This window comes from Schistocerca piceifrons, chromosome 1 (genome assembly GCF_021461385.2).
Source record: "Schistocerca piceifrons isolate TAMUIC-IGC-003096 chromosome 1, iqSchPice1.1, whole genome shotgun sequence".
In the NCBI taxonomy this organism is placed as follows: domain Eukaryota; kingdom Metazoa; phylum Arthropoda; class Insecta; order Orthoptera; family Acrididae; genus Schistocerca; species Schistocerca piceifrons.
The window spans coordinates 92,556,365-92,628,453 of record NC_060138.1 but is presented as its reverse complement, the minus strand read 5'-3'; positions in this window follow the sequence as shown (position 1 = coordinate 92,628,453).

Sequence of the window (72,089 nt, the reverse complement as noted above, 5' to 3'; positions counted from 1 at the left end):
TAAAGTTAAGTATTACATCAACTACGTACTTTATTTGCTACTATAAATTCCCTTAACTGTTCCAGACCTCACGCCAGTCTGCGTGAGCGTAAACGCGTGCATTTCGGCCTCCTCTAGCTACACGGTGTTGGCTCTTGTGCCATCACATCACAGCCAATGAGATTGCTGCTAACGTAGAACCTTTTCTCATCGCAAATCACACTCATGCAGTGATACCTGAACGTGCAAGGTATTATAACGAGTGTACAGACCTCCCATGAGTCAGTCTGCATTTGTCTGCAACAGTCTGTGCCAGTCTCCATTAGTCTGTACCAATCTATAGTCAAGTTTCAGTCTGCGCCTAACAAGATTACCATATTCCTGTACGTAGCCATGAAGATAAATGAATATACACTTTGTCAAGTATCAGAGATATGGGAGAATAAGATTAACGTACCAAGACCAAAGGAACTTCAGACTATCAGTTGTAAACAGCATCCAGAATCAAGTTACGTAATGTCTATGCTTTTTATTATTTTAATAAATGTGGGTGAAAATTAATCAAGTTCTGTTTAAAGTTGGTCACCGTCAATCTGCTACTCTCAGCATGCAAGTGGCATTTCTATCGTCTGACCTAACGGCAGAAGATAAACACACCACGATAAGACCACGAGACATATTGCTGACACTCGCCTACTTTGTTAGTTGTCTTAATCATCATCATTTCATCCCCATCGACACGCAGGCCGCCGAAATGGCGTCAACTCGAAATACCTGCACCAGGCGCCGGCCGCGGTGGTCTTGCGGTTCTAGGCGCGCAGTCCGGAACCGTGCGACTGCTACGGTCACAGGTTCGAATCCTGCCTCGGGCATGGATGTGTGTGTTGTCCTTAGGTTAGTTAGGTTTAAGTAGTTCTAAGTTCTAGGGGACTGATGACCACAGCAGTTGAGTCCCATAGTGCTCAGAGCCATTTGAACCTGCACCAGGCGAACGGTCTACCCGACGGGAGGCCCTAGCCACACGACATTTCATTTAATTTCAGAGCGACGAGTCAAATAACCTGATCGTGTGTGTACCGAAGGTCTTGCAGTACGCACACCACAACGTAATGTACGTATTATGTATACCTCAAACTTCTAAATTCCTGTCTACATTGTATTTTGCAAAATGCTGTTACTCAGTGTATAGTTTTGAGATCACATTTGACAGCACAATGGCTATGGGCACTCCATCCTAGAGTTCACATGAGCACCAGTAGTTCGCACTGTAGTCACTGTGCTGCAGTCGAGGAACAAAGATGGCAATGGTAAGAAATTAAAAACTCCAAGAAGGTACTCATGGGATATTGAAGAAATAAAAAAAATGTAAGATGAACACTAACACGCCTGTGTTTGAGAGAATTTTTTTAAATTCATCCAAGCTAGCAGAACTAGCTCTCATTGGCTACCAGCCCTCAAGGCGCCATTTTCGAAAGAAAGTGAACGCTCTGGATTTTGCGTAAATTAACGTCATGTTCAAAAGTATCCAAATAACGTGTTTTGGCGTGTTGTCAAGTATCCAAACGTTCTGAGTTACATGTAAGTTCGCGCCTTATTCAAAAGCATCTGAATTTTGCACAAGTGTTCGTGACAGAGGAAGCAACACGCTACTATTGATGTGACCGATCGCAAGGAGCAAGTGGACTTTTATTAAATCTAATAAACAAAATATAATAACACTGTTACGTTGGGATATCGGTCGACACTACTAGGTTGAACGAGGCAGTCAATAACCGATGTTGCACTGGAATGTTCTTAAGCAAACGAAATCCATGAGGTGGTGGCCAGAAGATTGCAGTAGGTTGCTTGAAGACATATTGAAGATAAGAGTCCAGTGATGTGTACAGTTGAGGTAAGGTCCATTGTGGCGGTGGCTTGAGGTTAGTGAAAGTCCACGGAGGATTAGGTGAGATACCCCTCATCAGCTTGACGATTTAGATGCAAATCCATGAGTTGTGGGCGCAGTCAGCGTAAGCCTGTAGTGTGAACTGACTGTAAAGCATTCGAGCTGCATTTCATGTAGCCACTCAGTTGGAGTAATTCAGCTTAGCCCTCGAGGGACACATGACTCGTGAAAGTGAGGTATGATATTAGGAAGAACTCCACACACAGCATGTGAAATTATTGTTTATTGAAACAATAATAAACAACAGTTTCACCTGCTGTAAGCAGAGTTCTTCCTAACACCATGTCTTTCAACAGCTGCGGTTGCCCAGAATATAAAATAGGAAGTGAGATAGTTTCATAATGGCAGTGCTGTTTGGAGCTATGCCAGCACCTACGGCAGCTACGCTGGTACTATACGCTGTCTTGGCAGCTGTTACGAGCTTCGCTTCAAAATAACCTGGCGCATTTGTGTCGATTTCAGAGGGTTTTTATTCTATTTCCAGAGGTAGTGTCATCAGCAGGCCAGAGCTTCGGTAACACATGGTATACGACTGTATGGTTTGTGGCTGTGTCAAAGCAATAGCCTGGAGATGCAGCATCTCTCCCGTCACGAGGGGGAGATGGTAGAGCCAATTCACAGACGTTGAGACACCTGAGGGTGAAAAGGACCCGACAGTCAGGGAAACAGTCGCTGCAATGAGTGCCTGCAACAGCAGATGGTGGGCCACATGGTGTATTGGACTTAGGTAGGCAGCTCAGAGTCAGTCACTATCGATGGCTCTGGCTAGGTGAAGCTGATAGGAGAAAACCTGAAAATGACAGACATGTAATGTCATCATCTGGGAAAGTCGAACGGGCCGCCAAAGGCGGCGATGGAGACGGGAAGTCATCATCTTCGAATATTGATTGGGTCACCAAAGGCCATGATGGAGGTGTGACCCAGAATGGCAGAGTTTGAGTCGAAATTTCCATGAGAGGACAAGCAGAGGCCAAGGGAAGTCGAGCAGGTGGGCTAAGGAGGGTGCGCAGACAAGGAAAAGCTGGAAAGCAAAGGGGCTAACAGAGGTGGAGGATGCAGTGGTGGGGCCTGCAGAGGTCAGACTAGCTTCAGTGGGGCCAGTTGCAGGTGGGCTGACTGTATGTAGGCACACTGCAGTTGGACTGTCTGTGCTGGTGCCAGTGGCACTGATGCCAGAGGTGGCACTGATGCCAGAGGTGGTGCTGTTTCCTGTGGTGCCAGTGTTGGTGGTGCCAGTGCCAGTGTCTGAAGGACTGGTGGCATAGGAGTCAGAATAGCTCGTGGCAGATGCAGAGGCAAATGTGTTGGAGGTGGGTGTGCAGAGGCAGATGTGCTGGTGGTGCAGGTGCTGGGGGTTGAGTTGCACATGGTGAAAGTGCTGGGGGCCTAGGTGCTAGATGTATGTGGAGAAGGATATAGAACCATGGGAGAACTGAGGAGTGGTGTGAAGGTCGATGCATTTGTGAAATTTGCAAATGACCATAGAAAATTGGAGAAGTATACATGACAAGCAGCGAGACCTGTGGCATCGAGAGAGGTGGTTCAGAATGGAGAGTTGCACAGGAGCATGAACACTTGGCATTGAAGGTCGTGTTTCAGTATGGGCACTGTTTGTAGGAGCACAGAAAGTTTCATATTAGAAATTTATTTGTTCCTGTTAATGAACATAGGACATGGTCACAAGTTCTTCACCAAGGTTGTGGAGCTATAGGGCATTACAGAAAGAAGCACTGAAGTAGATGGGGAAAAAAACTTGCTGCTGTCTACCAGACTCACTACTCTAGACATGTGAGGATGGAGAGCCCTGGCACCAACTCTTCACTGAATTCCTGAGCGAGTAACAGCTGTGTATTTGACCCTGGGGTCTGCGCAGCATCTGAGCAGGTTAACGTCTGGAGGATAAACTTGGAGTCATGGCGTAGGTGCTGTAGGCCAATCAGGTGTTGCATTACTGTGTCTAAGGTCTGCCTTGCCATATTGAAATAAAACAGTGAATGTTAGGAGCACACATATGCAGCGATGAATCAGCAACAGTCCGTAGTAATGGGTATGGTAAGCTATTCTGGACAAGTAGAAAAGCATGAGAAGTCTGACAGTATGGACACCAGTCATTTTTGGGACATGATCTGTAGATCAATTATCCTCATCGTCACTGCAACCTTCATGATCGATGACAACAACATGGTACTACTGATGTGCTCATTTAACGAGGAACAGTTATACTTTCATTAAGTCTAAAAAAGAGAATATATTGAGTTTCCTTAGGGTGCCAGTCAATACTGCTTTGCTCAAGCTGAAAGTCAGTCACTAATATCGTACTGGAATGTTCTTACGAGAAATCCATTAGGCAGTGGTCAGAGAAGAGCTATCGGCTGCTCAGAGATGAGAGATCGACAAGTTTGTGGGCTTGAGGACAGTTGAGATGAGGCCCAGCGATGTGATGGCTTGAATATGGTGAGAGTCTGTGGATGCTGCTCATTGGCTTAGCTATGTAAACTGTGAATGTGAAGTTGATAGGCCCAGCTAGCATAAGCCAGAGTGTGAACTTAGTGCAGGATGGTCAGTCAGCATCTTAACTACCCACGTGACTGAAAAATACCAGCTAGATACTCCAGGACCACGTGACTGCCAGAAGCTAGGTGCTGCTGCACTGGTAGCACTGTTTGTGACGATATTCATGACACTGTATCTTGGCAACGGCTGGAGTATCAGTTAAAAACGAGCAGACATGTTTATGTTGATGTGAGATTATTTTCATTCAATATCCAGAGACGGTATAATTACTGACATGGAGCTTCAACAACATATGGTTTGTGGCTGTATTACAGGCCTGAGCATGTAAATTGGTGCCATCTTCATATGTATTCAAACGATCTGAATTTTGCAGAAGTTAGTGCGAAATTAAAAAGCACCCAGATGACTGAACTTTGCATAAATTAGCACCTGATCAAAAAAAACCATTCGAACGACAGTTTTTCTTAAATTTTCGCCATGTTAAAGAGTCTCTGAACATTTTGAATTTTCTGTAAATTAGCGTTATTTTCTTCAGAATATCTGAACAGTTCGAATTTTGCATAATTTAGCACCATGTTCAAAAGTATATGAATGACTTACACTTTGGATAAATTGGCATAATGTTCAAAAGCATCTGTACAATCTTAATTATGTGCAAATTGGCGTAATGATCAAATATATCTGATCAGTCTGAATTTTGTGTGCGCTGGTGTCAGGTTCAAAACTACCAGAATGACCTGAAATGTGTGTAGATTGGCGAAAAGTTCAAATATACGTGAGTGACCTCAGTTTTGTATAAATGACCTCCATGTTCAAAGAATCTAAATTATCTTAATTTTATACAAGTTATCGCTATATTCAAAGGTGAGCAAACGATTTGATTTTTGTGTAATTTGGCCCCATGTGCCAAAATAACGAAACAACCTGAATTGTGTGCAAATTTACATCATGTTCAAATGTATCCTAACGATGTGAATGTTGTGTAAGTAGGTGTAATTTCAAAAGTAGCTGAACAATCTGGATACTGCATACGTTGACAACATGTCGAAAGCATCCTGACAATCTGAAGTTGCCATAAACTGGCACAATGTTCAAAAGTATCTAAAATATGTGCTGGATTTTTTAATAACACTACATAATCAACCATTATACTGCTTAGTTTATGGATACAGGTTACAAATATAACTGATGCTTGTCAAAATAAATCTTGGTGTACCTGTAACCCATTTTGGAAAGTATAAAAAATTATGTTATACGGCTAACACTACTCATAAATTCATTTGAGTCACCTCAGCAAAATATGATCATTCCTTGCAAACATCAGCACCTCTGAACTTTCTCACTAAGTGTCCTACTTGTTGCAACAAGTCTTGTCTTTCTGGCATCTGCAGGTCTGAAATTCGTGACTAATCGCTTTTGCCGTTTTGATAAAGTTTGAATTTGTCAGACCACGTCTGCACCAGATGTAACTAGTTCGAACCTGATGACACACCAAATAAATAGGTAACAGAAGAAGGAAGAGCCACGCTTGCCAAATTATTTACGCTGAGCCATGATAGCGATCATTCAACCCTATCATTGTACCTGTGTGCCCCAACATGTAACAACGACGTATTATTATTAATAATCTTATATCTTTCACCTACTGGTTGCTTGCTGTAACTTAACGATTCTTGTTGCATTCTGTGTTGCAGAATTTGAAGTAGTTGGAGGGCAGAGAGCGGTGGCTGTCCTCTGTGTAAGGAAAAAGGTTCCCAATCAGGGCAGTAGTTAAAAAAGACTGCAGAAGACCGAAGACTACCTCGAGTTTTCATGAACTCTGGACAAGTCTGAAGTGGCGGAACATTGACAGTTGTTTCCATAAATACTAATATAGCAGTATTTATAGATAAACACCATACCTCTAAATTTGTGCTCGTGAAGTGTCTTACAACAACAGTGGAAGACCACTGAATATGGGTTAGTCAAGTGTCTTGCAGAAATAGTGGTCGAGCATTCTGAGAGCAAGTTTAATAATTCTGTGTGCTCTCTGTTTTGTCTGTTGTTTGCAGTAATGGGTTAATCGTCTACAAAGTGGGTCCAGTTAAATCCAACCAATGATTTGGAATGGGTTTCTCCTAAATTTGCCATTAAAGGTCATATGTGTTCAGGTATGATAGCTAATCGGCTTGGGTGTAATGACCCTAATTGAACACTTGTGTCCACATTTTTGAACACAGAGCATATCAAAATAACCAACCTATTAAAATCAATATTTCATCATTCTCGAACTCTTCTTGCCCTGTACACATGAAGCAAAAGACAAGTTCCTACATAAATTTAAGTTAAATACCATTCCAAATTAGTGACGAGTGATACTCAACTGATGACAGTAATGAGCTTTTAAAGAAAATGGACACTTTTCAGGAGAGAGAGACTGGCAGGGCAACAAAGGAAATAGTTCAAATTCATCTTAAAGAAAATAAAGGGTTTTATGGAGGACTACACAAGAACTGTCAATGGTGGTAGCAAAGAAAATTGCAACATTAAATGGTCACTCAAGAACAACGCCTGTATCAAACAGTCAGTTCTGTCTGATTTGCATCCTGTAAATCAGCATCACAACGTATGTCCAGCTATTGGCCGTATTGACCGTAAGTAAATAAATTAAGTTTTGTAACATACTCTTTCCTAAGAAGGTGAAGCATGTTCACATTTTCGAAAAGCACAACGCTAGCGTTTCAATTAATGCCCTGGCATCCAGTATTTTGATTGAGTGGATGGCCATAGACGACAGTAAAGACGAGAAATAATTTCGAATTTTACCGTTATATCTCTCGAAACCCCATCAATCGCAAGATACACACAAATCTATTTATGTTGCAGATCGCTAATACAAATACGTACCATTTCTATTGCATAAAAACCTTTCAAGGCCAGCATATAGTAGCATTACTGATCATCTATATTCAGTTGTACTATACGATAACTGTTTGTGTTACTTTCATTCTAAATAGAAGTTGATAGCACATTTAGCTGATTGTTCACAATTCACAGCATGACGCTGCAAGTGAAAAAACGGTTTATAAAATTCGACTGATGTAACAAAGAATTAAAATTGTCACTGGTCATTTATACAGACATTGAATGCTTGCTGCAAGTAGGTTTTAATAACGAAATACATGTGCACATGTGTACAAACTGCTTGCAAGCGCATTCTGTGTGTACTGCAGTTACCGTGACGAATACTTAGAGCTTCAGTTGCCCCAGCATGCAGAGTGCGTGGAACGGTTTAGCAAACAGCTGTACAACATCACTGAGCATATTATTTGTTGCAAAACAAGCAGATTATTATTAGTAGTAGGGGAAGAAGTGTTTCAAACAGCAAAAACTTTTCACATCTGCAACCAACACATTAAGCAAACGTGTGAAATAGAGTGACCATTGTCTTACACGCAGATTTCGTGTAGCCACATATGATAGATACAGTTTCAGCTACAAACCACATTTTACGTTACCGGTTATGTTTCACAATCTAATGAATTACAATGCACATTTTATAATTATGGAGCTACGCAAGTGAGTGGAAGGAAAGACTGAAATAAATCTGTGCAATGTATTTGCGACTGCAACAAGCAAGAAAAATATTAATCTTTCACTAAAGTAATTCCAGTGGGCTATCATAGTGATCACCCCCCCATAAACCATGGACCTTGCCGTTGGTGGGGAGGCTTGCGTGCCTCAACGATACAGATAGCCGTACCGTAGGTGCAACCACAACGAAGGGGTATCTGTTGAGAGACCAGACAAACGTGTGGTTCCTGAAGAGGAGCAGCAGCCTTTTCAGTAGTTGCAGGGGCAACAGTCTGGATGAATGGCTGATCTGGCCTTGTAACATTAACCAAAATGGCCTTGCTGTTCTGGTACTGCAAACGGCTGAAAGCAAGGGGAAACTACAGCCATAATTTTTCCCGAGGGCATGCAGCTTTACTGTATGATTAAATGATGATGTCGTCCTCTTGGGTAAAATATTCCGGAGGTAAAATAGTCCCCCATTCGGATCTCCGGGCGGGGACTACTCAGGAGGACGTTGTTATCAGGAGAAAGAAAGCTGGCGTTCTACGCATCGGAGCGTGGAATGTCAGATCCCTTAATCGGGCAGATAGATTAGAAAATTTAAAAAGGGAAATGGATAGGTTAAAGTTTGATATAGTGGGAATTAGTGAAGTTCGGTGGCAGGAGGAACAAGACTATTGGTCAGGTGAATACAGGGTTATAAATACAAAATCAAACAGGGGTAAGGCATTAGTAGGTTTAATAATGAATAAAAAATAGGAGTGCGGGTTAGCTACTTCAAACATCATAGTGAACGCATTATTGTGGCCAAGATAGACACGAAGCCCACGTCTACTACAGTAGTGCAAGTTTATATGCCAACTAGCTCTGCAGATGACGAAGAAATTGAAGACATGTATGATGAGATAAAAGATATTATTCAGGTAGTGAAGGGAGACGAAAATTTAATAGTCATGGGTGACTGGAATTCGTCAGTAGGAAAAGGGAGAGAAGGAAACATAGTAGGTGAATATGGATTGGAGCTAGGAAATGAAAGAGGAAGCCGCCTGGTAGATTTTTGCACACAGCGTAACTTAATCATAGCTAACATTTGGCTTAAGAATCATGAAAGAAGGTTATATACCTGGAAGAACACTGGAGATACTGAACTGTGTCACATAGATTATATAATGGTAAGACGGAGGTTTAGGAACCAGGTTTTAAGTTGTCAGACATTTCCAGGGGCAGATGTGGACTCTGACCACAAACTATTGGTTATGAACTGTAGACTAAAACTAAAGAAACTGCAAAAAGGCGGGAAATTAAGAGGTGGGACCTGGATAAACTGAAAGAACCAGAGGTTGTACAGAGTTTCAGGGAGAGCGTAAGGGAACAATTGACAGGAATGGGGAAAGAAATACAGTAGAAGAAGAATGGGTAGCTTTGAGGGATGAAATAGTGAAGGCAGCAGAGGATCAAATAGGTAAAAAGACGAGGTGTAGTAGAAACCCTTGGGTAACAGAAGAAATATTGAATTTAATTGATGAAAGAAAATATAAAAATGCAGTAAATGAAGCAGGCAAAAAGGAATGCAAACGTCTCAAAAATGAGATTGACAGGAAGTGCAAAATGGCTAAGCAGGGATGGCTAGAGGACAAATGTAAGGATGTAGAGACTTATCTCACTAGGGGTAAGATAGATACTGCCTACAGGAAAATTAAAGAGACCTTTGGAGAAAAGAGAACCACTTGTATGAATATCAAGAGATCGGATGGAAACCAGTTCTAAGGAAAGAAGGGAAAGCAGAAAGGTTGAAGGAGTATATGGAGGGTCTATACAAGGGCGATGTACTTGAGGACAATATTATGGAAATGAAAGAGGATGTAGATGAAGATGAAATGGGAGATACGATACTGTGTGAAGAGTTTGACAGAGCACTGAAAGACCTGAGTCGAAACAAGGCCCCGGGAGTAGACAACATTCCATTAGAACTTCTGATGGCCTTGGGAGAGCCAGTCCTGACAAAACTCTACCATCTGGTGAGCAAGATATACGAGACAGGCGAAATACCCTCAGAGTTCAAGAAGAATATAATAAGTCCAATTCCGAAGAAAGTAGGTGTTGACAGATGTGAAAATTACCGAACTATCAGCTTAATAAGTCATGGATGCAAAACACTAACACGAATCCTTACAGACGAATGGAAAAACTGGTAGAAGTCGACCTTGGGGAAGATCAGTTTGGATTCCGTAGAAATATAGGAACACGTGAGGCAATACTGACTCTACGACTTATCTTAGAAGCTAGATTAAGGAAAGGCAAACCTACATTTATAGCATTTGTAGACTTAGGGAAAGCTGTTGTCAATGTTGACTGGACTACTCTCTTTCAAATTCTGAAGGTGGCAGGGGTAAAATACAGGGAGGAAAAGGCTATTTACAATTTGTACAGAAACCAGATGTCAGTTATAAGAGTCGATGGACATGAAAGGGAAGCAGTGGTTGGGAAGGGAGTGCGACAGGGTTGTAGCCTATCCCCGATGTTATTCAATCTGTATATTGAGCAAGCAGTAAAGGAAACAAAAGAAAAATTTGGAGTAGGTATTAAAATCCATGGGGAAGAAACAAAAACTTTGAGGTTCGCCGATGACATTGTAATTGTCAGAGACAGCGAAGGACTTCGAAGAGCAGTTGAACGGAATGGACAGTGTCTTGAAAGGAGGGTATAAGATGAACATCAACAAAAGCAAAACGAGGATAATGGAATGTAGTCGAATTAAGTCGGGTGATGCTGAGGGAATTAGATTAGGAAATGAGACACTTAAAGTAGTAAATGAATTTTGCTATTTGGGGAGCAAAATAACTGATGATGGTCGAAGTAGAGAGGATATAAAATGTAGACCGGCAATGGCAATGAAAGCGTTTGTGAAGAAGAAAAATTTGTTAACATCGAGTATAGATTTAAATGTCAGGAAGTCGTTTCTGAAAGTATTTGTATGGAGTGTAGCCATGTATGGAAATGAAACATAGACTATAAATAGTTTGGACAAGAAGAGAATAGAAGCTTTCGAAATGTGGTGCTACACAAGAATGCTGAAGATTAGATGGGTAGATCACATAACTAATGAGAAGGTATTGAATCGAATTGGGGAGAAGAGGAGCTTGCGACACAACTTGACTAGAAGAAGGGATCGGTTGGTAGGACGCGTTCTGAGACATCGAGGGATCACCAGCTTAGTATTGGAGGGCGGCGTGGAGGGTAAAAATCGTAGAGGGAGACGAAGGGATGAATACACTAAGCAGATTCAGAAGGATGTAGGCTGCAGTAGGTACTGGGAGATGAAGAAGCTTGCACAGGATAGAGTAGCATGGAGAGCTGCATCAAACCAGTCTCAGGACTGAAGATCACAACAACAACATCATAGTTGTGGTGTCACCGCCAGACACCACACTTGCTAGGTGGTAGTTTTAAATCGGCCGCGGTCCATTAGTACATGTCGGACCCGCGTGTCGCCACTGTGTGATCGCAGACCGAGCGCCACCACAAGGCAGGTCTCGAGAGACGGACTAGCACTCGCCCCAGTTGTGCGGACGACGTAGCTAGCGATGCACACTGACGAAGCCTCGCTTATTTGCAGAGCTGATAGTTAGAATAGCCTTCAGCTAAGTCAATGGCTACGACCTAGCAAGGCGCCATTAGTAACATTGCATGTATCTATGGAGTCTCACTTGTATCGCCACAATCTCCAGATGTACCAAAAGGATGAATTAAAGTTAAGTATTCCAGAAGCTACGTACTTTTCTTTATAGCATTCATTACGTATCCTGTTTCAGACCTCACGCCATCCTGCTTTAGCTTAGCGCGTGCCTTTCGGCTTCCTCTCATTGTGTCTAGGCTGTCTTGTCTAGACACAACAATAGTGATGTAAAATTTCAGACTACAGATTTCTTTAACTCTCTCTAGCAAAATGTTTAATATTTTTAAAACCTGATGAGTTGAAATTAACGAGAGACTATTTCCCCAACAGCAAGCTGTTTAATTTAATCAGTAAGAAAGGTGTTTTTCCATATGAACCTGTAAGTAACTAATGCATTTTTGTGTAAGAATTGTTGCCGCCGTTAAGGCATTGATGAGCAATATAATAGCAATCGAAGAAATTAATTGTTGTGGAGCATGTGAACTGTGGAGTCTATATGAATGTAACATGTTAGATCATTCTGACTTATATTTGAATACCTATATCTTGTAGAGATGCACATATGGCCACTCACTGATTTTTGTGATTTTGGCTTTGAGCATGCGTTACCGATACACTCTATTTTTGAACTTTCCCTATTGCATGAAAATATCATTTATCGCGTACACTGGCGTGGATCATTGCAGAGTAATGTTTTTAAAAGATCTTCATCAAACTCTGAATGTCTTGAGCCACTAATGTCAAAACGATCCTCCTTAAAATGAGAAAACCACTTTCTTTCCGTGTTCTGTCTAGCGGCATTATCCCCGCACACGGCGAAAATGTTTCTGTCTGCCCACGCTGCTGTCACCCCTCTACTGAATGCAAGGAAAAGACTATGTCGCAAATGTTCCGATTTCTCCGCTTGCAATGCTATTTCCTAGCATCAGTAGCTCCAGTCACTGTCTAGAAATGACAGAATGACAGTATGTAAACTCAAATAGCAATAATGAATAACAAATAAAAAAGACATTCGATAAATAAACACATAGCAACCAGAATACCAACATGCAAAATAAAAGCAATATAAAGTTATCACCGTCCTAATATGTACATATAAGCTAAATGTTGTGACTGTAGAAAAGACATGAAATAAAAGTGTAAACTGTACGCTGCGGGTATAGAAAATGAGGTAAACTGAGAAATGTCTCCTATATGTTGCAGATGGATTGTTTGTCGTCTGAACTTCTATAACAAAATATTCCATGTACTTGATTGAGTAAGGCATAGAAGATAATAAAGAAGTGAAGTTTAATTACCGGCTGTACGGTATCTGACATTGACAGTGAAATACACTCCTGGAAATTGAAATAAGAACACCGTGAATTCATTGTCCCAGGAAGGGGAAACTTTATTGACACATTCCTGGGGTCAGATACATCACATGATCACACTGACAGAACCACAGGCACATAGACACAGGCAACAGAGCATGCACAATGTCGGCACTAGTACAGTGTATATCCACCTTTCGCAGCAATGCAGGCTGCTATTCTCCCATGGAGACGATCGTAGAGATGCTGGATGTAGTCCTGTGGAACGGCTTGCCATGCCATTTCCACCTGGCGCCTCAGTTGGACCAGCGTTCGTGCTGGACGTGCAGACCGCGTGAGACGACGCTTCATCCAGTCCCAAACATGCTCAATGGGGGACAGATCCGGAGAGCACGTTGGGTGGCACGGGATACATGCGGACGTGCATTGTCCTGTTGGAACAGCAAGTTCCCTTGCCGGTCTAGGAATGGTAGAACGATGGGTTCGATGACGGTTTGGATGTACCGTGCACTATTCAGTGTCCCCTCGACGATCACCAGTGGTGTACGGCCAGTGTAGGGGATCGCTCCCCACACCATGATGCCGGGTGTTGGCCCTGTGTGCCTCGGTCGTATGCAGTCCTGATTGTGGCGCTCACCTGCACGGCGCCAAACACGCATACGACCATCATTGGCACCAAGGCAGAAGCGACTCTCATCGCTGAAGACGACACGTCTCCATTCGTCCCTCCATTCACGCCTGTCGCGACACCACTGGAGGCGGGCTGCACGATGTTGGGGCGTGAGCGGAAGACGGCCTAACGGTGTGCGGGACCGTAGCCCAGCTTCATGGAGACGGTTGCGAATGGTCCTCGCCGATACCCCAGGAGCAACAGTGTCCCTAATTTGCTGGGAAGTGGCGGTGCGGTCCCCTACGGCACTGCGTAGGATCCTACGGTCTTGGCGTGCATCCGTGCGTCGCTGCGGTCCGGTTCCAGGTCGACGGGCACGTGCACCTTCCGCCGACCACTGGCGACAACATCGATGTACTGTGGAGACCTCACGCCCCACGTGTTGAGCAATTCGGCGGTACGTCCACCCGGCCTCCCGCATGCCCACTATACGCCCTCGCTCAAAGTCCGTCAACTGCACATACGGTTCACGTCCACGCTGTCGCGGCATGCTACCAGTGTTAAAGACTGCGATGGAGCTCCGTAAGCCACGGCAAACTGGCTGACACTGACGGCGGCGGTGCACAAATGCTGCGCAGCTAGCGCCATTCGACGGCCAACACCGCGGTTCCTGGTGTGTCCGCTGTGCCGTGCGTGTGATCATTGCTTGTACAGCCCTCTCGCAGTGTCCGGAGCAAGTATGGTGGGTCTGACACACCGGTGTCAGTGTGTTCTTTTTTCCATTTCCAGGAGTGTATAAGACAAAGTAATGGTCCATCTCTAAAGGATGACTCTTGTAGTTCTGTTTATGATTCGCAACCAATGCAAGGATATTGGTTCGCTAAATATAAAATAATTTTCAGAAGTAAGTGTGAAAATAATAGTTACTCTAGAGAGACTCTACTATAGTGTCTGAACACTCTGTACCTTTTTATGTGTACAGTAAGTACCAAAGTATTCATTATAATGAACTGTTTTTGACTCATTACAATAGACTATTTGATCGTTACATGAAAGGTATCGAGTATGGGCAGTTTTCTACAGTTTCGTTTGATACCTGTCTGTAATGCTGCAATGTATAGAAAGGCGATTTGATGCAGTGTCATGCGGTCTACATTTTGAGAAATCATACACACAATTTTTGACCCTTTAAAGCAGATTATGGCACATGCAGTCTCAAATTCTGGTGTAGAATACCGTTTTAAGATCCAGTAGCTGCAACGCACTGTTAAGTTACGCCTACATACACTATCAGAGTCTGTGGGAATAACACTGACATAAACAATGGGTACAGATGTCTGTTTGTGTTTACGTATTTTTGATGTGAAAATACTGTATTGTCAATATCTTCATTGTTTTTGATACGTGATGCAGACTGTTTGGATGCCTCTTCCCAGCAGGCAAAATTCAGATCTTTCAGAAACATTTGAATTCTTCAGAAAATTTAGATAGTTCGGGTAATTTTGAATACGGCGAAAAATTACGATTGGTCGGATACTTTTGATCATGACATCAGTTTTTTGCAGAGCAAGTCGTTCGGTTGTTGTTGGCATTGTTAGTTACATTCCGTATTAATGGCTGGTAAAACACTGGGCGGCGACTGGTTGAGCGAAATATGTATGTGTGTGTGTGTGTGTGTGTGTGTGTGTGTGTGTTGTGTGTGTGTGTGTGTATGTATGTATGTGTGTTGTTGGCGAGGCGAAATTGTTGCTGACGACGCGTTGTATCAGGTTAATGACGACATAAAATCTCGCCACGTCATGTAGAGAACACACGCTAGTGACATAATGCGTCCAGGGTCAATGAGCGCATGTGATTTCCCAATTGGTCAAGTTCCGTCAAAGTAGTTTGGAATGACAATATCCTTACAGGTAATGTGCTCTGCTAACTTGCTTTTTGTGTGTTTGGAGACTCCTTACAATATTTAATATACTCTGCACAGGGTCAGTGAACATTTTGTAAGCTATGAGAACAACGTTTGGATTTGTTTGACTTAGTGTTCTGTCATGAAACACCCCTCAATCTGTTTTATGTTAAAAATGTATAAAAATATGTGAATAGAAGATCTAAGAATACGTAACCTAATGCCATATGAGGGACGTTGATTCAAGTTCAGTATGTCGTTATTTATGTATTTAGTGACAGATTAATCGATTTATGATTTCGTCTCAACATTAATTGCGTCCGCCCCAGTAGCTGAGTGGTCAGCGTGACGGATTGCCGTCCTCTGGGCCCGGGTTCGATTCCCGGCTGGGTCGGAGATTTTCTCCGCTCAGGGACTGGGTGTTGTGTTGTGTTCATCATCATTTCATCCCCATCCGGCGTGCAGGTCGCCCAATGTGGCGCCGAATGTAATAAGACCTGCGATATGGCGGCCGGACCTGCCCCGCGAGGGGCCTCCCGGCCAATGACGCCAAACGCTCATTTCATTTCCAACATTAATTGCATCGATGCGGTCTTGTTTTGTTTTGCTTAAAAACACCAGACATATGGACAGCTGTTGCTATTCCCACTCTAGCTGAAAGAGTTTGATGCAGTAGAGGAAGCCAAGGGGAGGGGAGGGGCTAAAATCAAGCCTGTCAGAATACTAATAATGATTCGTTAAGATGATAAATTGTGAAGTACATTATTTTTTTCAGAATGTAAATGAGTGTTACTCTAATGCAGTCCGTGAATTCAACTGTTCCAAGCTTGTCACGTAAGCTGTGAACTGATGTTAAATCAAATTAACCGACTGTATAATGGACACAGTAAAACCAACCGCAGAATATTAACAGCAAGGTTGCACAGTATGGGCACAACAAAACGTAAAGTCAGCTTCCTTAAACCAAAGACAATAGACTGACTAGAGGCAACAGCGGCGCTCAAATCCTCATGTTGATTTAGATTTTCCGTGATTGCCCTAAATAGTTTAAGGTCAACGGCTGCGTGATTCCTTTGAAAAAGACGTGGCACATTTCACGCGCTGTCGCTGCCTAAAACAAATTCACGCTCTGTCCCTAATGACCACGTCGTCGACAAAGGATCAAAGAATAATTTTGTTCATTCTGAATTAGAAACAGAAAATTGCAACGGTGATTTCAAACACATCGAAAGATTAGTGATTTTATATAGATTCACTTTGATACTTAGTTAACGCGACAAGAAAGCTGGCGATGCTACTGAACATTTCACCGGTTTCTAGGTGTTGCACTGACGTATATACCCGAGGTGGGCTGGCTGATGCCTGCCACGCATTTATTTGGTAAATCAATGCTACATCAAAAGCTTTGAAATGGGTTGGTGGCGTATTACAGGGTGGTTATAATTAAACTATTGATACTTTAGATGGCCTCCATGTCAACCGAGTGATCGTAGTAAAACGAAACATTTTAGAAACATTTGTAAGGACATGCGGGAGAGAAATAACGAACAAACCGTTGAATGAATCACATTTTAATTTCTACATGAGAGGTTAACATTTGCTAACTGCTTACCATATTTAAGTTCCAGGTTACAAACATTGCTCTATGTGACGACAAACTGCAAACACAACCGACTGGAACAGTACTAGAGATACCATTTCACAGTTACTCTCAGCGATTTTCATTTCTTGTGATGCAGCTTCTGCACTACTTGAAGATCGCACGTTGCATCCAACATTCTCAGCCATGGCAACAATAACCTCTTTAACAATTTCTGGAAAAATTGGCCGTTGGCCTCTCCCAGGAGCAATTCCAAATTCGCCAGTTAATTCGAACACCAGAATCATGTTCTTCAACCCCCGCTGCGGAAAGAAGACCTCTCCGTATTCCTCTAATGCGTCGATACTTACGAGGAGCAGGAGCTTGACGAGTAAAGTCCTATTCACCTTACCCAGACCATGTTGACTCTCTGCAACTGTAATACACTCTAATGCTTCTGTTTGAACCTTACGACGCCGTACCAGTACCGAATCGTAACGGCAAGTCATTACATTAACTACTAACAACGCAAATCCTGCAACGTACAGTGTCCACATCATTCCTATAAAGTTGGATATTCTTACGGTAAATAGTTTTCCGTCTACACTCGTTCAAGTAGCGAAAGTTTAATTGCAACCATCCTGCACAACGTGTAGGGCTCCAGCTGGAAATTCAGGTTTATTTTCATTGTGATAATACTAAAATTTTTTTTTCGACACACCTGTTCGATCGCGTTGATACACTACTGGTAGCCAAGAGCATCCTTTGGGCTTCTGCAGAGTAAGTACACACGTTAATACAACCTAACATATTGTAAATTATTTTCGTCATTGATACGTGCGCCGCTCACGTTAAATTAGTGTGAAGCTGTCCACGAAAGTCTGCAATTATATTTTCCCTCACAGCTGCCTTTCTAAACATATTCGATTTCCGGTGATGGATGGCAGATCGTGTCGCTGGGAGCTGTACCCACTACTTGAATGTAATGAAGCCGGGTGTGTAGTAATTCCAACGTATTCCACATTTCCTACCATAATTAAGTTTTACAAGTTCCCCTACAATTACGGCGACTGCCGTTTCAAATTACCTGTCTCAGAGTGCAAGGGAAAACACTGTCCCATCGTAAGCTTTAATGAAACACGGTGGGATTAATTACACATTTTTCAGCCAATGAACGTGCGGCGCCACCTTTGCCCTTGCGTAAGAGCGAAAGATAGGCATGCGCACCAAGTCGTCCATAATTAACTTACGGGGATCGTTTTCAGGTCAATGGAGAAAACTATGCTTTCGACAGTGTCATAATCGAAATTACAAAGTAACTTTCCACTTTTAGCACACAAGATTGTGTAAAATTGTAGAGGAGTCTGTTTCGCAATGTCTGTTCATTTCTTTTTTGTGACAGAATCCTTGAGATATACGCAGGTTAATAAGTGATACGTTTAGTGTACTGTTGACATTTGGTTATGGATTCTGTCACTTTCTGATCTCGATTTATCTTCAGTTCTTCGGGTGATCTTAACAAGACGATCCGTTAGTAATGTGGGTTTGTTAGATGTATTAGCAACACCTACCATCGTTTCATGCGATTCTGCTGTATCGTGTTGTGTTTGATTCAATTGTAATTTGACAGTTCTCGAAACGAACTACGTAAAACACTGTTTCAGGGGCTTAATTGTGTTTACCGAGTGGTGGCGTCCATTTAGTTATTTCCTTCTTGTAATATGCAACATATTTGAAGAGTTCGGCTGCAAGTAATAGTGAGAAAGAAGTTGGTTGTTTGGACAAACTGCACAGTAAAGTTTCAATAAAATCCCACAAATAAAATATTTCTCTTACCCGTAAAACGCTTTTTTTTTTGCGGACAAGTCGTTATTTTCAAATATACCTAACAGTTACTACATATTTTAAAATGGTAAATTCTACACAAAATTTTAGTCTTAAAAATTCGTCAGTGGGTAATTAATGTTGCTTGAAAACTGAGAACGCTTAACATGGGGTAGCACTGACTTATCACACTTTACTCGCCGGGCGAATTAACGAAATTTGCTTCAAAACCTCTCATAAATACAGAGTTAAAAATCCGAACTGGTTCAGTTTTTCATATTAAGGTTTGCATTAACACGATTTACACAAATAAAGTATAACGATCTCAAAAATTAATCATACTTTAGCACAAAACGAAATCAAGTGTGTAGACAATGTTAAGGATGTGCCTTAACATTTCTCCCGTCACCCTATTACGTAAACGGTCGTAACCGACGGCAGTGGACAAACGGTTTTCCCTTACATAAATAAATAATCACATTTATTTGATTAACAGGAACGTTTGAATTATATCTGCATTCAGGAAAGTTTTTAGGATCTTTATCTGAGTGGTAATTGTCCTCAGCTTCGTTCAAATCGTCCCGGAAATGCATTTTTCTGATAAACAAACTGTACGCATTACTACTATTGGCAGCAATGTTTTTGGTACCGTGTTTGGTATCCTGTCAAGGTGGTCATCAGCGATCAAATAGAATTTGAGAAAGGGCTCTATCTTGGTTTATAATGGAACTATCAACCAATATAAATAAAGCAAATCACTGACCATGTCTTACATGCAGTGACTTTGTTTCTCATCAACTATTTCCTGCTAATGTTTACAGTCGGCATCTTCATTCATCATCTATCTTAGAAGTGTTTTATCTTTTACATAAAATATGTGTTTGGTAATCTGGATGGAGAGATAAAGGAATCGTTATAACAGTAAAACACCAATAGGAAGCACATTTATTATGGCTCTCTACACAAATCAATTTCATTGTGATTTTCCGTGTAACACTTTGAACATTACTAGTACCTTAAGGCAATTATAGTGTTCAAAGCAGCTATGTAGTTAATTCAGTGTATTTACTGTGAACTACGGAACGCACTGAAGGAAAAATGGTTCAAATAGCTCTAAGCACTATGGGACTTAACATCTGAGGTCATCAGTCCCCTAGACTTAGAACTACTTAAACCTAACTAACCTAAAGACATCACACACATCCATGCCCGAGGCAGGATTCGAACCTGCGACCGTAGCAGCAGCGCGGTTCCGGACTGAAGCGCCTAGAACCGCTCGGCCACAGTAGCCGGCACAGTGAAGGAACTGACCATTACAAGGCTTACGGTGTAACTAACGTATATAAAATTTTAGATAAAGTGTGACTTCCAGTAAAGGTATTCAAATCATCTGACGTGCATCATGAAGCGAATGAATGATACCAGCTTGATACAACTTTATAAATAATATTCTTTCTGAATCAAGTACAATATCCTGGGTGTCGCTGGATGTTTAGTTATCTGAAAATGCTGTTACGAAGACAATGCTGCTATATATTTATCGAATAATCTAAGTACAACACTACTTCAGAGGCGCAGTTGTGTTTACCGAGTAGAAATGTCTTGTTTGAAGAAGTAATCCAAATATTCTCCTCAGTTTATTAGAGGAACCACGAAAATTGTGGTTCAGGATGACCTCGTAGGAGCTCCAATTTTGCTTTCAACAAGAAATGGGTTACAATATCCCTTGCGAAACGCAGTAGCCCACGTAACCAATAGCTGTAACACTGCTTCTTATGGCCCATTGCTATTGGTCATCGAAGAACGTTTCTTTTTCTTGCAATGGCTCGATGTTACTCGACGCCCTATCGCCCACTTACCCTCGGTAGCTAACTATTCTACGTGGAAGTACAAATAATATTAAAAAATTAATAATTTCACATAGGAAATTTACCTGTAATAGTTCACGGTGCTTACAGAGTGATTTTTATGTCATGCTGACACTGCTATTACATAAATGTACTACAAATAATATTATTTGTTCTTTTATTATGTATTATCCTTTTTCCCGAATGGTCTGCCACGTTTAAGCACTTCATGGAGTAAATAAAACTTAAAATACTACAAATATTATTATTTGTTCTTTTATTATGCATTATCTTTTTTCCTGAATAGTCTGCCACGTTTAAGCACTTCATGGAGTAAATAAAACTTAAAACTGAACAGTAAACTGAGACTGTTTCTTAATTTCCTACAGAGTGAGCATAAATGTTCTGTAATTGCACTTATTACGTAGCAAACGACGTATCGATACTGAACAACATTTACCAGTCCGTCATAGCCATGTATAACTGTTGAAGCCTAGGGAAATGTGAGTCCAGTGAAAATGAGTAAGATTTGCGCTTTTTTTTTATTTTAGGTTCATCAGGCTTCTGACTGGTTTGATGCAGTCCATTACGGATTCCGTTCCTGTGCCAACCATTTATCTCAGAACAACACTTGCACCCAGTGCCATCAATTACTCGTTGGGTATATTCCAATCTACGTCTTCCTCTACACCTTGTATCCTCTACTGTTCACTGAAGTAGTATGCGTATTAAAACTGGTTATGGTGAGATAAATGTGCTAACCGATCTTGAATCATATGAAATGACCGATTCCCAAATTGAAGACTTAAAACCCAGCAATCCACTACCATATAGCTGTGCGAAAATATATAAACGTCAACTTACATAAATACGATGCGGATTTTGAGCTTCTTAAAAGGAGGAGCAATAATAAACAATTATTTGTACCTAATTTTGAAAATATGTGTTTCAAAGATGGTTTTGCACAAGTAGATCGATATAAAGGGTGTGAGGAATGTTTCCTGAAAGTTTGGCCTTACCTTTTTGTAACACCCTGTATTATAGTACTTTGCTTGCTACATGCTGTTAGAGAGAAATCTTTGTTCTTTGGCCGTTCGTAGTACGAGTCTTAAAGGCGAGGATGGAGTACAAGTTATGCGTGTTGCGTTAGCGTGGTGGTTGATGTTAATTTGTCTTTTGAAGTGAAATGACTAAAAATATATCTATTCTACACAGAAAAGTCCACCAGTGTTCATATTATTTAACAAAACGAAGCCGATGATCCTCTAGACCAGTATAAAAAAATTTGATTTCACAGTGAACTACAAGCCTACAAATTACAACAAGGGAGAAGGACAATAAAAGATGAGTATTATGCAAACTGTTAATTCAGATTTTACCGTTGCTACCTCTATCTGCATTGTGTCACTGTCTCAGCGTGCCAAGTGCTGTGAACATGTGACCAGCCGCCCAAATTACTAACTTACTTCAAAATTAATAAATCGACTTTAGGCTAAAAGGGGGTGGTGACGGTAAGATACAGAAGTTATTCTTTGACTTCTTAACACACATCTCATCATGCTGTTCCTTGATCGGGACGATGCAGCCCAAATGTTCGTGTCCTCATCAATTTTTCCCGTTTCTTATTTTACCAGCCACCTAATTTTAAACACTTACCTACAGAACACATCACAAATGCTTCGATTCTCAGCTTTGCCCGTTTTCCTACTGTCTTTGGTTCTCTACCATACAGTGGTGTGCTCCAAACGTACATTTTCAGAAATTTGTTTCTCAAATGATGGCCTATTTTGGTACTAGCAGACTATTTTGGCCAGGAATACTCTCTTTGCCTGTATTTGTCTAATTCCTATGTCCTCTTGCTTCATCGTTTTGATGGTAAGTTTATTGCAGATCTCATTTCTACTTGTCTGCCCAGCTTCTGTATTTGCTCTTTTTAAATATATCGAATCCTTTTTCAAATATTTTGCCTATTGTGGTATTCATTTTCATAGTAAGTAAAGCCTCAAAAAACTTCAAACACACCTCATCATTGCACGGTACTTTCGCATCCAACTTATTGCCAGCTTTTCCGGAGGATAGGCTTGAGCTACAGTCTACAGTTCGTCTTTACTAAATTGTTGGCTGAGTCTATATTAAGTGCCGGGTACGCATAGCAATTCAGTGTCTGATTTCGTAATCTCTGCCTGGTTCATGCTGTAATCCAGCTTGAATTTCCCCGTGTTTGCCATTTCACCTTGCGATTTTCGAATAGTGTAATCGCTGTTACTAGCTGCCTACCATGGATCCTATCTTGCCGGAACTCTGTCTTCTATTTCTTTTCCTGTTACAGCGTTCAGGTCAAGAATAGCGTTACATATTTTCTCTGTCTCTTCGTCTTCTGCATGAGAATGCAGAGTGGACTGAACTATAAATATGCTGACTAGCGTTGGTTTTCTGTCGATTCTGTTAAGAATACTCCTATCAGGGAATATTTCGCAATAACTCACTTTCTGCCCCACCATCCTATTCACTGTGAATCCTGTTTGACTATACCATTCTCTGCTGCTGTATTTGTCTGACCAGAAATTCTTATCCTCCTTCCATTTCACTTCACTGACATCCCCCCCTCCCCCCCCCTCCCCCCCCCCCCCCACACACACAGTATATTTGCAATCAGCTTTTGGCCTTTGCATACTTGCAATGAGCCTTTGAATTTCCCTTTCCATATTTTCTAGTTTCCATATCACGTTCAAACCTCAGACGTTACGCGCTCGTATTCGTTGAATGTTATCATTTCGTTGGTTATTCAGATTTGTTTTCTTGGCCACCTCTCTTTTGGCAGTCCCCCCAGGTGATCGGAATGAAGGACCAATCCAAAACCTTTAGTAGATAGACATATTATCATGACGGTTCACAATTACCGACCACATCCTCTATGGATATACATTATATGTCCTTAACGTGCTGGTTTCGATTGCTCTTTGCGTGCTCATGCCGTTGGTTATTGCTGATGCTTCGGTCTCTTAGGCAGAGCGCCCGTAGCAGTAACCTGGCAACTGGCGTGGCATGACACGGGGCTTCCGTCTAACTTACAACTATAGAGGGGAGAAACGAAGTCTAAAGGACCAGCAGTTACTGGTCTGATGAAATTTAGCTGAGTTATATAAAATTCCAAGTCACGGGCTGATCAATGCGGCGTACTCACTTTTGCCATGCGCCATGTGACAGTTTACGAAAGTTTCTGCTTCGGCTGTGCGATTGTCCCTGCTCCCTTGAAAAATCTGAAGCGATCCTGAGCTCAATAATTATTTTTTTGGTCATGTGGGGAAATATTGATGTATTTAAGATCATAGCGGTGTTCAGTACAGGAACAGGGAGCTTGTCGGTAAGGAAAATGATATATCATGGACAGATTTAATTTTGGCAGGGATAAGGGAGATGTAACTAAATTGAATGTTTAATATGGTTTTCTGTAAAATGTGTCTACAGATATCTATTCTGGTTATCTGGATGAAATATAGTAGCATGTTCTCGGTATGTAGCTATTTTCTGCTAAGAGTAAGCTCAGCTTGGGATAAGAAAGAAACAACAAACCAGATTTTTCAATTCCATAAGATTATTTGTACGTCTCTGCTGGTTCCTTGAGTTTGATGGAATTCTTAATATTTTGTGCTGCGCAGATTACTTAGAATATACACAACGTTCCGTAGCACTCAGATACAGTGGTGTCCGAAATTAAAAAAAATAAACGGAAATTTTACAAGCTTGCTCTTATTCTTCCACAAAATAGTATAAACTGGTGATGATAAAGTAGAAACAATGGAAAGAATACAGAACGTGAACCACTGCAACGTTCGTAACGGTGGACAATAACATTCTTCGTTTTTTCCAGCTTAACGGAACCGCACACACATTCCGACAACTAGTTAATGGGCTCAGTATGGCATGTGACCACCTCCGGCATCAATGCTGACATACCAACGACGGGGCATGCTGCGAATGATGTCATCAATCTCATATTGAGGCAATAACGCCCTTTCGTCCTGCAGAGCTGCTCGCAAGCCTTCGAGAATGGTTGGTGGATTCTGCCTTGATGCAACGCGTCTCCTTAATGCATCCCAGACATGCTCTATTGGATCCAAATCGGGAGAGCGTGCAGGCTACGCCGTGTGTGCAATATTTTTCGTTTCCAAGAAAACATCAACCACCCGTGCTGTACGAGGTCGAGCATTATCGTCCATCAATACGGTCTGTGCCCGCAAAACGTCGCAACAACAGAAGATGAGGTCCAAAGTTCTCGTCACGATACCTGACAAAAGTTAAACCTTCCCGATACACCCACACAATTTCGTAAAGAGGTATTCGAGTGGCCAACATAACCACTTTCCAAGCTACTAGGGATCCTACTCGACATCAGTCTCTTTCCTCAATGTTTGGGTCCCGAAGTCGTGTTGCACGTTACCTCTAGATGGGAATCCATCGAGAATCCCTCTCCAGACCGAATCAGGACTCATCTGTGAGAACAACTTTGGTCCTCCGTCCGACTTTTCAGGTCGCATGTTAAAGATTTCATTCTACACGTTCCATTCTGTGAAGATGGGTCGAAGATACACATACAGTAAGTCTCCGACAATAAGGGCCGCTCTGCTGAAGCCTTCTGTACACCCTTCGTCTCGTTACAACAAGTCCAGTGGATGCTGCGAAGTCAGATGTCAGCGGGCGTGCAGTACTAAGATGGTACCGTCGTGCCATTACAGCGAATTAACGGTCTTCTCTTTCTGATTCCACATGCCGTCGGCCCCGTCCTGGTCTTCGGGATACAGTTTGTGTCTCTATAAACTGTCACCATATCCGAGAAACATCAGGACGATTCACGTTAAGCCATCGGGCCCCATCAGTTTCCGACTGTCCTGCTTCCATTCTTCCTATGGCCCTTCCCTGCAAAGAGTCCAGTAAGCGTCTTCTCTGTCCCATGCTGCACCGTCTCTTATTGTGTACACAGCGAATTTGGATTTGAGAGTAGCCGGCAAACTATACCCCGTTTGATAGGTGCCCTGAAGTCAGCACTGGCGTGGTTGTCCTGTGCCAGAATGACGTCTTCCATGCAGAATGCGATCGTACTGACATCTGATGACAGTTTGTATGAGTACATCGTGAATTAAACACAGGATGGGAAAATAACAGTTTGTTGCTTTAATTTTGGACACCAGTGTAGTATGAAATATCTCATGGATTTCATTTACACGACAATTTATTGAAGTATCCAACACCAGGAACTTGGATACGCTACGGTCGCAGGTTCTAATCCTGCCTCGGGCATGGATGTGTGTGATGTCCTTAGGTTAGTTAGGTTTAAGTAGTTCTACGCTCTAGGGGACTGATGCCCTGAGAAGTTAACTCCCGTAGTTCTCAGAGCCATTTGAACTTGGATACTAACATACCAAACGAGCATTCTACAAATATTCTATCCCCATACAAACTGGAATTGAATATGCATCCTCCATTAGTTAACGAGAATATCCTCTCATTATGTGACTTGTGCGAGGAAAAGCATCATCAGCACCAAAAAGTTAGGAAATTTGTAGGCTTCTTGCGGTAAAGATATAACAAATGAGAGATTGCCACCAAATGATGCTTCACCAAAACAAATTTGTTTTGTATCCCATTGTAATGTATCCCGATCAGAAAAGAAAGATTTTGCAATGTAACTGAAATTATGATGTTGTATTCTTCCGAAGTATAATCGTTCGAAAGCAGGAACACTTCTCAATGGCCATCGCGGGAACGAAATACAGAAATCATAATTAAAAGTGTTAATATCAACGTTGAATTATTCCTACCACGGATGGTCAGTTTAATTTCATTCGCCCGCATCTCGTGGTCGTGCGGTAGCTTTCTCGCTTCCCACGCCCGGGTTCCCGGGCTCGATTCCCGGCGGGGTCATGGATTTTCTCTGCCTCGTGATGGCTGGGTGTTGTGTGCTGTCCTTAGGTTAGTTAGGTTTAAGTAGGTCTAAGTTCTAGGGGACTGATGACCATAGATGTTAAGTCCCATAGTGCTCAGAGCCATTTGAACCATTTTTTTTTTTTAATTTTATTCGGTTACCCGCGTCGCCGTGAGGCACAGAATCTTCGTTGGAGAGCAAATAAGTTTTGTAACGATAAACCGAGTTTGCATGAAATATAATGCATGAAATAATTTGCATTACAGTAGATAACACGTGTCTGACTTTATAAAAGACATTTAGACCACAAGGTTCGACTTTTTCTCTACGGTGAATATCAGCACATAATGTCGCGCAGATGGCGTGGAAATCAACTAGTCACCCAACTGACTGCTTTGCAACGTAAACAACACTGAAACACAGCAAAAAATGTGTATGTCACCAGAAAAAGTTATTAGTATCATAGTAGAGCATTAGTATCATTTCTGACAAATAAAACATAGACTAAATCAGAATTTCCAGTTATTACTTCAGATATACCAGGGACAAATAAGAAGGCATGCTCACAGAATGAGATTTTCACTCTGCAGCGGAGTGTGCGCTGATATGAAACTTTCCTGGCAGATTAAAACTGTGTGCCGGACCGAGACTAGTGAAAATTTCATTCTGAAAACATCCCCCAGGCTGTGGCTAAGCCATGTCTCCGCAATATCCTTTCTTCCAGGAGTGCTAGTTCTGAAAGGTTCACAGAAGAGCTTCTGTGAAGTTTGGAAGGTGGGAGACGAGGTACTGGCAGAATTGTAGCTGTGAGGACCGGTCGTCAGTTCCGCTTGGGTAGCTCAGACGGTAGAGCACTTGCCCGCGAAAGGCAAAGTTACCGAGTTCAAGTCTCGGTCCGGCACATAGTTTTAATCTGCCAGGAAAGTTTGTTACGCATGCTGACACTGTAAATCAGAAGAAGATATAAATCATATACGAAGCGATTCGTGAGTCTATTACTTTGCGAGATGAACATCGAAATGTTGTAATGGTTTTATGCAATTTTGTCTTTGAAGAGCGAAATAATTAACTTCACCACCACCGTTGATTCCATACTTCCCAAAGTCCCCTGTTAAAAATAATGGTTCAAATGGCTCTGAGCACTATGGGACTCAACTGCTGAGGTCATTAGTCCCCTAGAACTTAGAACTAGTTAAACCTAACTAACCTAAGGACATCACAAACATCCATGCCCGAGGCAGGATTCGAACCTGCGACCGTAGCGGTCTTGCGGTTCCAGACTGCAGCGCCTTTAACCGCACGGCCACTTCGGCCGGCTGAAAATAATCCATCTGAATTTAATTCTGTTAACAAGACTATAGAAGGCAAGGCTTTGTAATTCTGAAATCTATATTTAGCAGGAGCCTTAACTCTGGTGTGATTTCCGGCTAATCTACCAATACAGATCGACACATTTAGTAGTTTCCTGAAATGATCAGCAGTTTTCTGCCAGATTTTTTGAGCCGGCATTGGTAAGTACTGAGGATTCAAGTGTTCAGTCATTCCCATGGACGTCTCTGCCGCAATTCGAAAAAAATTGAAAGCAGGATGCATATGAAATTCTCTAAATACCTTAAAACTAGCACGTTCGTTTACATTAGCACTACGCCAGTAAGGCTGTAACCAACAGCGCCTTTTAGACTTTAGCTGATTAACATCAGTTACGTTGAATGAAGCCAGAACGCCTTCACCATCTGAGGGAGACCTGGTGCCACGTTACTAACGCTTGTACTGACGTCGAGTCACACGTGTGCCCTGCTCGTGTCGTTCTGCTGCCACGGCACGCGTCACGTCGCTTATCACGCCACGCCAGTGGGCGCCCTGCCTAAGGGTCAGATTCCTACCCCTATGGCAAGAGCGTGCCCCTGATCCTATGTCCGCCCCACTGCCTTCTTAGACAAGGCTGTCAACGGAAAGTTTACGGCTGCCACTGCTGACGTTATTTTTTAAAAATTGATGTTAGAAGCCTGAATGGAACCTGGGACGTAATGATACGAGTCTCTGCGCAGACATCCTCAAGTACGTATGTGAATGATGACAACTCAGGATACCGACAACACCTAATGAAGAAATCTACGTCTGTACTACCCAACCCACCTTATGGTGTGCTGCAAAGGGTATTCCTGGTACCATTGTTACTTTGTCCATTAAATTCCGGGCATGCCGCCGCACAAATAAAATTTCCTACACTGATATTTCGACCGAGTACGGTCCGGCCATCCTCAGAGCGAGTAACAAGAGTAACGATAAGATGTCAAGCGCGGCCTTGTACGCTCTACCGCGTCGGTACTGCGCATGCGGGTCACAGATGCTGGTCGGCGGCAGAGAAATACGCTTACACATGCTCCGCCTGTGGCGAAGGCGTGCAGACATTCGATTCGCTTATCGATGCATGAGCGGCGGCCGTGACACCATGACAACTTCTCTGCAGTTCAATTACCCCACGAGCCAAATTCCATGCTTTGTCTAAATTAAAACAACTATCTCTATTTATTAAATTATTACCTAATCTAATCTCTATAGCTTCCCTGAAGACAGATTTCCAAAAGGAAGAAGTGGATGTTAAAATCTTCACATCACAGTAATTCATGGAATGCCCTTTATCAATACAATGTTCGGCCACATCTGACTCGTCTGGCTGTAACAAGCGTGTGTATCTTCGATGCTCCACACATCTCTCATGAACGGTGCGTGTTGTTTGACCTATGTACGACTTCTCACAATTTCCGCAAGGAATCTGATACACACCCGCTTTACGAAGCTGTAAATCGTCCTGCACACAGCCGAGGCCAGCTGCAGTCTTCGTGGGGGGCCGGAAGATCACATTAACACAGTGTTTTTCAAGAATACGGCCTATCTTCGAGGAAAGAGCACATACATAGAGCAAAAACGCATTAGATCTGAGTGAATTACTATCTTCTTCCCCATCACATACCTGCATTCTAGGTTTTGCATTGAATGCTGTACGAATTTGTTGCGGAGAAAATCCGTTCGATTATAAATGCTCTTGAGGTATGTGAGCTCTTCTTACAAATTGCCTTTATCGGATATACAGTGCGACCTATGCATTAAGGTCTTAATAACATCTCCTTTGAGAGAGGCCACAGTTCGTAATGATTGACAGAAAGTCATCGAGTAAAACAGAAGTAATTTCTGGCGTTCCCCAAGGTAGCGTTATACGGAATATGCTGTTCCTTATCTATATAAACGATTTGGGAGACTATCTGAGCAGCCGTCTTAGGTTCTTTGCAGATGACTCAGTCGTTTATCGATTAATAAAGTCACCAGAAGATCAAAACAAATTGCAAAACGATTTAGGAGAGAAATCTAAATGGTGCGAAAATTGGCAGTTGACACTAAATATAACGAAAAGTGTGAGGTCATCCATATGAGTACTAAAAGGAATCCGTTAAACTTCTTTTACACAATAAATCAGTCAAATCTTAAGGCCATGAATTCAACTAAATACCTAGGAATTACAACTGCGAGGAATACATAGAACATGTTGTGGGGAAGGCTAACCAAAGACTGGGTTTTATTGGCAGGACACTTAGGAAATGTAACAGATCTACTAAGGAGACTGCCTACACTACGCTTGTCGGTCATCTTTTGGAATACTGCTGCGCGGTGTGGGATCCTTACCAGATAGGATTGACGGAGTACATCGAAAGAGTTTAAAGAAGGGCAGCAGGTTTTGTATTATCGCGAAATATGGGAGAGAGTGTCACTGAAATGATGCAGGATTTGGGCTGGACATCATTAAAACAAGGACGTTTTTTGTTGCGGCGGATCTTCTCACGAAATTCCAATCACCAACTTTCTCCTCCGAATGCGAAAATATTTTGTTGACACCGAGCTACATAGGGAGAAACGATCACCACGAGAAAATAAGGGAAATCAGAGCTCGTACGGAAAGATATAGGTGTTCGTTCTTTCCGCGCGCTACACGAGTCTGCAATAATAGAGAATTGTGAAGGCGGTTCGTTGAACCCTCTGCCAGGCACTTAAATGTGATTTGTAGAGTATCCATGTAGATGTAGATGTAGATGTAGAAAACGATGATTATTTTAGTTCGTGGGGCGCTCAACGGCGTGATTATCAGTGCCTGGACGAATTCGCAATCTTTTCTCTGTCTAGTCTCTCCATTTTCCTGAATGACGATGAAATGATGAAGACAACACAGACACCCAATCTCCTGGCGGAGAAAATCCCCGACCCGGTCGGGAATCGAAGCCTGGACCCCGTGATCCAGAGGCAGCAACGATAACTCGTGATCAGAACAGTGTTATGTGAACTTGTGGCTGCATTATGTCGGAGCTAAGTGAATTCGAACGTGGGAAAATTGTTTGTAGTCGCATGGTGGTTGTTTCATTAACCAAGATAGCTGATGAGTTTGGCGTACCGAAGATTCATACGGCATACAGGGAAAGAAGAGAAACGTCATACGCTAAGTTCAAATGGTTCAAATGGCTCTGAGCACTATGCGACTTAACTTCTGAAGTCATCAGTCACCTAGAACTTAGAACTAATTAAACCTAACTAACCTAAGGACATCACACGCATCCATGCCCGAGGCAGGATTCGCACCTGCGACCGTAGTAGGCGCTCGGTTCCAGACTGTAGCGCCTAGAACCGCACGGCCACTCCGGCCGGTATCCGCTAAGTCACTGCGCTGACTGAAGCGTGTGTTCAGTGATCGTGACGGACGGTCGTTGAAAAGGATTGTGACGAAAAGTAAGAGGACAGCTGAAAAGGTGTATTCGCGAATGCTGTCAGCACAAAACGAAGCAAAAAAGGGAGACCCAGAAGCTGCAAGTGGCAGGACGAGATGAAATTCCAGAACCACTCATCAGTAATGCAAATGCCCGTAGCAGGAAATATGGTGCCAGAGCCATAAAACCTGGACTATGGGGCAGTGGAAGAAAATAATTTGCTTGGATGAGTCTTGTTGCACATTTTTTCCGAATTCTGGCCGTCTTTGCATTCCTACAGTGAAGCGGCGGGGAGAGCTGCGTATCAAGACGATAGGGCCCTTGTTTAAAGAGCTTGCACTATCCAGGACCACTTCATTGAGCACGAGGATGAAGTGTCACATGACTCATGGCCTCTACAGTGACCAGATCTCACTGTTCAAATGGCTCTGAGCACTATGGGACTTAAAATCTGAGGTCATCAGTCGCCTAGAACTTAGAACTATTTAAACCTAACTAAACTATGGACATCACACACATCCATGCCCGAGGCAGGATTCGAACCTGCGACCGTAGCGGTCGCGCGGATTCAGGCTGAAGCACCTAGAACCGCTCGTCCACAACGGCCGGCGATCTCAGTGTTAGTGAACCTTTGTAGTCTACTTTGGAGAGAAGGGTGTCTGATGGTTACCCCACCTCCATCATCGTTACCATGTCTTGCCACAATTTTGCAGGAATAATAGAATAATATTCCCTTGAAAAGCAGACAGGACCTGTATTTATTCATTCCGTAACCACTGCAAGCTGTTCTGATTGCCAACGGTTAATCTAAACCGTATTTAACCTGGTAATATAAAGCGTTTTTGGGGTTTCCGTATTTTCCTCCACCCCTTCTAACTTGCGCGCGCTTCATTTGAACAGACTGATGCAGCCACCGCACATTCCGGTCTACATAGGCCCCATGTCGGCAGTCTCTTTTCTTAGCCCGTCATTTCTTGGCGTGAAGAGACACTTCATATGGCTTACGTAGCTCCAGTTATATTTTATCAGTTGAAATTGACTGCCGATTTCATAACGGCTGTGACTTCGAAAATAATTTGCCAGCCGAAGCTGGCTTACCAAAATGTGTTTTTCGATGTGGAGAATGCTTCGACAATGTAAATCGGTGCGACACATTTGAAATTCACAGGAAAAGAGGTGTAAGCTTCAATAAACTAAAGGTGATATACAACTTGTACAAGAGCTAAGACAAGAATGGAAGACGAAGAGAGATATGTTCAGATTAGAAAGAATGTACAGAAGGGGTGCATTTCTTTTTTCCTGTACTGTTAAGCTTCCCTACTGAAGAAGGATTGAAGCCAAAGAAAGGATGATTATAAAGCCAAATAAAAACTAGAATTTAAAATTCGCTGATAATAATGTAGATTGCAAACACCAGGTCTCGTTGAAATCTTCTGTGGAAGTCAAGAAGGAATACAGAACATATTTAACGAATTGCATAGTGCACTAGGGACATACTACGAATTGGAAGTATACAGAAAATGGGCTTACTAAAAACTAAACTAAACTCCGTCCGAACAGGCCATGAAGGCCCAACGGTACCGACCGGCCGCCGTGTCATCCTCAGCCTACAGGTGTCACTGGATGTGGATATGGAAGGGGCATGTGGTGAGCACACCGCTTGCCCGACTGTATGTCAGTTTACGATACCGGAGCCGTTACTTCTCAATCAAGTAGCCCCTTAGTTTTCTTCACAAGGGCTGAGTGCACCCCGCTCGGCAACAGCGCTCGGCATCCATCCTAGTGCTAGCCCAGCCCGACAGCGCTTAACTTCGGTGATCTGACAGTAACCGATGTCACCACTGCGGCAAGTCCATTGGCTGAAAATGGACTTACTGAGAAACAGAAAAAAGATTATCGACAAACATAATATAAAAACTGGACACTACATAGCAGATGAATTAAAGGTCGCCTGATATCTTGGAAGCTAAATAAGGGAGGACGGACTAATCATAGACTTCAAGAAGCAGAACGGCACAGTTAAAGAAGTCTGCCGAATGTCTAGACCTTAATCTGAGAAATAAATTTTGCAGAACGTATTGTAAATATGGAGTGTGTTCTGAACTGTGGTAAAACCGGAGTGGAAGGAGACTGAAGCGTTTGAGATATCTTCGAGAAGAATCCAGAAATGAAACGGACTGATTAGACAACAGACAGTCGGTGAGGAACGGAATATGTACGAGGGCTGTCCAGAAAGTAAGTTACGATTGATCGCGAAATGAAAATCACAGTGAAAATCAGAAATGTTTCATTTGTAACAGTTAGCTACACCTTTCAGCTACTTCTCTACGTAGTCGCCGTTCTGACTCAGACATTCGTCGTAGCGTTGCACCAACTTTCCAATACCCTCATCATAGAAGGCAGCCGCCAGTGCTTTCCGCCAGTTCTCTACGCTGGCCTAAAGTTCGTTATCTGTGCCAAAATGTTTGAGCAGAGATGAAACTCAGTGGGAGACAATTACGGGCTGTATTGTGGGTAACCAAACATTTCCAATTGAATCGATGCAGGAACATCTTCATTGCCCCTGCAGAATGAGGCTGAGAATTGTCTTGAAGAAGAAACCGCACGACAGTTATGTAATGTTGGTTGCATATCTTCAGGGGAAAATTCTCACCATGCCCTCGTACTTGGCGGGAGACACTATTTTCTATAACATCTTTACGCACTCACTAAGAGCTCAGGAATGAAAAGAGCGACATAATTCTACCTAGAGTCATACTAGAGACACTGCCCAATACATCTTTGCAAAGCTTTATCGGATTTTCATAGTCGTTTCCATTTCGCGACCGATCGTAACTTACTTTCTGGACAGCCCTCGTAGAAAATACTTTCATTTGGGAAAAGTTTTCGTGGTATTACAAGGAAGAAAGGAGAGCGAGGTTTTATTTCCCCATTACCACAAGGTCACTGGAGACAGAGCACAAGCGTCGTTGAGGGAATGATGGAGGAACGAAACAGGTTGTGTGTGATCCATAAGAATTATCTCGGTATACGACTTAAAGCATTTAGCGACACCTGGAAAACATAAAATTAATTGGCCTTTACGAGTATTTGAACCACCGTACTCCAGAATTATGGTTCACCCAAACCTTACCACTGCGCCGTACCTGTCGGTTACCGTACGAAAGCAAAAAAATTGCAAGGGAAGATTGAGATAGGAAAAGACTACATCTACTCTGATATGAAAATATTAGCACAGGTGAGAATTTCGTGGTGTGATGCACCAAACCTTTTAGAAGACTGAGGAGCCAAAACCAAGGTCGTTAAACAGGCATGTGGAATAGATTTCGGTTTTCCTAGATAAGGACCTCCTATTCGAAAACTCCCTGTTTTCTTACCCTCAAGCCGAATGTGACGTAGCAAATTATTACAAGTTGTCATCTTGAGTTCGATAGGTAGCTTGCCATGCAGCCGCGAGGAGAGAAGATTTAGTTCTCACGCTGGCACAGACGAAAACGGCTACTGGACCGAGCGAACCGTATACTTGCTTAATGCTGAAGAGAAACCACTAGACAGGAGATCGAAACATTACATTCTGAGGAGGTGAGAAAGAAAAGACGAGAAAGAACAACGAGGTTCTGGGAAATGAGACAGCCGGCCGCTGTGGCGGTTTTAGGCGGTTTTAGGCGGTTTTAGTCCGCAACCACGCGGTTGATACGGTCGCAGGTTCGAATCCGGCCTCGGGCATGGATGTGTGTGATGTCCTTAGGTTAGTTATGTTTACGTAGTTCTAAGTCTAGGGGACTGATGACCTCAGATGTTAAGCCCCATAGTGCTCGGAGCCATTTGCATTATTTGAAAGTAGGAAAGGAAAGGCTAAGAAATCTTATATAATACTGGTGCCATAGTTGGACAAATTCGTGAGAAAGAAGTAAGTGTTGCTATTCAGTTCATCAGTTTTTATACACGTAAACTGTATACTTCGTTCATGAAAAGAATATACCTGATGTCAACACAAACGCGACGACTGATCAGCAGCCGCAGCACACGTTCACTCGTGTTGTTACGCCCTTGGAAGTGGGACCTACTTATGTATTAGATATCTTATTACATTGTTCCTGTAAATGAAATTTTAAGATATTCTAACGTGTTAACAGCCACGAAAGTTTTTTTCTCTATCTAACATCAGCTACGTAATTTTTATATCAAAAATTGAGGGTCGCAGTCTCTGTATTGTTATGTTCTGATTATCGCGTTGTTAAAACGCTCTTTTGCAAAGAATTCGTGTTAGTATTTTGCAACTAAGACTTATTAAACTGGTTTCTTTGGAACTGAAATTACTACATTCTTCTTGAAGTCTGAGGGCATTTCGCCTGCATCACACAACCTGCTCACCAGACGGAAGAGTTTTGTCATGGCTAGCTCTCCCAAGGCAATCAGTAATCTAACGAAGTGTTGTCTACTGCAGGAACCTTATTTCGACATAGGTTTTTCAGCACTATGTCAAATATTTCAAGCCGTATCATACCTCCCATCTCAGCTTCATCTAGGCCCTCTTCAATTTTCATAATATTGCCCTCAAGTACATCGCCCTTCTAAAGAAACTCTGCATATTCCTTGCACTTCCAGTTTCCCTTCTGTGTGTAGAACTAGTTTCCATCTGGGATCTTGACGTTCATACAGGTTGTTATCTTCTCTCCAAAGGACTCTTTAATTTTCCTGTAAGCGGAATATATCTTTCCCCTAATGATATGTGCTTCTAAATCCTTACATTTGTGCAATATTTTGCATTTCCTGACAATCCCATTTTTAGACGTTAATATTCCCTTTCGCCTGCTTCATTTACAGCGTTTTTATATGTTTTCATTTCACGAATTAAATTCAATGCCTCTTGTGTTAACCAAGGATTTCTATAGGCCCTCATCTTTTTAGCTACCTGATTATGTTCCGCCTTCATACTAGAGCTCTCAAAGCTGCCAATTTTCTTCTACTGCATCCCTTTCCCCTATTCTTGTCAATCGTTCCTTAATGCTCCCTTAGAAGCTCTCTACAACCTCCGGTTCTTTCTGTTTACACAGGTACCCTTTTTGCAGTTTCGTCAGTTTTGATCTGCAGTTCATAACGAATAAATTGTAGTCAGAGTGCACATCTGCCTCTGGAAATGTCTTACAGTTTAAAATCTGGTCCATGGCGGGGGTCTAATTAAACACACTGCACAGAAAATTCCTAATAACGGTTTGCGCACAGGATTCCAGTCTTCATTGGAAACGTGAATTCTTACTAATCGATATTTTATAAAAGATTGTTAATAAAGGTTGTTTTAAATAAGAAAACGTTACAAATAAATTTTTAGGGTAAAAATAGAAAAACAAATACTTTTTATTTGAGCTACTTCCACTGTTTTATACAACGTATGTCGTTTCAGACGTGCCAGAATGATAAGCGTCGTATAAATATGGAAAACAATAATTTTCACGGCATCGAGCACATCCCCGAATGGTGCATCTTTACAAATGCCACCGCAGCACTGCAATATTAACCTAAAAGAACTGACATAGCGGCTAGTGAAGGTATTTGTTGAGAGAAAAGACGTTTTTACACTGACGGACGTAAAAAGCTGTGTCACATGCCATTGCCGAGTGCTGGCGGGGCCCAGAAGGGCACGCCACAGAAGAAGAGGAAATGTGGCCCTTGGAGGCCTTTGTGGATTCTGTTGTTGACAGACTAGTTAGCAACGTAGCTTATGACAGTTACAGTGTTCAAATGTATTTCTCGAACTCGGATATGGAAGGAGTTCAGATATCAGCAGCGAACTGGCTGTATATAATACCTTTAGCGGCTTCAGTAATTAAATGTATGGTGAAATTCCTGAAATACGCTTTTGCGTCCCACGTAGCTCATGCAGAAAAATTACCCTGTATTTAAGTTACGAATTTTCGTCACTCTTGTTTTCAGTTGCAATACTATGTTATCTAAGAAGGAGAGAATATTACGCTTCCGCCTCATATCACAAGGAGCGTACGGTAATGGTGCAGTTTTCTCGAATGTTATTTTATTCTGTTTAAAAATTAAATGGCGTTCGAAGCTACACGGTTTCTCTGCTCGACTGTTTTTACGTCTTAACTGCAACTGCTCACATTGCAACATCCCCTTAGAAAAATTACTGAATTACTGTGCTGATAAACCTCTTACGTTAATTGATTTTCAAACAGCTGAGCAGAACTGAACGTGCTCAGACATTTCTCTCTTTACTTATTCTGATCAACACTAAACTGACACACAATATTTTTAGCGCAGCGCAATCTGACTTTCAATAATCCCTACAAAAGAATGGCCCTGAATAACAATAACCTATACCTTTCATGAATCACTTACCTCACAAAAATCTCCGTCACTCGAATTACTGCAGTACAGCGAGCGCCAATACTGCTAGCTAAATACAGATTCTAACTACTAAAGGCACTAATTACTGATAGGCATAGTTAGCAAATGAAAGATTTTGATAGAGAACAAACAATGTATTTACCTTAATAGTGCTCAAAAGGCATATATCAGTTCATGATATCCAGTATTAAAAATTTACTCTTTCTGATGGACACAAGTCCAGATCGTCCGCTCTCAAAATTCTGCCCTCTCTCTCCCCACATCCACCACTGCTGGCGGCTCACCTCCAACTGCGCAACGCTACACGCTGTTCACATCCAACTGCCCAACACTACAATAGTAAATATTCCAACAATGCAAACCTGCCACAGACTGCAGACAGCACAGTCAGTGATTTTGATACAGAGCGCTACGTGGCGTTACCAACATAAAAACCTAAACAGCCTATTTACAACATGACTGCAGGTCAGTTGGACCAGCTAGCTGGCCAGTGCTGTTCAGGTTAAATGCGCTGGTAAAGCTGTTGACCCCTATTATCTCTCAGTCGATGTGTGCGTAACGCACAGCATAAAAAGTATCCTTACTGTCGCACCTGACTACACTCGAGACAGCTTTGCTTCCGCTCCACGCGAAACGAAATCCGAAAAGATTCTAGCAACTGCGAAAGAATAATGGTGTAATGTTTACATCAGGTTTATCTTTATGATGGACATTGTACTGCATTGTATTGAACCAGAGACCTACAAACGAAGGAGAGGTTCCGTCCCCACCGTAGCCCTCAGTGGTACACAACCCCACAACAGCCTACAGCAGTCCACTCACCCCACCGCCGCCCCACGCCAAACCTATGGTTATATGACGAGCACAGTATGACTTACTGTTCAAATGGTTCAAATGGCCCTGAGCACTACGGGACTTAACTTCTTTCACCAGTCCCCTACAACTCAGAACTACTTAAACCCAACTAACCTAAGGACATCGCAAACATCCATGCCCGAGGCAGGATTCGAACCTGCGACCATAGCGGTCGCGCAGTTCCAGACTGTAGCACCTAGAACAGCACGGCCACTCCGGCCGGCGACTTAGTGTTCGCGACATCACAGTTCCTTCAGGATGCCCCAGGAGGAATGGCTACTACTCAGAGATATGACAAGAACAATCATTCGAAGCAAAAAAAGTCAAGTAAAGTGGGCTCTAAAATGCTTACCTTAAGAGCTGTGAGCACTTGTACAGTAGAAGAGGTGTGTTTGACAGCAGTGAAGATGAACGAGTGCACAAAACTCTTGAGGTACGTATTTTAGACCCGTTTTTTTTCTGCTTCGAATGATCATTCCTACCATATCACTAAATATTGGCCATTTCTCCTGGGACACTCCGTACGTGGAAGCCCCGATGCCTTGTGATGTACTTGGCTTTCCCCATCGCTCACCTCTGCATGTTGAGCTGTTAAGCACGTTTCACACCACAAATTGCCATGTGATTATTACTGAAGCAAGGCGAAAGTCAGGACAAATCATTTCGATATAAACAAGGAAGGAATGCAAGTCGAGAGCAGGGCCGTCAGAGGGTGGACTGTTAACTTCGGCGGACCAGCTGCGGCAGAGGAGGAAGAACCCCGCTGCGGGTTTGTGTGGAGCTGCGGTGTGTTAATTCGCCGTCGCGTGGCTATTTATCGGTGTGGCCCGGGGCGTCGCGGCGGCGTTGGGGGCTGTGGGAGCGACCCGGCCGGCTGACCGTGAGAAGAGGAGAGGAAAGTGTGGGGTAGAGGAGGAGGGGGGGGGGGGTGGGAGAGGGGGGGAGCGGCCGCGCCTGTGGCTGCACTCCGCTGCCCTGCCGCCTGCTCCTCCGCCTCGCACGTGCTGCGCGGCCACTGCCGGTGGTAGCCGCAGGGGCAGGCCGACCCCGACCTGCGACCCAAGCACAGCACACCACGGCCCAGCACGGACCAGCGCTGCAAGAGCCGCGATCCGGCCGCACACAGCCCCGGCGGCCGAGGCGGTGTATCCACTGTGCTCGCTGCGAGCCGACTGCACGTGGCGAAGTCTGCAACACCCACGAAGAGTATATCAATGCGCAGTGCCTGTCCCTTCGAACTTGTCCAAAACAGACACCACGCATTCAAACAATTGATATCCCTCGATGGGCTATGGATGCACATCCATCAGTGTAGATGGACATTTACGTTCGACGTCCAGGGGGAATCTAAAATCAGCAAGAACGGAGGACATGAAAGGGGGGAATGCGGATAAGTTCAAATCGTTCAAATGGCACTGAGCACTATGGGACTTCACTTCTAATGTCATCAGTCCCCTATAACTTAGAACTACTTAAACCTAACTGACCTAAGGACGTCACACACATCCATACCCGAGGCAGGATTCGAACCTGCGACCGTAGCGGTCGTGCGGTTCCAGACTGTAGCCCCTAGGACCGCTCGGCCACCCCGGCCGGCGCGGATAAGTGATGGTGCTAAGCGAGAATGTGACTTGGACGAGGAATGTGCCAAAGTAGTCCGCACATTACGATTAGCACGGCGTCCATTCACAGCGTCCCGGGTTCGATTCCCGGCCGGGTTGGGGATTTTTCCCTGTCCGGGGACTAGGTGTTTGTGTTGTCCTCATCCTTTTTGCCGGCACGGTAACTCAGCGTGTTCGGTCAGAGGGTTAGCTGCCCTCTGTCATAAAAGAAACTGCGTTAATGGATCAACGACGAACTGAAACGGGTGTCTTGCGACGTCCGCCCCGAGCAGGTACAACGAACAACAAAAACGAACAAAATGAGATTAATCAAAAAAACTGGCGCAGTGGTTAACACAACTACCTAGTAAGTCGAAGATCCCTGGTTCGAATCCCAGCCCAACACACATTTTAACTCGTTGTTGCTGAATCCACGTCATCTCCATATGCAGCTTACGGAAATTTGATAAAGAGAGGGGGAGAGAGCGATACACACGTGTGTATGATAAACCCCTTCCCTCGAAACTTTCTCTCGTTTGTAGCTCATCTGGGTTACCACATAAGACATGTCACTGATTTCATTAGTACTAAGATTGCAGTACACACGAGGTGCCTACTTGCCTCCAACGCCCAGAGTTCAATGCCAAAGTTATAATAAATGTTCACCAACATGAAGTCTTCCATAGTTGTTGTCTCCTGCGCAGAAAACTGCACTTAGGTCGTGAATCCGTTATCTTGAGACTGTAAGAAACTCTTAGCAAGGAACTGATATTATATGAATAGTTAAATTTTCAATTGTTTTGTTTCTACGAGATTCTGCTCGCTTTTTAGTGCAGTAACACGACAAATTGCACAATTACATTCCACTTTATAGTCGCAAATAATTTCCATTCTTCAACAAAATAATGAACTGTGTATTTCCGTAATTACTATCACACTTTTCTCAACTACAAGTCCAAAAAACCATGCATTGCTAATAAATTCTTGACTGACACCGACAGCGACGGACAACATATTTGTCCTCTGCGACTGCCGAACCAGCTCCGATCTTAAAGTCGAACTACTTCGCCGCCATCCAAGTTGGGCGCGATCCGAAGATCAAAATGGTTCAAATGGCTCTGAGCACTATGGGACTTAACTTCTCAGGTCATCAGTCCCCTAAAACTTAGAACTACTTAAACCTAACTGACCTAAGGACATCACACACACCCATGCCCGAGGCAGGATTCGAACCTGCGACCGTAGCGGTCGCTCGGTTCCAGACTGTAGCGCCTAGAACCGCACGACCACTCCGGCCGGCTCCGAAGATCACCGAAGTACTTCATCTGCCTTTTCGTTTAGCAGTTGTTTATTATTCTGATTGTTATTAACACTTGTAAAATAATGGAATGATAGCATGCTATTGAGACATACTTCAATGTGACGCATGTAAATATGATGTCTACATTGTAAAATATTAATAACAGAAGATTATCATTTTGGAGCTCAACTTCCGAAAGCAGCAGCCAATCGCTGAGCGCCGAACAAACCGTCTGTCATCGGTACCTCACACCACATTACGCCATCTTGCCACTGCTGCCTCCTCATTTGCTCTGAGGAGAGCTTCGGACTTCGATTAAAGTTAAACGAAAGAGTTGACAATGGTTTAATTTGACCGTGACTCACACCTGATTTTACGCGATATGACCGTGGTTTTGTAAGTATACGGTACTAAAACGGTGCCGCGTTTCCATGTACTGAGACAGACTTAGTGCATCTATGCTGCATCCTGTACGTATTATGAGCTCAGATAGATTATTAATTTATGAATCAAACTTTCCAAGAGCAAAATTAAATTGTGCCTCCACATATGACCACACTGCCTCTTTTTCCTCTGACGACGAGACCACACGACAATCGGATTTTTGTAATTTTTTACATTTATTGTATGTGAAGTTCAAAACTCAAATATACCGCCGGCCGGGGTGGCCGAGCGGTTCTAGGCGCTACAGTCTGGAACCACGCGACCGCTACGGCCGCAGGTTCGAATCCTGCCTCGGGCATGGACGTGTGTGATGTCCTTAGGTTAGTTAGGTTTAAGTAGTTCTAAGTTCTAGGGGACTGATGACCTTAGAAGTTAAGTCCCATAGTGCTCAGAGCCATTTCAAATATACCTCTCCCAAAGCACTTCGATGAATCTCTCAAAAATTCTAGAGAAAATCGACTTTTAAGTTTTTCGATCGTGTTTAATATGCTAAAATAAGGTAGATTTTTTTCCAAAAGCAGCTCTGTGGTAGCACGCTCCCTTGCTGTGTGTTGGGCGTGAGTTCGAGTCCAGACGGATTCAAATTTTTAACAAAGGCGTAAGTTCTCTGAGTGTATACGTAAAGAGCAAAATACAAAAAGACAGAATCTATTTAATTTGTAATTTTTTATGCTACACTCTTGATTATAAATCTTTTATAAAACATCAGTAATTACGAATGTTTGTTTGCGATAAAACTGGATTTTTGTATGGAGTACATAGTTAGAAATAAGAAGACCTGTATTTTTCATTAAAATAACAATTAAATGTGTTAATCAACGTATATTTCACGAAGTTTATATTTAAATTGCCTGGTTTTTCGAAATAAGTGAGAAAAATCAAAAGAACCGAAACGAGACAGTATACACTTCTTTTCACTTCAGTCGCCAGTTCTTTTATTTTCAAGAACTGATGCATTCACACTGACGATTTCGAGAAGTACATCCACTTCGTACTTTAAAAAAATGCAGAAGATCCTTTTCTTCCCCGTTTCATCAAACATAAACTAACGAACATAGGGAGCTATAAACACACTCCTGCTTGTTGGTAAAAGTGAGAGCATGTGCCAATGACATCACTGACCAGTGATTATCTAAAAACCTTACGTGTACAAGCGGCCTTGTGCAGGTTGATATCTCTGTTAACATCTCTGCGCCTCTAAAGGCTCCTTCCATTGCAATACACAGCTCCTCGCGAGTGTTAGAGAGCGATTGGTGGATGCTGACATGACGCAATTTGTTTTCCTAGTGCATCCCAAACATGCCCTATGGAATTCAAATCGGGAGAGCGAGCAGGCCACGCTATGCGTGTAATATCTTCCGTTTCCAAGAAATCATCAACCATCCGTTCTCTATGAGGTCGAGCATTATCGTCTAACAATTGGAAGTCTGGGCCCACAGCACTTTGCAACAACCGCACATGATGTCCCAAGATCTCGTCACGATACCTGACAGCTGTTAAACATTGCCGATACACCCGTGCGATTTCATTGAGGTGTTCGAGTGATCTACAGAATCACTGCGCAGGCTATTAGGGATGTAAGTAGACAGTTTAGGTTTTTATGTTGCTAACACCATGTAGTGCTCTGTACGAAAATCAGTGACTGCGCTGTGAGCTGTCTGTGGCAGGTTTGACTCATTGTTGGAATATTCGCTAGTGTAGTGCTGGGCAGCTGGATGTGAACAGCCCGTAGCGTTGGGCAGTTGGAGGTGAGCCGCCAGCAGTGGTGGATGTGGGGGAAGAGATGCCAGTGTTTTAAGAGATTAGTATGAGTGGGCCATCTGGACTTGTGTCAGTCAGAAAAAGGATATTTGTAAGACTGGATGTCATGAACTGATATATATATTATGACTTTTGAACACTCTTAAGGTAAATATATTGTTTGTTCTTTATCAAAATCTATCATTTGCTAACTATGCCTATCAGTAGTTAGAATCTTTTATTTAGCTGGCAATATTGGCGCTTACTGTATGGCAGTAGTTCGAGTAACGAAGATATTTGCGACGTACGTGATTCACGAAAGGTATATGTTATTGTTAGTCAGGGCCATTCTTTTGTAGGGATTATTGAAAGTCAGATTGCGTTGCGCTAAAGAAATATTGTGTATCAGGTTAGTGATGATCAGAATAAGTAAAGAGAGAACTGTCTGAGTACGTTCAGTTCTTCTCGGCTGTTTGAGAATCAAATAATGTAAGAGTTTTTCCAGCACTGCTATTCTTCACATACAAAGGGGACGTTTCATATGTCGACCCTTAGCCGAGGATACCTCACTGGTATCTTCTGATTTTTCCTTGTAGTTTGTGTAATTAGTGTAGTTATTGTTTATTGCTAGGGTGTAATTGTAGAGACAATTTCCTTTATAGTTGTAGATTTTCGTAGTTGTACAGTAAAACGGTTGTGGCACGCATGTAGATTTGCACCAAATTTTTCGCAATCGTGCTTGCAATTAATTAGATTTTATTTTCAGTGCTATGTTAATGTGTTTTCTTGTTTCTGTTCTTAAGATTGTGCTTTTCTGTGTCATCGTGTGAAAAACGTTAATAATTATGGCGTGTGAAAAACATAACACTAGGCTCCAAAGTAAATTGAGAAATGACAGTGACGACGAGCGTAGCTTATCAGCACCTCCGTGTAATGAATTAACAGACATTCAAGGTAGTAATTTGGCAATAGTGCATAGGGAAATGGAGCGGTCGGTAAATAATGGTGCAGACAGTGAAACCAGCTAGTGAACAGAGTAGTACTGTCGATCGGTCGGTCGGTAATAGCTCGCCTTAGGATTCCGAAATGACACGACAAATTCATGAAAATGCTGCAGATTCAGGTTTTACGTCATTATCATTTTCTCAATCAAGTCAAGACGCATTTTCTGCTTTTCAAAATGCGAATTTTGCCGGTGCAAATGCACTGCCGAAATGTACAGAGGAACATATTTCAGACAGCAGTGCATTGTTATTACAATTAATGCACTAAATGGGACATAGGCTTCAAAAGTGAGACACAGTGGAACAAAATCTTCAAAAGTTAGACGCAATAGAACAAAAGATGGAGAAGTCGTCCACAAACAAGGAACATAGTAGTGGACATCGTGCTGTGGTGGTAATACTATTGACTGTAATGGCCCTTGAGGGACACCATTCTCCTGCTTAAAACGGTCAGACAGGGCATTCCCAACCCTGTATCTAAAATATCTGTCCGAGAGAAAGGATCGTATGAAGGTTGGTAGTCGTCCACAAAAACCCCACTGATGGAGCTGCAACAAAATATTATGCCTGCAGGTAGTGTCGCCCGCCACCTGTGGTGCTCGACGCTGTCGAGCTTTGTCATCCATTAAAATGAAGTCAGCGCGTAATGCATTCTCAAAAAGAAGCTCACTGGGAAAGATCACAGTGTCATAAGAACGATGACAGGTGATTGTACCGTTTTCAAAGATATGAGGGTCAGTATACGTACACCATAACACCTGGACCACAAAAACTATCATGTCAGTGTGTTCCAGGTTTAAATAATATTTGTTAAGGGGCAGACGGAAGTGGCGGACACCTTTGATAGGAGTGCTTTAGTGCAAGTTAATTGCCAGTCGACGTTCGTCTTGCTAATGGCACGTCTGAATGAACACTGGCGGCAGCTTGGAGGTGGCGGGCTGTGGCCAGAGATGAACATCTGGTGCTTAGAAGCCAAGGTCTCATCAGGGCCATAATCGATGTTCCTGCTCGGCATCTCTGTCGAGCCCCACCGGGAAGTCAGCTCTCTTTGTTAGCTTTCTGCAGAGCTATCTTCTCAGACATGGCCTATCACTCCATTGGCCAGGTTGTGTCCTTATTCTGGCGAATCAAATTATTGTTCAACATCCTTGTTAACGGCCTTGCCACAGTAGTAACACCGGTATCCGTCATATTATCATAGTTAAGCACTGTCAGGCTTGGTTAGCACTTCAGTGGGTAACCGTCAGGGTCTGCTGAGCGCTGTTGGCGAGCAGAGTGCACTCAGACTTTGTGAGGCCAATTGAGGAGCTACTTGACTGAGAAGTAGCGGCTCCAGTCAGGGAAACTGACAACGTCTGGGGGAGCGTCAGCACACCGCTGACCGCATTCCCCTCCATATCATCATGAAGTGACAGCTATTAGCTGAGGATGACAAAACGGTCAGTGTGCACCATTGAGCCTTCCGAGGCCTGTTCGAATGGAGTTATCAACTATTTCGTTTCGCCCATAATTCTCCCTGCAAAAGGACCACACACAAGCACCAGTATAGTTGTCCATAGAAGGCATTACCCCACCCCGCAAGTAGCATTTCGCCCATTAGGGAATTGCCGTCCTGTGACCTGTCGTCGAGTCCATTTGTCACCTCCGCTTTTTATTTGCACATATCTGCTTTTCTCCAGCTTGACAATATATGTTTGGGTGCGTCAATGCCCCTACAGCTTATCTGACGTACCGTACCGACTGTGTTATAGCCCTGGGGCGTCTCCTGGCGTGAACCTCCACAGGGTGTAAAAGTGGACGGCACTGTGCTGATATTAGACGAAAAACGTTTGTTGTCTAAAGATGGGCGGCATTGCGCCGGCAACATGTATTGTTTAGTTCCTATCATATATAAACATCAATAAGTGTAGTGAGTGTTTATGAGAAGACTTAACGGCCCAGGTGCCGGTGTTTACCGTTGAATAACAAGATTACAGAAAATTTAAATGACAGCTATGCGCTGAAAATCATAAATGATATTTTGTAGTATTAAGAAGTTGATGATGTAATGTGTGCTTAATTAATCATTTTTTAGAATTAATATGAGAAAGTTTATGTTTAGCATTTAAGTCAGTGATTTTGGTTCATTGGGATGATACTTCAGGAAGAGCAATTTCCTAGTTCTTTTTAATTTTTTTTTTAAGGATTACCATGAATGAGAGAGTAGGGGAGCGACTGAGAGCTCGCAAACTTCAATTTTTTTTATATGGGGCAAAATTTTATCATTTCCAAATTTGTTAGTTGTCATCGAGAGCAGGCCAATTTTGTAAATCAAAGAAGGAAGTGGATGTGTGATATTCCTGGCTGTGGCCGCCAGTATTTCACCTTGCTAGAAGCTCGCCTTGATGCGGGTTGATACACGTGAAGAAGCATATTGTACAAACGCGGAGTGAGGTACAAGCAGCAGCAGAAGGTACCCAGCTAGCCGCGCGGTCTAACGCACTGCTTCCAGAGCGGGATGGCAGGCCAGTCGTCGGCACGAATCCGCCTGGCCTGTTGGTAGTTTTTAAGGCGATTTTCCATCTACATCGGCGAATGTGGGCTGGTTCGCTTATTCCGTCTCAGTTACACTGTGTCAGCAATTGCTGTGCAAACACTGATTCTGCATAAGCGTACACCACAATTATTCTACCACACAAACATTTGTGGTTACACTCGTCTGGTATAAGGCGTTCCCTGGGGGGGAGGGGGGGGGCGGTTCACTGGGGGCCGAACCACGCAATAACCCTGGGTTCGGTGTGGGGCGGTGGTGGTGTGGGTGGACTGTTTTGGCCTGTTGTGAACCACTGAGGGCCACAGCGGCACGAAAGCTCTCCGTCGTTTCTAGGTCCTCGGTTTAATACATGCATACATGTACTATTCCCGTGGGACAGTCCCCCAACTGTACTGCGCTTGCTTCTGATTGGTCGGCACATTCGGGTGTTAGGCGCCAAAAGGCCTAATTTCCCTTATATACTTTTCATTCATTTAACCCAGTTTTTAATATGACAATCTGTCATTGTTACCCTACTAGTCTCCTGTTTTTGTTTGTTAAATTCACTAGATATGAGAAACATAGGAGTAAAGATATTACAACCAAAATGCTTTGGACACCTTCTGGTGCTCTGGCTCACCTGGGAGACGAAGTACTTAGGCTGCGCTAGTCACTCTGTTTCCGCTGTTCTTCAGAGTCGTACTCTATATCGGAAGATGCCAGAAAAGTTACCGTACTGTTAAGAAAGCTATGTGGAGTGATGTAGAAGGCAGTGTAAAAAGTGATATTTTAAAATATAAACTAAATGGATACATTAATGAGATGTGTCGCCTACCATCATTTTCAGTACTACAGATCTAGCGCTCTGTAGATACAGAGACTTACCTGGGAAAGTGGCATCCCACAAAAAAAAGCACAAAAACATGTTCAATTTGACAACATAGCAACCTCCGCTGAAGAAGATCCCACGACCGACGAGCTGTCTTCTACACTGGGGACACAAATTTAGAAGATGTCAGGTCGGTGGAAAGAAGGTTTAGGGACTCTTATTCAATCTCTACAGATCTCTCGAGCTTCCATATCTGACTGCCAAATCAACAACGTCTAATTTACAACTGACCACTTTGTCCTTGACGTACTGCCAATGAAAAGTCAAAAGCCACTATGTCTGGTGACGTGATGGCCATGATTTTTGACCGCCTCTACTGTTGCGAAAGTTACAGGGCTAGCACTTCGTATGCATGGAAATGCAGACGTTTGCGTAAAATCTTCACCCCAGTGCTCTGGGATATGTTTGTTTCTCTGGAAACACAAAGAGTCGAATTCGGCGGAATGCGTTGAAACGCTGTACACACGTAATCGATTGTGTCGTCACTCACTCAGTGTCTACCGCTTCTTGTCTTGTTGTCAATACTCTCAAACTAAACTTTTCATTCCACCGTTTCATGCCCTTCGCATCTAACGGATCTCCACCATAAACTCTTCTGAACTGTCGCTGAACTGTAATAACCAATCGTGTTTCATGATACCAGAAAAACAGATTGCACTTTCTCCTGCATAGACGCCACAGTGACAGGAGCATCACCAAATTACGCTACCTGTAAGAAGAGAGAGATTAAGAGATCAGACGCTGTCAGAACACATGTTGGTGTGCATAAAAATATTACGAATTAAACCACACAGACATTAGAACGACTCCCTGATGAAAATGATCAAGAAGTAGGATTGGAAGCGACGCTAAACTTCTTTGGAAAACTGTGATTAAGTGACAACATAAATCTGTAGCTGAAAGACTGGAAAAGAGTACAAGTTAGTATTATTATTTGGGTTTCTACAGCAAGAGATGAATATCCATGAAAAGGAAATTGGTGCGTGACCTTGGATATTGTGTGGTTAATCTCTGTTTGTTTTGGAAAGAAGGGTGGTTATTCTCCTGTTTCCCGTTTTTGACAGCGACTGCTAGTGATTTCGCCCCTATTACAAGTGTGTTAATCTTTAAGTGATAGTAATTAAATCAGGTGGATCTAGACTCTCATTTTTTAGTGAAAAAAGAACCCTAAATATCACTGGATTTACTTACAATTGCCAAGTGACTTGGATACGAAGTCTCGTGCACTGGTGGAACACTGTAATACGGCTTTACCAGCAAATATGTTTGCGATTTCTCGTTACCAAATAGTACCTACATCTCAGTGAATATGAAGCACGGTATCCGAGAAGTGAAACAGTTTTCTCACGTGAGTAATCACATAAGTTTCAGATCCTTTTCCTCGTGCCAGCAAAACTTGCTAAGCTGTGACGAATCATTTTCTGGCCAGCCCGCAAAGAAATGAGTCTATTTAAAATTTCACGATGCAGCGGCATTGTTAGATTCCTGACAAGAAATATAAAACACAAATATGATATCGTATAAAACTAACTGTTACACGATTTTGATGCTGCTCGGCAACGTAATCTGCCTTTGCTTGAGCTGCGACTCAGGTAAATGTACAATTCAAACTTACAGCAGTATTTTTGTAGGAGAAAAGAGATTACAACATGTTGAAGTATAATCCATAAGAAACTTCAAGAGTTAAGCTACAATTTGTAATCAACCGAGCATCTGTTGTTGTTGATGTTGTTGTGGTCTTCAGTCCTGAGACTGGTTTGATGCAGCTCTGCATGCTATTCTATCCTGTGCAAGGTTCTTCGTCTCCTAGTACCTACTGCAACCTACATCCTTCTGAATCTGTTTAGTGTATTCATCTCCTGGTCTCCCTCTACGATTTTTACCCTCCACGCTGCCCTCCAATACTAAATTGGTGATCCCTTGATGCCCTACCAATCGATACCTTCTTCTAGTCAAGGTGTGCCACAAATTTCTCTTCTCCCCAATTCTATTCAATACCTCCTCATTAGTTATGTGATCTACCCATCTAATCTTCAGCATTCTTCTGTAGCACCACATTTCGAAAGCTTCTATTCTCTTCTTGTCTAAACTATTTATCGTCCATGTTTCACTTCCATACAATACTTTCAGAAATTATTTCCTGACACTTAAATCTCTACTCGATGTTAACAAATTTCTCTTCTTCAGATACGCATTCCTTGCCATTGCCAGTCCACATTTTATATCCTCTCTACTTCGACCATCATCAGTTATATTGCTACCCAAATAGCAAAACTCATTTACTACTTTAATCGTCTCATTTCCTAATCTAGTTCCCGCAGCATCCCCCGATTTAATTCGACTACATTCCATTATCCTCGTTTTGCTTTTGTTGATGTTCATCTTATATCCTCCTTTCAAGACACTGTCCATTCCGTTCAGCTGCTCTTCCAGGTGCTTTGCTGTAACTAGAGTAATTCCTAAGAAACAAATTTTTGTAATCAGGGAATGAATTTACGTTCACCTTGTTTGTTAAACGACGTCGTAAAATGAGCCAACCGCATACCAGTGTTAATTTTTTTATGCTCAATATTTGTCTGTTTTTACCTTTAGGAGTACAGATTAGCCTTAGACGCTTTTTTCCACTAGCAACACAGTGTTTCAGCACTACCGCTGTATTAGCATACGACCCCAGGGCTTCATCAGCCAGCACACTCGGCGGCGCCACATCTCTCGAGGGCAGCGCCGCGTCTGCGAACCATTAGGTTGCCGGCTAAGTGGCTGCTCGATAATTACAGGAAGACGCACTCCGCGTTGACAGTGGGTCGGGTGGTTTGTTGCCCCCGCGGGCCTCTCTTGTGCTCCCTACAGCGGCGACCTCATGCGCAGCGCGGCGCGGCACAGCCGGTGCGCTCGTTTCACCGCCGTCGGGAATTCCTCGCACCGCCAACGAATCACCGGCAGTAAATCAACGGCGCTCATGTGAGGACGTTCCTTCATTTACCGTCGAAAGCAATAGCCGGGCCGGCCGGCCGTCCAGAGGCACAGACGCAGATTGAGCGGACGTCGCCTCGGGCTGCGGCGCCGCACCGCTCCGTTACGTTGCGTCGGCCGTTCTCAGCGGCAAAAGCGACCGGCGTCTGCTCAGTGCCAGCACAGTCGTACTGTGCAGCACACGCGCGACGAACCTGCCGACCCCACTCACTCTACACTCCGTAAGTCCGTGGCATATTAGCGAGGCATCTGTCTGACGCACTGCTCGGTCGGCCACTACACTAGCAGCTAATCTCCACTGATCAGCTAGAACATTATGATAACTTCCCACCGCGACGTTGGATACCGCCTGGTGGCTTTGCGTGCACGTGACGTGGTAACAAAAGTACACTACTGGCCATTAAAATTGCTACACCAAGAAGAAATGCAGATGATAAACTGCTATTCATCTATTCATTGGACAAATATATTATACTACACTCCTGGAAATTGAAGTAAGAACACCGTGAATTCATTGTCCCAGGAAGGGGAAACTTTATTGACACATTCCTGGGGTCAGATACATCACATGATCACACTGACAGAACCACAGGCACATAGACACAGGCAACAGAGCATGCACAATGTCGGCACTAGTACAGTGTATGTCCACCTTTCGCAGCAATGCAGGCTGCTATTCTCCCATGGAGACGATCGTAGAGATGCTGGATGTAGTCCTGTGGAACGGCTTGCCATGCCATTTCCACCTGGCGCCTCAGTTGGACCAGCGTTCGTGCTGGACGTGCAGACCGCGTGACACGACGCTTCATCCAGTCCCAAACATGCTCAATGGGGGACAGATCCGGAGATCTTGCTGGCCAGGGTAGTTGACTTACACCACCTTCTAGAGCACGTTGGGTGGCACAGGATACATGAGGACGTGCATTGTCCTGTTGGAACAGCAAGTTCCCTTGCCGGTCTAGGAATGGTAGAACGATGGGTTCGATGACGGTTTGGATGTACCGTGCACTATTCAGTGTCCCCTCGACGATCACCAGTGGTGTACGGCCAGTGTAGGAGATCGCTCCCCACACCATGATGCCGGGTGTTGGCCCTGTGTGCCTCGGTCGTATGCAGTCCTGATTGTGGCGCTCACCTGCACGGCGCCAAACACGCATACGACCATCATTGGCACCAAGGCAGAAGCAACTCTCATCGCTGAAGACGACACGTCTCCATTCGTCCCTCCATTCACGCCTGTCGCGACACCACTGGAGGCGGGCTGCACGATGTCGGGGCGTGAGCGGAAGACGGCCTAACGGTGTGCGGGACCGTAGCCCAGCTTCATGGAGACGGCTGCGAATGGTCCTCGCCGATACCCCAGGAGCAACAGTGTCCCTAATTTGCTGGGAGGTGGCGGTGCGGTCCCCTACGGCACTGCGTAGGATCCTACGGTCTTGGCGTGCATCCGTGCGTCGCTGCGGTCCGGTCCCAGGTCGACGGGCACGTGCACCTTCCGCCAACCACTAGCGACAACATCGATGTACTGTGGAGACCTCACGCCCCACGTGTTGAGCAATTCGGCGGTACGTCCACCCGGCCTCCCGCATGCCCACTATACGCCCTCGCTCAAAGTCCGTCAACTGCACATACGGTTCACGTCCACGCTGTCGCGGCATGCTACCAGTGTTAAAGACTGCGATGGAGCTCCGTATGCCACGGCAAACTGGCTGACACTGACGGCGGCTGTGCACAAATGCTGCTCAGCTAGTGCCATTCGACGGCCAACACCGCGGTTCCTGGTGTGTCCGCTGTGCCGTGCGTGTGATCATTGCTTGTACAGCCCTCTCGCAGTGTCCGGAGCAAGTATGGTGGGTCTGACACACCGGTGTCAATGTGTTCTTTTTTCCATTTCCAGGAGTGTAGAACTGACGTGTGATTACATTTTCACGCTATTTGGGTGCATACATCCTGAGAAATCAGTACCCAGAACCAGCACCTCTGGCCTTAATAACGGCCTTGATACACCTAGGCATTGAGTGAGAGCTTGGATGGCGTGTACAGGTACAGCTGCCCATGCAGCGTCAACGCGATACCGCAGTTCATCAGGAGTAGTGACTGGCGTATTGTGACGAGCCAGTTGCTCGGCCACCACTAACCATACATTTTCAATTGGTGAGAGATCTGGAGAATGTGCTGGCCAGGGCAGCAGTCGACCATTTTCTGTACCCAGAAAGGCCCGTACAGGACTTGCACCATGCGGTCGTGCATAATCCTTCTGAAATGTAGGGTTTCGAAAGGATCGAATGAAGGGTACAGCCACGGGTCGTAACTCATCTGAAATGTAACGTCCACTGTTCAAAGTGCCGTCTATGCGAACAAGAGGTGACCGAGACCTGTAACCATGACGAATACACGAATCCAGTGTGCGTTCACCATGATGTCGCCAAACACGGATGCGACCTTCCTGATGCTGTAAACAGAACCTGGAGTCATCCAAAAAATGACGTTTTGCCATTCGTGTACCCAGGTTCGTCGTTGAGTACACCATCGCAGGTGCTCCGGTCTGTGATGCAGTGTCAAGGGTAACCGCAGCCATGGTCTCCGAGCTGATAGTCCATGCTGCTGCAAACGTCGTCGAACTGTTCGTGCAGATGGTGTTTGTCTTGTAGACGTCCCCATCTGTTGACTCAGGGACCGAGATGTGGCTGCACGACCCCTTACAGCCATGTGGATAAGATGCCTGTCATCTCGACTACTAGTGACACGAGGCCGTTGGGATCCGGCACGCCGTTCCGTATTATCCTCCTGAACCCACCGATTTCATATTCTGCTATTGGATCTCGACCAACGTGAGCAGCAATGTCGCGATACGATAAACCGCAATGGCGATAGGCTACGATCCGACCTTTGTCAAAGTCGGAAACGTGATGGTACGCATTTCTCCTCCTTACATGAGGCATCACAACAACGTTTCACCAGGCAACGCCGGTCAACTGCTGTTTGAGAAATCGGTTGGAAAGTTTCGTCATGTCAGCACGTTGTAGGTGTCGCCACCGACGCCAGTCTTGTGTGAGTGCTCTGAGAAGCTAATCATTTGCATATAACAGCATCTTCTTCCTGTCGGTTAAATTTCGCGTCTGTAGCACGTCATCTTTGTGGTGTAGCAATTGTAATGGCCAGTAGTGTATGTAAGCGGAGCAGATGCGGACGGGAAACGTCCTAGCGAAGAAGTGCCCTTCAAGTGGAGGGATCCGCTGAAATAGACAGAGTCTGGAACGAGTATCTCATAAATGGCGAATCTGGTCGACTGTTCACGTGCTACTACCTAGAGCATCTACAGAAGCGGAAGGACAGTGAAACTACCATTACGCGATAAGTGGTTGGACATCCACGACTCATCACACAACGTGATGTTGATAAATGGTCATCTGTGGCATCTCTGCCAAAAAGAGCACAATGCTGGTGCACACACAAGTGTTTCGGTAGATACCTTTCATCGTTCATTGTTGAACATGGAGCTTCGCAGCAGACCACACCTACTTGTTTACATGTTGACATAACCACATTGTCAATTACGAATGCAATGGGCGCGGGACCATCAGGATCCGGCCATCGATCAAGGAAAACGTGTCGGCTCTTCGGGTGAGTCACATTTTTGCTGCACTAGGTGGATGATCGTCTCTACTGACGACGTCATAGACGTGAACAGCGACTCGAAACGTGCAGTGCGCCACCGACGGAGCAGCATTATGCAATGGGAGACAGTCTCCTGTGCTTGCATGGGATCTGTGGTAGTAATGGAAGACGCTCTGACAGCTGCGAACCACCTGCATCTCTTCATGCTAGATGCCTTCCCCGACAGCGATGTCATCTTGCAGCAGTACAATTGTCCGTGTCTCGGAGCCAGAAACGTGCTACAGTGGTTTGAGGGGCATCACAGTGAACTCACTTTGATGTCTGGGCGACCAAATCCACCTGATGTAAATCCTGCTGAACCCACCTGGGTCGCTATCTGGCGCCACCACTGTGTACGCAAACCAGCTGTCCGTTATTTACCCGAATTACATAACCTAACGCCACGTACCTTCACAAACTTACCAACAAATTTCGGATCCCCGATATGCAGATTCAGTGATGCATTTTCTTCCAAACAAGGCCAAACAAGCTATTAGGCACGTGGTTATAATATATTGGCTCATCAGTGTATAAAGGCCGAATCACATGAGACGTCAAGGGAACGCCGGACGACGTCATCTTCGAATGGTGGAGGGTTCACAATAGATATACTGCATCAAGACGTCAGTTCACTTATCCCTTTTATCACTTAATGAATGAGTCGCAAATAATCATTAATGTAAAAATGATAACAGGTTGAGCCCTATGTGGCTCGTGTTGATGCCGTTCATAGCTTGGCATCTTGTAATAGCGATAGTGGCGTCTCGTTTTCTTAGTGTGTTCACGGGCGCCACTACGTTTGCTCGCCTTGTCTGTCCGTGAGTGGCAGCAGCACCGCTTATCGATAGCGCGTACTGTGGTACCATCTTTGGAGCGGCCTCTGGTATTTCCGGGTCGTCGTGTGTCGAGGGAAGTGAGCTAGGACGGAGCAGCAGTCAGGGCTGGACAGCCAGTATTCGCCCGACCGCTGGCGACACACACGCACTGTCCGATGGAAAGTCATGTTCGCGAGAGTACAAGACCACGTCAAGGACCGGATTCGGCCAGTTTTAGTTGAATGGACCGTGATATTCGAGTAGTGCAACTTTCACCTGTGTATGTGTGTGTACGCCCGTCGAAGTGCCCTCATGGCAATAAGTTGTCAGTTGACGATTTATACTGGGATCTTTTCTGTGCCTGACTTGAGTGGGGACGACCGTTGGTTGGTTGGTCGTTCGGTCGGTCGTCACAGCGGACGACGTGCATTTGGTTTTCCGACCGCTACTGGCTTCTCTGTGTTTGTGCCGACTTATAATTCGTCTGTTTTGTTTCACAATGACTGGTTGTAGTATTGTTTGAGACATTGTGGAACTGTCTTCACCGATCCGTGTGTATCTTGTGTGGTTTTTAATTTGCAGTTATTTATATGCTGCCTGCGTCCTGAGTCGTCATGTGTGCAAGACGTTGGGCTTCGGACGGAGCAGCGAAGAGGTCCACAGCGCAAGGGCAGGTCAGGACCGCTGAAAGCGTGATGGCACTGTCGGACTGACGGTCTGTAGCCGACGACCGAACCCAGAACGTCTGAATTTGAGTGAACCCTGTCCAGTGGTGAATCCTCCACTGTCTGAGATGCCGATGTTGTTTGCGTGTTGCTGCTCCCAGGGTCGGTGAGACCAACCGCAGCAAGTGGAGCCTGTCACGTTGGCAGAAGCTATTAGCCGCCTTCTACTCCTTGATGTTAGTTGGGATTTAGTATTATTCTTATTACTGAAGTGCAACCAGCGGTATTTTCTGCCTTGTGACCGCTAACGCCCTGTTACCTGCCCTGGAGGTTATCGTACTTTTCCGGTAGTGTACCTTTCCTCGTCGTGATGGCTCTAGTGTTTCCTTTGGCCATCGGTGTGTTTCTGTAGACGTGGAGCTGTCCATCTCCTCAACCTTGCCTAAAAATATTCCATCGTTGTACCGGTGATCGGACGTTAGGTGGATTGGTTAGTCGGTCGGTCGGCACTTAAGCTACCCCTAGTGTGAGTTGCCATCCTGTTACATGAGTACAACTCTTGGCTGCCTGTATCACCGCTTACACAGCTGTAGTCACCTTCCTCATGTCGATCCAGGGAGCGCTGTCTGTGGATCACTCCATTTACCCTAATGTTCTGACATGTTATTGCCTTCCCAACTTGTAATTCCGGCCTTCAGCCGTTAATTGTTTGTTACACTGCTTGTAGTTCAAATGGTTCAAATGGCTTTGAGCACTATGGGACTCAACTGCTGTGGTCATCAGTCCCCTAGAACTTAGAACTACTTAAACCTAACTAACCTAAGGACATCACACACATCCATGCCCGAGGCAGGATTCGAACCTGCGACCGTAGCAGTCGCACGGTTCCGGACTGCGCGCCTAGAACCGCGAGACCACCGCGGCCGGCACTGCTTGTGGTCTTCAGCCGACAAATTATTTTAAATTTTCTCTTAATAAGGCCTGCAGCCGTCACTATAGCTTGTTACAAGATTATTAGAAAGGATTTTAGTATTTTTAAAGTGTAATTGTCCACCTTGTTTGTGATTCAGGCCTTCGACCCTTGCGTATTCTGAAATTGGTTGTGGGCTTCAGCCCACGGATAATTCTCAAGCTTCTCAATCAGGCCTTCAGCCGTTGATTGTGTAGCATTGTTTGTGGCCTTCAGCCGACCAATAATTTGCAATTTTTTCTTAATAAGGCCTTCAGCTGTTACTATAGCTAGTTACCGTTTTGATTGCTAACAAGAAAATATCTTAGTATTGGTTAATGTGTAACTGCCTTCCTCAATTGTAATTCAGGCCTTCAGCCATTGTGTATTTCTGAAGTTGCTTCTGGCCTTCAACCGACGAATAATTTTGAACCTTCTTAATCAGGCCTTCAGCCGTTGATTATGTGTAACTTTTCTTGTGGCCTTCAGCCGACAATAACTTGCAATTCTTCTAATAAGGCTTTCAGCCGCCAATGTAGTAAAATCTTTTAAAAATGATTGTTGAGAGATTTGTTTTTTAAAAATAAAGTGTATGTGTTTTCTGTGCAACCAACGGTAACTTATTTGGCCCCGTCCACACCTTTCCTGCTTTCCCTAAGTCCCACGTTTCACAAGTATCGGCCTTTGTGCGCCATCTTCAGAAAATAACAACAATGATGCGACAAAATTCATGGGATAGCGATAAGAACATATTCATAAAGCAGTAGTATCGCGTACACAAGGTACAAAAAGGCAGTGAAATGGTGTAGCTGTCATTTGTAGTCAAGTGACACATTTGGAAAGTGATTATGACAATACGACGAGAACTAACACACACTGAATGCGGAATGGTAGTTGGAACTACACGCATGAGACATTCCGTTTCGGAAATCGTTATGGAATTCGTAGTCCACATCGTTAAGAGTGTGCCGAGAATACCAGATTTCTAACATCACAACTCCCACGGAGAACACGGTGAACGACGACCTTCTTTAACAACCGAGAGCAGAGGCGTTTGCGTGGAGTTGTCAAAGCTAACAGTCAAGCAACACTGCGTGAAATAACCCGAGACGTACGACGAACTTATCCTGTAGGACAGTGCGGCAAAGACTAGCATAAATGGCCTATGGCAGCAGACGATCGATGTGACTGTCTTCGTTAACAGCACGACATCGCTTGCAGCGCCTCTGCTAGCCTAGTCACTATATCTGGTGTACCCTAGATGACTGGAAAACCGTGGCCCGGTGAGATAAGTCCCTATTTCAGTTGGTAAGAACTGATGGTGTGGCGCAGACCCCATGAAGCTATGGACCAAGCCGCGCGGGGTAGTTGCGCGGTCTTAGGCGTCTTGTCACGGTCCGCTCGCTTCCCTCCGTCGGAGGTTCTAGCCTCCCTCGGGCATGGGTGTGTGTGTCGTCCTTAGCGTAAGTTAGTTTACGTTAGATTAAGTAGTGAGTAAGCTTAGGGACCGATGACCTCAGCAGTTTGGTCCCATTAGACCTTACCACATATTTCCAATTGTCTATGGTTCAAAATGGTTCAAATGGCTCTGAGCACTATGGGACTCAACTGCTGAGGTCATTAGTCCCCTAGAACTTAGAACTAGTTAAACCTAACTAACCTAAGGACGTCACAATCATCCATGCCCGAGGCAGGATCCGAACCTGCGACCATAGCGGTCTTGCGGTTCCAGACTGCAGGCACTTCGGCCGGCAATTTTCTATGGACCAAGCTGTCAACAAGGCATTGCGGAAGCTGGTGGCTGCTTGATAATGATGTGGGCTGTGTTTACATGGAATGGACTGGGTCCTCTGGTCCAACTGAACCGATCATTGACTGGAACTGATTATTTTCGGCTGCTTGTAGACCAATTGCAGCCGTTCATGGACTTCATGTTTTTTATGTACGAGGATGAGTCAAAAGAAAACCTTACATTTGTAATAAAAAAATCGAAATTTCACGCCGTCATCCTGTAAGTTGGTAAGCGTGCTACAAATAGCATGCATAATGGCCTGTAGGTGGCAGCATGGTGCAGATGCACACATACCGTCGCAGTATCAGTATAAAGATGGCCGCCCTACTTGCGACTTGCACCAGGGAAAACAGCGTTCTGTTATTCGGTTTTTGCGTAGTGAAGGTGTGAAACCTATTGAAATTCATCGACGAATGAAGGTTCCGTACAGCGATGCATGTTTGTCACAGCAGCAAGTCTACGAATTGAGTAGGAAGTTCGCAAATGGTGTGAATACAGTGGAAGATGCTCCTTGTCCAGGTCAGGCACAACGAGTTGTGACTCCACAGAACGTTGCAGCAGTTGAAGCCATAGCGAAGGAAAACCGCCGATTCACACTGAATAACATTGCAGCATGTTTACAGATTAGTCATGGGTCAGCACACCACATTGTGCTCCAGTTTCACAAAGTGTCTCCAAGATGGGTGCCACGGCAGCTGACTCCTGAAATGAGAGAACGATGTGTTGACGTTGGTGAAGAACTTCTTCGGCGCTTTGAACGAGAAGGTGATGGCTTCCCTGCAAGAATTGTTACTGGGGATGAAACCTGGGTTCACTTCCACCAACCTGAAACGAAGGGAGCAAGCAAGGAATGGCGCCATTCCTCATCACCAAACCCAAATAAGTTTCGAACAGAATCATCAGCAGGGAAGGTAATGCTGATTCTCTTTTGGGACGTGAAAGGCGTCATTTTCGAGCATTACATGCCTAGAGGGACCACTGTCACCAGTACATCATACGCAGATCTCCTAAAAAATCATCTGCTGCCTGGAATCAAATCAAAGCGACGTGGATTGCTGTCAGCAGGTGTCCTTTTGCAACATGACAATGCAAGACCCCACACTGCCCGTACAACAGTTCCAACGATCACAGACCTGCATTTGGAGTGTCTTCCTCATCCACCATACTCACCAGACCTTCCTCCAAATGATTTCCATATGTTTGGACCACTCAAAGGCGCAGTGGGAGGAAAGAAGTTCCGTTCTGACAAAGAGGTATGCCACGCGGTGCTTGAGTGGTTGCGTGGACTAACAAAAGAATGTTTTTTAAAGGAAGTTGAGGATTTGCATTGAGCGTGGAGAAGATTATGTTGAAAAGTGATACAGCTTTGTACCACTTCTGCACAATAAATAATATTTGAAAAAATATTTAAGGTTTTCATTTTACTCACCCTTGTATGTCAATGAGGCACGTCACAGAGTCACAATTGTTGCCGATTTGTTTGAAGAACGTCCTGGACGATTCGAGCCAATTATTTGGCTACTCAGATCGTCTGACACGAATCCCAGCACCAGCAACACTTTCGCAATCATGGACGGCTACAAGGGCAGCATAACTCTGTATTGCTGCAGGAGCTTGCAGCTACTTGTTGAGTCCATGACACCTCGAGTTGCCTCATTACACTGGGCGAAAGAAGATCCAACACGGTGTTAGGAGGTATCCCATGACTTTTGTCGCCTCAGTGTAGAGTGCAAAACAGTAGAACTACGAAAGGTTAAAGTAACGTAGCATTTACCCAATTGGCTGAGGGCGATAATGAACAGAACACTTGTATGATGCCAAGGTCGTTTACTGCTGCTGGTGGCTAATCTGCCACGGGTTAAATAGAGTCTAAAATGTGCGCTCACGCTGCATGACTTCAGAATCAGCCAGTGAGCATCGAATTACATGAAAATGCGTTGAAAACAACAGATAAACGAAGACGTCAAAGTATTTATATAACATTATACAAGCAATAGCCTTTCAGGTTACTGTATCAAATCGTTAATGGTAATAATGTAAGCTAAAAAAGGTTTTAAATACAAAATCCAATGTTATAGAATACATCGTATTCGACCGCCGCCTGGTCGTATTTGTCAGATTGGCTGGTGGGGGTCAGTGATGCACCCGAAGACACCGTTTCTGTGACGATGGCTTATAATTGTCGGTATGTACTAGCAAAGATGAAGCATTAAGGTGTCGCAGCCTGTGCTGGCGACGATGTGTTGAGGTGCTGTTGCCACAGCCTAAATGTTTGTTGGATGTCCTGTACAGACCGGTTAAAGTGAGGTTACAAGATTCCATTCGCCATACAAGGAGACGGAATATAGTACCAGAATTAAGGAACTACTAATACTTCTCAACGGACGTTCCTGTTCAGATTCATATGGCAAAATTCCGAGATCTGAAACAATATTTCGAAACACTACCACTTATTTGTTAGCAAAAATAAGTACATACAAACATAAAAAACAATATTTGTAAGGGAATACGTAGAACCTGTTTACCTTATTCACGGTATCTTCCTTTTCCACGTACCAAATAATGTGAGAAGCAATTGTATTTTTCTCCTTCTATTGAGATGAATTTTTAACTTAAAAGACGCTTACTTAACGAATATTGCTCTGTAAATTTATGTTCTTATTTATACATAGTGTAGGCATCAGGTCTGTCCAATTATTTTATAACATAAACCATTTTTCGCTGTCTTGTGGAAGAACATTCAGTCTAAAATTATGCACGATTTCGTGAAATATTAACAATTTGTCATAAGAACAACGCAGAATAATACACTCCTGGAAATGGAAAAAAGAACACATTGACACCGGTGTGTCAGACCCACCATACTTGCTCCGGACACTGCGAGAGGGCTGTACAAGCAATGATCACACGCACGGCACAGCGGACACACCAGGAACCGCGGTGTTGGCCGTCGAATGGCGCTAGCTGAGCAGCATTTGTGCACAGCCGCCGTCAGTGTCAGCCAGTTCGCCGTGGCATACGGAGCTCCATCGTAGTTTTTAACACTGGTAGCATGCCGCGACAGCGTGGACGTGAACCGTATGTGCAGTTGACGGACTTTGAGCGAGGGCGTATAGTGGGCATGCGGGAGGCCGGGTGGACGTACCGCCGAATTGCTCAACACGTGGGGCGTGAGGTCTCCACAGTACATCGATGTTGTCGCCAGTGGTCGGCGGAAGGTGCACGTGCCCGTCGACCTGGGACCGGACCGCAGCGACGCACGGATGCACGCCAAGACCGTAGGATCCTACGCAGTGCCGTAGGGGACCGCACCGCCACTTCCCAGCAAATTAGGGACACTGTTGCTCCTGGGGTATCGGCGAGGACCATTCGCAACCGTCTCCATGAAGCTGGGCTACGGTCCCGCACACCGTTAGGCCGTCTTCCGCTCACGCCCCAACATCGTGCAGCCCGCCTCCAGTGGTGTCGCGACAGGCGTGAATGGAGGGACGAATGGAGACGTGTCGTCTTCAGCGATGAGAGTCGCTTCTGCCTTGGTGCCAATGATGGTCGTATGCGTGTTTGGCGCCGTGCAGGTGAGCGCCACAATCAGGACTGCATACGACCGATGCACACAGGGCCAACACCCGGCATCATGGTGTGGGGAGCGATCTCCTTCACTGGCCGTACACCACTGGTGATCGTCGAGGGGACACTGAATAGTGCACGGTACATCCAAACCGTCATCGAACCCATCGTTCTACCATTCCTAGACCGGCAAGGGAACTTGCTGTTCCAACAGGACAATGCACGTCCGCATGTATCCCGTGCCACCCAACGTGCTCTAGAAGGTGTAAGTCAACTACCCTGGCCAGCAAGATCTCCGGATCTGTCCCCCATTGAGCATGTTTGGGACTGGATGAAGCGTCGTCTCACGCGGTCTGCATGTCCAGCATGAACGCTGGTCCAACTGAGGCGCCAGGTGGAAATGGCATGGCAAGCCGTTCCACAGGACTACATCCAGCATCTCTACGATCGTCTCCATGGGAGAATAGCAGCCTGCATTGGTGCGAAAGGTGGATATACACTGTACTAGTGCCGACATTGTGCATGCTCTGTTGCCTGTGTCTATGTGCCTGTGGTTCTGTCAGTGTGATCATGTGATGTATCTGACCCCAGGAATGTGTCAATAAAGTTTCCCCTTCCTGGTACAATGAATTCACGGTGTTCTTATTTCAATTTCCAGGAGTGTAAAATAAAGGCTGAGAAAACGCAAAAGCAGGAAGTCTACTACTGTAACATGAGTGAAGGATGCGAATATAGGTTAACTTACAATGTTCGCAGCTGACGATACCGCTACCCACTGCATCGCTAACGCCACACAAGACGTTTGAGAGCCTAAGGGCATGAAAGGGAAGCATTGGTCGAGAATGAAATGGAGCAGGATTGTAGCCTTTACCCGATTTTATTCAGTCTGTACAGTGAGCAAGAAGCTAAGGAAATGAAAGGGAACTGCAGTTCAGAGAGCAGATATAATACCTTTAATGTTTGCCAGCGACACTATAATTCTGGAATGCATAGCAGCTAAGAAGAGCATCTGAGTGGGATGGATAATGTCTTGAAAAGAGTTTATAAGAAGAACATCCACAAAAATAAAGCGAGGGTAACGGAATGTATTTCAGTTAAATCAGGCGATGCTGAGGGAGGGAGATTAGGAAATGAGACAGTAAAAGTAGTTAAATGAGTTTTGGTATTTAGGCAGTAAAACAACTGACGGTGGCCGAAGAAGAGATGATATAAAATGCAGATGGGTAACAGGAGAAAAAAGCATTTTTGAAATATAGGAATTTGTTAACATCGAATACAAATTTAAGTGTTAGGATGTATTGTATAGATGGGAAATGTGGATGATAAAGAGTTCAGACAAGAGAATAGAAGCTTTCGAAAAAACGGTACGTGTAGCACGCCGATATCATTTTCTGAATACTTTCTGATGGAGGTTAGGAAGGGGGACATTCTCGGATTATTTTCTAAAAATTTGCAAAATGAGGACACATACAATGTTTCAAGAATTGCTGTTGATGTTGGTAACAAGCGGATGCGATGCGAGTGAGTCGCAGTGAAACAATCGATATGTACAGGACGAACTTCGAGATATATCAAACGCAGAGGGCCGCCCTCGAAAACTCTGTAACATTAAAAAAAAAAAAAAACACATACACTCATGAATTTTTTGAATAGAATTAACTTTCAATTAATACTATTGCACCAAAGCATGATTTACAATTTCTTTTACATTTTTCTACTATTGTAAACATAAACGGCCAAGTACAGTTTTAATGTTCGGCAGTAAGAGTGTCTCGATCGCTCAAAACATTTTTATAAGCAGATAAGGATCGTTGTACATCAATTGAGGTAACTGGGCAGTGTTTGAACCTGTATGCTATGTTGGCAATTATTGTTTCTGGCAAAAGTACACCTGTCCCATTAATAAAACCATCAATCATCCACAAGGGTTCAAAGACTGTATTATTGTTTAAAATGTTTTCATACTTATTAAGTTTTCTTGGGAATTCCTCTGGCAATAAGGGGTTCACTAGAATAATTTTATTCATTGACTGAATACATTCATTCAACGCCAAACCTTGAGTTTCAAGCTTTTTAATACTTGGTGGTATTTGGGAATAATGAGTTCTAACCAGAGCAATGTCTTTTTTAATACTGGAATCATTAAAAGCTTCCTTGCACTGGCAAACTGCCAAAGCCTCTGCAGTATCGAAGTCGTTTGCTACCCCTCTAATGGCCTCCAAATGTTCATTGTGAAACAACACAGCTTCGACCCATGCAGCCCAACGAGTTACTACGGGTTCTGGATGTAAAGGGACATTTGGTAGTTTTCCTTTGTATGTCTTGATACGAGAGGAGCTTTTAGAAACAGTTCCTTCGGGGAATGAAACCAGTTTATTTACATTAACAAACGTGGAACTCCATGAGCAAAGCACTTCACATAAATCAAATTGGGATAAAATACTCGGGGGGCTTTTCCTGCTTCGATCATACAGAGAGCAGCATCTGAAATAAACACAAACACCCTTTCATTTGCAGTGGATTCTGGAAATATTTCTCTAATGCTGTCGGTCACAAATCTGGCGGCCGTAGACTGACTTCACTTTCTTTGTAAGCCGCTTAGAATGGTTTAATTTCTTTGCAGGCTGCTACATAGGAAGAAGAAGGCTCTTCTTTTATAGCAGCAACAATTAAATTTGAAATGTAACGGCAGTAAGTGTATGTAGTTTCGTCAACTGAAATCCAGATAATGCTCTCCTTGAGTTTATTGCGCATTTATTCCAGAACATTTATGTAAATTGTCGGTATTGTCGGGGTGTATTTTTTACACAGTGTTGATTCATCTGGTTTATTCTGACTTAACCAATATTTGCACAGGAAGCTTTTAAGGATAGGGTTTGTTAGTTTGCAATGAATGCTTCACACAGCTCCATGTTAAAGTGACTTTTTTTTGGCTACTTTTGGACAGACCCCTGCTACTGCAACTTGCTGTTGTCAGCAGTGGCGGATTTAAAAATTTTGCCGTCCCTAGGCACACCATATTACATGCGCCCACCCAAAAAATTCACATGTTTTAAATAATAACTATAAACCTATCACTTCACAATTGCCGTTTTTGGTGAGAGCGCTGTGAGCTGTTTCCGTACTCTGCTATTCGTTGTTCTGACGAACGCGTCAGCGGTCTAGTCATACTCGATCAAAATGTAATATGTTTCCTGAACTGTTCTTGGTGTACGGCAGCGGATAAACCAAACTTAAAACTACTTTGTGTCAACACATTCTTCTGTCTAAAGACAACAGAAGCGAGCACAAGGAAAATAACTTTTCTTTTATGGCCTAAAAATTCAGCTGAGCGTGCAGGAGACAACGGATTTTTGTTATTCATTTACTTGTAACATGTTCTTTTACACGAAACCGTTGAAAATGAAAATAAAAATTTTGTTTTACGATGTAAAAATTGAAGCTAACGTGTCATACACTGGAAATTAATACATACTTTTACAGAGATGCGTTCAGAATTAAAATGAAACTGTCGTTTTACGATCTAATAACTTGAATGTGTAGCAAATAAGAAAAAAACACGTTCGGTATTAATACGTGAATCTATGGGAAAGCGTAAGAAATGAAAATGAAATAGATTTCGGTGCACGAACTAATAACTGAATACAGACGAATAAACACAGAACTGGATTTGCTGTTACATATTTTCAGACTAGTGTGAAAAAATCAAATTTGTTTTATAATATAATAGTTAATCGGTCTGTGTAGCTAGATGCTGCATAATAAGTGTACACAATACCTTTAATCCATGTAGGGGCTAAACAGTTTTGTACAGCAGCTACTGCTCTCACCATAACTCTATCTACTGGTATTAGCAAAGCCTTTGCCTATTTATCGACAGAACTGAATTACGTTATTTAATAACACTTTTTCATCTGAGAGTACTCTCCGATAACGAATATTTCCGCGATAACTATACATTTCAGCAGACGCCAAAAATACGCATCAGTTGTAATATACTACAGTATCAGTACGACTTCACTGTACAGCGCCGAGCAGCCTGGGTCATTGAGGTATTGTTTAGTATTGTCTGCCGCCTTCGGACACGTCTGCACGTAGACGAGGTTTACTTCCGCGTTCTGCCATCGACAGTTGTAAAATAAACGGTAATACGTAGTTTGTAAATCCAGCGAATGTGCTCTAAGTAATTTTAAAAATGACATTATAACGTTAAATTTTTAAAACTAGTATGAACAAATAAACCAACTCACCAGTCAGCAAAGTTTTAGCCTGGCTTTGAGGGGAGAAAACTCGTTGCTCAAATTTCATAGTTCCGACGGTTATCAGTTGAGAAGGTCGGCTTCGATGTGAAGTATGGACAAGACGTTCAATCTTTCCTCAGACAACCGTAGAACACAGGTACGATCTCAGTCTTTTAAGAGCCTAAAACCAGAGTTCCGCGAAATGTACGCATTCACTAGGGTAGGAGGCTCTAAATCTGTCATATGACGCTTGGAATCAGGTGAACTCTTCGTAAGGTTACTGAAAACTTTGAAGGAGTCCAACAGTGTTCTGTAGCTTTCCTTCCTCCTCACTAATTCGGCGTACATGTTGTCGAGTACTGGAAGATAGTGTTTCGACTCTAAATTTGCCCCTTCCAATCACAAAAACTTTTTCAGAATCAGCTTCTTTGTCATCGTGAATCTTGCGTTTTCGTGATCTTTTATAGGTGCATTCAAAGTCTATATTACCGACAATCTCCATGGACTTATTTTCAGAGTAGTCTAGGGCGACCAAACGTCCCGGAAAACCGGGAATGTCCCGGTTTTCATCCCCGTGAACCGGTGTCCCGAAAATTTGTTTCGGGATCCTCAAAAGTCCCGGAATTCAGTTTTTAAATACATTTCGTTAAACTTTCTCAAATTTTTGGGATTTCGCTATATTAAAGGAAATAGAACACAAGAAATTAATATATTTTAGCTTATTTGTCTAAAACCTCCATTGTCCCATACTGGTAACCACAGTATCAGTATTGATACACTCAGGCAATAATTTACTTTGAGCAGTACTTTGGCCAACAAGTAGTAAGTTGTATTTTTGTAACAGAGCTATGAAACCGTCCGATTGTCGCGCCACTTACTCACACACTCATTGCCAGAACAGTGTAGTAGTTGATGTTTTGCCAGACAAACTGCAATAGTTTTTTCTCATATTAGTGTTATTGTTGCTGCAGTACTGTGAAACGCAATGCCGAAACGTGCCTGCAAGTTCCGTGACTGTTATTCCAAGGAATGGAATTTCATTAAGAAAGGTCGTTTTGATTACGAAGCAGAGTTTTCAGTTTGTAATTGTTTTATTAGTATAAGTCATAGTGGACGTTCCGACATAGTTGATCACATCAGGTCAAAGAAACACATTAACAGATACAGTGCACCGAGCTGCAGTAGAACTCTACAAAATTATTTTGTAAAACATCAGTCAAGTGAAGAGACGAAAGTTCGAGCAGCCGAGCTTACACTAGCGTACCACACGTAGTGATTGTACTAATAAGCTTAACAGCATTATGTTTGATGATTCTTCCATTGCAAAAAAGTCTAGTTCAGCAAGAACTAAAGTGTCAGCTTTAGTGAAAGGAGTTATTGCTCCCCAGAGTGTAAAGGAGAGCCTTGAATACATCAAAAAGTCTTCTTTCTACGGGATATCCACTGTTGCCAGCAATCATAAGGCCACTAAAATATTTCCGTTTGTTGTTCAGTTTTTCGATATTAATCAGAGAATTCAGACCAAACTTTTGAAGGTGAGTTCCCTACCTGATGGAACATCTGGCGAAATTTCAAGATTTTGTATGAATACTATCGAAATGTTTGATCTTGAGAAAAATAAATGTGTGGCATTTTGTGGAGACAACACCAACACAAACTTTGGCGGTTTAAAAAGACAAGGCAAATGCAACGTATTTACCAAATTAAAAGCAACATTGCATGAAAACATTGAGCCATAGAGTGCCCTGCACATGTTTTACACAATAGCGTGCATACATCTGCTGACAGTTTAAGCTGTGATGTTGAAACTATTGTTATGAAGGTATTCTCACACTTTTACATATATACTGTTAGAACAGAGAGGCTTAAGGAGTTCTGTGATTATGTGGGAACTGAATACATGAATGTAATGTGTCACTCGAAAACTCGCTGGTTATCACTGTTTCCAGCAGTTGAAATAGTAATCCGCCTGTTTGAACCGTTAAAAGATTTTTTCCTAAATGAAGACAAAGCCCCCAAAATATTGGTTCAGTTTTTCAGTAACCCTTTAAGTGAAGCCTACTTATGGTTTATTCACAGTCAGCTTAGCACTTTGCAGCATGGAATAAAGGAAATTGAGGGAAGCACGAAAAGTGAAATAGAGGTAAATGATATTTTGAAAAACACTCTGGAAACTGTTACTAAGAGGAGAGAACAGCAGTTCATTTCTTTTAATTTAAAATCTGTCCTTAAAAGAGCAGAAGTATCAGAAGCAGCGGAAAGGAGTTACTGAAGAGAGTGCGAAAATGGAAAAGTGTTGAAGAGACAGTTTCTTATTTGAAGAGTAAAGAGATTGAAATCGATGATTCCATTCTCTTTGATCAGTTCGGCATACTGACAAATTTTGTTGAAGAAAGTCTTCGCAGGTGGAATGATGAAAAAAAAACAACACTATTGGAATGTCATGAGAAGTGGGTGAGTTTTTTTAAAAGCTGTGACTTTCTTCAGCATTACTCTGAGTTGGTATTAATTGCAAGGTATTTATCTGCAATCCCAGCCCATAATGCCAATGTGGAAAGAATATTTTCGTTCATGAATATCCTGTGGACTGATGATAGAAACAGAATGGTGGTGGACTCTCTTGAAGCAATCCTGCAGATCCTGTACAACTACAAAATGGATTGTGCCGAGTTTTATCACTGTGTCTCAAAGAACAAAAGAAGAAGGCTGGAGGCAGTGAAAAATGCCCTTTTCTCCAAGGACAGTCAATTCCATCTACAAGTGCTCAGTAATATTAAAGCTCGTATTAATATCAATTGATTAAAAGTTGAATGGCTGTAAAATTATGTAAAATCGTAATACATGTCTTTATTACTGTATACGTTTATTAAATGTCAGTAATTATACAGATAATCTAGAGTATATCAATCTTTTGTATCCTCTTATTAGGTATAATAATCGGGTTAACAAAATGTATCAACAAGACATTAATATTTAAAATTAAGAAACCTGGGTACATGAGGAATGAGGTGTCCACTGGCACCCGGGTGAATGTGCCCAGTTTTCACCGAAAATAATTTGGTCACCCTATAGTAGTCGAACATACCACGAATAAATACCATAAATGCTACAAGTGATTCAAATAATTCATGCACTATTTTAGTATCAATATTTACACTTTGCAATTTCAGATTTACACTGTTAAATCTCTAGAGTATGTACTTCCAAACTGTCATCATGAATACTGTTTCTAGTCTGCTGAGTTGGTTCAATAAAGCTGAAGCCTCATTTCGTACAAGTGGTTTTTCAAACGTATTATTGGCAAAATGTGTGAGGGCATTGATAATGCCCTCCCAGTTATCATATAGACTTACACACGTTTCCTCTCTTGCTAACCAACGTGTTTTTGATAAGCTTTTTACCGTTTTGCTCCCTGGTTTCATGAAAGCGCTGTGTATAAGCAGAGACAAAAATTATAGCTACACTAGTGTTTGCAGCACTAGTGCCGACTAAATTCAAAGAATGTGCTGCACAAGACACGTAATGCGCTTTCGGATTTCGTTCTTTAATGCGTGCCTACAAACCAGTGTAGGCTCCTGACGTATTGCTTACGTTGTCATATGACTGGCCTCTAAGCCAGTAATATCAGTGGAATTTGTAGACGGGACTTTTAGTCGGCCTCAGCTAAGTTTTCGGACTTGTGTCCCGGGTTTGGTAAAAACGGAAGGAAACGTTCAACTTGTTCACCATTCTTGTTCATACATCTTCATATGAAAGACAACTGATCAATATGTGAAATGACTGCAGTAGAATCTTCTATTATAGAGAAATATTTGGCCTGTTTTATTTCACTTTTAATAATTATTTTTACTCGTTCAGAAAGAAGCTCTATTATTACATCACAGATTGTTGAAGGAAGAGAAATTGTATGTCCCTATCCTGGATTTTCATATCGTTCAGTGTGCTCTGCGAGAAAAGGATCAAACTCGGCTTTTTTCACTGTTATTCATGTTAAGGCACTTACAAAATTCTCAACCAACAGTCAAAACAAAAGAAAAAAAATTGTAAAAGGAAAGAAAGAAAGACTGTATCCAGTTGCAATCGTACTACACAGCGCATGAGTACAAACATTTTTACTATAAACACGGTAAACGAGCACAGACATTTTTCCTTTATACACGGAGCGTTGAACTGACCAAGTTGGATTACTCGACGTAACTGTGCTATGAGAGAACAACAATGCAGAATAATTGAATTTCATTGTCTCCTGTTTCTCTGTTGTCAGTGAACAGTAGAAGCACACCTGCCGTCTGGAATTCGTCTCGCAAAGGAAACGGGACAGTCACTTTTTTTGGCTTCTGTTTCCCGCGTCGCCGGAATTTTAGCTGGGACGGAAATATGTTCTGAATATTCTTGACACTGTCTTTCTAATTTAAAAAGCAAATAAGTTTTGCAGTTTCTTGCAGTGAGGTGTGCTGGATCGACTCTTATCCCACAGACTACAAAGTTTAAATAGTTTTGTTAGCAGTTGATGTGGTGTGTTGTCATTTTTGTGAACACTGCTGTTATGTCAACACGGAAATGCAACTTTTGTTCCAACATAAAATAAAAATAACCTTTCCTCGAAGAAAAATGCTTCAGTTCAGTATATTTCAATATAAAATTTGCAATGTCACGTACTATTCGATTGCACAGAGTGGGAACTCTGATATCCTGGTGGCTGCAGCACAATAAACGAGACAAACGAAAGTTGGTTTTTTCTTCTCTTTTTGCCAAAGTATCTAAGTAAATAAATAAATAAAAATTTTAAACTATTGTAAAGTGTATTTCATACATTATTAGATATTCTGCTTATGTTCTTTCGTAAAATCGTGTGTTTAAAAATGTAAAACATTCCTAATATCAATATGTTTTTTTAAATGGGTGTCGTTAAATCGAATCTCAGAAATGGAAGACCACAGAGCTTCCACAGTAATTACAGTAATGGAGGGTCGACTTGATACTTCCCTGTAATTTCTACAAGAAATATAAGTAGAGTCGGATTTTGCTTACTGAGGCCCACACATGTTACAGTAGTTAAGAAATTGCTGATTAGTTTATCACAGCTTTTCATCGGTCCCGATATTTTCACGGGGAAAATATGGTAGGGTTAAGTAGAAGCCGACAACATTCTCGGAATATAACGTTTCAAACACTGCCGTCCTGACAGCTTACTTCACAATACTTTGAACAATCACGAAGAAGATACCAGACAGAAACCCAGTGTTAAATTTGCATTTAGTCACCAATTAAGCTATTTATATTTCTAAGCTTGTATTGTCGAA